Source organism: Neolamprologus brichardi, chromosome 16 (genome assembly GCF_056152115.1).
Source record: "Neolamprologus brichardi isolate AB-2024 chromosome 16, ASM5615211v1, whole genome shotgun sequence".
NCBI classification, from domain to species: domain Eukaryota; kingdom Metazoa; phylum Chordata; class Actinopteri; order Cichliformes; family Cichlidae; genus Neolamprologus; species Neolamprologus brichardi.
Window position 1 is genome coordinate 27435800 of NC_142119.1, and position 72089 is coordinate 27507888.

The 72089-nt window shown below is 38.2% G+C and overlaps 3 protein-coding genes and 1 non-coding gene across 9 annotated transcripts; all 4 read right to left on the reverse strand.

Moving 5' to 3' along the window:
* Positions 1-11444: 11444 nt before the first annotated feature.
* Positions 11445-11517, reverse strand: trnar-acg (transfer RNA arginine (anticodon ACG)). The gene has a single exon. It is a non-coding gene; the product is annotated as a tRNA-Arg (tRNA).
* A 6811-nt stretch (positions 11518-18328) lies between these two features.
* Positions 18329-28317, reverse strand: arsh (arylsulfatase H). Of its 3 annotated transcripts, none has more exons than XM_087853033.1 (11): positions 28083-28317; positions 27308-27419; positions 25436-25557; positions 25203-25325; positions 24725-24927; positions 23384-23604; positions 21764-21900; positions 21379-21516; positions 21044-21203; positions 20765-20886; positions 18329-19692 (listed from the first exon to the last, which is right to left on the reverse strand). In XM_087853033.1, exons 2-11 carry the CDS (start codon positions 27364-27366, stop codon positions 19283-19285), a joined length of 1695 nt encoding a protein of 564 aa, XP_087709159.1. In that variant the 5' UTR covers positions 27367-27419; positions 28083-28317; the 3' UTR covers positions 18329-19282. The 3 variants fall into 3 exon arrangements, with proteins under 3 accessions (XP_087709159.1, XP_087709158.1, XP_087709157.1); XM_087853032.1 differs by having other exon boundaries at positions 27308-27460; XM_087853031.1 differs by lacking the exon at positions 28083-28317 and having other exon boundaries at positions 27308-27486.
* Positions 28318-32321: 4004 nt separating this feature from the next.
* Positions 32322-50164, reverse strand: si:ch211-39i22.1 (uncharacterized). Of its 3 annotated transcripts, XM_006788609.3 has the most exons (13): positions 49899-50164; positions 43798-43904; positions 43495-43678; positions 42905-43005; positions 42632-42758; positions 40734-40784; positions 40295-40351; positions 39364-39384; positions 38478-38507; positions 38055-38072; positions 35300-35416; positions 33811-33870; positions 32322-33686 (listed from the first exon to the last, which is right to left on the reverse strand). In XM_006788609.3, the coding sequence occupies exons 1-13, from the start codon at positions 49960-49962 to the stop codon at positions 33658-33660; spliced, it is 966 nt and encodes a 321-aa protein (XP_006788672.1). In that variant the 5' UTR covers positions 49963-50164; the 3' UTR covers positions 32322-33657. The 3 variants fall into 3 exon arrangements, with proteins under 3 accessions (XP_006788672.1, XP_006788673.1, XP_006788674.1); XM_006788610.3 differs by lacking the exon at positions 39364-39384; XM_006788611.3 differs by lacking the exons at positions 39364-39384; positions 40295-40351.
* Positions 50165-52276: 2112 nt separating this feature from the next.
* snx4 (sorting nexin 4) lies at positions 52277-60170 on the reverse strand. 2 transcript variants are annotated; one of them, XM_006788613.3, is made up of 14 exons: positions 60103-60170; positions 59244-59368; positions 58776-58911; positions 58456-58605; positions 58080-58127; positions 57288-57343; positions 56863-56935; positions 56415-56476; positions 55945-56010; positions 55758-55847; positions 54898-54997; positions 54574-54719; positions 53961-54075; positions 52277-53801 (listed from the first exon to the last, which is right to left on the reverse strand). In XM_006788613.3, exons 1-14 carry the CDS (start codon positions 60112-60114, stop codon positions 53754-53756), a joined length of 1227 nt encoding a protein of 408 aa, XP_006788676.1. In that variant the 5' UTR covers positions 60115-60170; the 3' UTR covers positions 52277-53753. The 2 variants fall into 2 exon arrangements, with proteins under 2 accessions (XP_006788676.1, XP_006788675.1); XM_006788612.3 differs by having other exon boundaries at positions 60025-60162.
* Positions 60171-72089: the final 11919 nt, after the last annotated feature.

Below are 72089 nucleotides of genomic sequence, written 5' to 3' on the forward strand. Positions count from 1 at the left end.
CACTGCTGTAGGATCTGCTTTTGGGACCTTGACATCTGGATGATGAGCTAAATCTACTCTTTGACCTCAGTCACTTCTGTCATAAGAAATGTAACCCTGAAACTGAAATCAGGCAGGAAACACACTTACACTTAAGCATATTATACTTTTTTTTTTTTTTTTTTTTGCCTGTCCTATTTGGTTCTTTAGCCGTCAGAATTGTTCTCTGAAGACCAACAAGGATACCCAATGGATTTATTTTGCCAAATGGATCATCATGGCATTGCCGTATTGGTCCATTTGATCGACCTTTGTTTTTATTATTTATTTTATTTTATTTTCAGTTGTTATAGACGGGACAGACATGAGTGAGGGATAGGAAAGGGAGAAAGAAAGAGGAAGGAAAAGAAAAACAGAAGGGGAGAGGGACAGTGAGAAAGGGGGAAAAAAAATATCTCCGGGATCACCTGTTGAGAGAAAAAGAATAGAAAACAAGCAAAAAAAACAAAACAAAGCAACATACTAAACAACACCATCGCATTAATCTAGCTAAGTGTAAACAGCAGTAAATACTAAATATTGAATGTTGTTGTGCAGCACGCAGGACAGACAGCGCACAATGTGCTTTGAAGTAGCAGCCAAGAAAGGTGTGATTTAAGTCTACGAACAGTGAACACCCGTGTGCACACCTGTGTGGATCGGCGCGCTTGTATTCAAATGGTTTCCCCATGTAATGGTCTGCAAGAGGATGTAGAGAGCCATAGCCCCGTCCCCCAGGGCATGAAGCAGGCATGGAGGAGATCCAGGCCCCAGACATCCAGAGGCCCCAGAGTGCAAGAGCCCAAGGAGGACCACCGGAGGGGCATCCGTGCCACCAAAAAAATAAATAAATAAATAAATCAATTGATTTATATTCCTTGTAGGGGAGACCGGGGATAGTTGTAACATTTTTGACATTTCTGTCTGTAAATTAGAGCTCTTTTAAGGTAGTGGATTCAAAATGTAATGCAAAGTATTTACATGTCTCGGCTATTAAATAGTGCAGCTATTTTCTCTGCAGCACAATTACCCATTGCATGATATGGTCTCAAACACAAAGAGTGAAATGTTACAATTAACCCCATAGTCTGGGTTAGTTGTAACATATCCTGGGGTGAAATATAACACAATGAAATAAGGGTACTGACAAAATATTAACATGTAATCTTTGTTTATTCAACACATGAATGCACTTAGAGCCATTTATGTAGCTATGTGTGTGTGTGACAGAATGCAGAAATCTAGCTTTTGAACATATTCCAACCCCCCAAAAAAGACAAATTATGGAATTTTCTGCAACTGAATATTTCATTAATTTTGGTTGGTCTTCCTTGAGTTTGGCCTCATTGGCTCAGTGGGCATTATAACCTACAACTCTTGCACCAATTTTGAACATAACAATGAAGCTGAAAAAATGTAGTTGTTCACCAGCATCGCAATTCCATTACTTTTTTTCATGGCTTACCTTGGTGTGGTTTGCAAAGTGCTTCAGAAAGATGAGGAAATCTGTTTCTTGCACCCATCTTGATTTATTTCCACTACCAGTACTTCCTACTGGTCCATCTCTGACACAGTGGTCTGCATAATGTATGTGTGGGAACACAAACAGTGGAGGAATTGTGTTGCCAATGGCATTAACCGCATATACAAAAGCGACCAGTGAACCTCACTCTGCTGATGTCGTTGCCCCAACTTGTTTAATATAAGTTAAAGTAATAGTGTGGTAAGTTGTAACAGCTGCATTATTGTTACAACTAACCCAGACTGTTGCTGTTACAACTGACCCAGACTCCTATAGCCAATAACTAGCTAACATTACAGCCAACGGCTAAAACATTAGCACTAAAGACCTACACAGAATATATCCCCATAGACATACAAATAACATAATTTAAGTTTGATGAGTTTAACTGCAAAGCAGATAATGCTATTAGAAATTGAAATAAAGTAGAAAAACTTACTTTTTGGCATACAAATTACTTTTTTTCGTGTTAAATTGTCTGTGTTTGACAAAATGTGCTGATTTTTCACATGTGATAGCAGAACTGAATTGGGCATGTACAGGATGAGTCACATCATTTGAAACTGATTGGAGAAATTGGAAGTGTTACAACTAACCCATGTTACAACTATCCCCGGTCTCCCCTACTTTCTGTGGGTACTTTACACTGGCTAGCATGCTCACTTAGTCTCAAGGGCAGCGGGCAATTTTTCAGGTCTTAGGATATCCAGATCAATATTTCCTCTTCCGATTGTTTTTCACCTTTTACAAATGCAGATAAACCAAAAAGTGTGTTCGCTTGTATGCAAATAATGCCAGTAGAAATAGGAATTGGGCCAAAGGCTGTTATCAGCTCCAGGTTTTTGAAATGATAAATTTTCAGTGATAGAGTAGCTGTTTTTTTTGTGTTGTTGTTTTGTTTTCTTTGTGTTTGTTGAAGCCACAAGTTAATCACATTTTTATTGAATCTAATATTAAATAAAAAGATTGGGCAAATGGTAAGCATTACTCCACTAAACTAATAAAAAAAAGTGTGCTTGCATCTCCCAGTGAGATTTGTTCAAAACATCAGAGGAATTGGAAACAGAAGAGCAGAAGCTGAAGAGATCAGCATCGTAAGGCGTTTAATTTTTTGCATTTAATTTCATTTTTTGTGTTAACACTTTATAATTTGCTACATATTAAATGTAAGCTGTTGGTAATCTGCTAAATGTAATGCAATTACAAATAAAGCTCATGTTGTCTCCTTTTCACATCTGGTACCTATGATTTCTGAGAAAAAAGTGAAGATTGATCTTAGATCATATTATTTATTTATTCATAGCTTGGATTTATTTTTCTTTGGGAATCACATTTATTTTTTGAAACTTTAATTATACAAATTCATGAAAGAAAGCACTTTTTAAGACAGTAACTTCAAATCAGTTCTTCATTATGCAGACCCGACCCTGCATGTGATTTGCTTATTAACAATGAGTGTACTTTGTTTTTAAAATGGATTCTTATCATTTATATCTGCAAATGGATCAGGTTAAAAAACAGATTAAGGTTGTTTTACAGACATTCATTATCCTCAACTACTTTTTCTCTGCAGGTTCTTGTTATATCTGTTAGTATGCAGCATTGTGCGTCGCTAATCACAGTCAACACAAGCTGATGATTTTGGTTAGTAGGTAGTTGCCCGGTAACCTGACCATCACAATATACAATTCATGGCAATTTTGTGGTTATAAATTAGATGTTATTGTTTAATAATTTATAAAAGCATAGATACATCGCTGCTATAGATTTTTAAATGTTAAAACAGGTCATTAAAGCTGACATTATGATGTCTGATATAGACAAGACCCTGCAAGCGAAATGTGAAAAGTTTGGTTGCTCAATTCCTGATTGGAGTTGTTGTCCAAAGGAACAAACACACAGAGATATTTTGAGTATTATAGTAAGATTAGAAAGCTAATATGAAATGACGGAGTCAACATGACTTGGGAAAATAGATGGATGAAATGCATTGCTCCAGAACTTGTTCTGAGCCAAACTATAGTGCAGTATTAAGGCTTGGCATGTTTACATTCTGGGATCCTGAGTAAGGCATATTTGTTTATATTTTAATCAGGTGGAATGAACTTGAGTGACTTGTTTTTTTAATTATACATTTGTAACTGATTTAGTGCCCATGTATTTACGATGAAGAAGAGTAGCCGTAATTTGATTAGTTTTCAGATAGAGGAGCTTTGTTGAACACTGAGTAATTGCTGGTATAACAAGAATATATGAAATGACTGACTCACAAAAGCAGCCGGTTTGACAGCAGTAAAGATCATCCAGTGAAAGGAAACTTTTGATGTTTGCTCTACAGAGGTTGTTTTGAGATGAGGTTTAATCAGAGTTTGAGCAAACACTTTTATCCTCTGTTTCTCAGAGATTTGATTGACATTCCCAGTAATTGCAAAATATGTTTACATCTAAGATTACTGTGTATTAAAGTGCTTAGCATTACATAACTCTGAAGGGCAATCCAGCATGAAATCTAACCTCTTGTTTATTCACCTCAGTAACACAGTGAGGTTGCCATTTTAATTCGTTGGAAGTGGTTAAGTGTCCTGTGTTGAAATCACTGATTGTAGTATTTAGTTCAGAACTATGACATGAATGAATGTACGCGTCCATTCAGAGCACTGTAGTAACACTTCAATGCACGTGTATGCTATCCAGCTACTCTTAGTGCTCTGCGTGCAGCTGTACTTGTCAGTGTGAACGCATCTATGCACACAAAACAGCATGTGTAAGTATAAAAGTATGCAAAGTATCTGAGGGATTGCAGGTTTTCTGCCAGATAAATTGCTTGTAAGATATAGCAAAACACCGGTGTATAGTATATGAACATTCAATTACACGGATGATAGCATTTCACACTAACCAGGCTTAAAGATCAGACAACTGGAAAACATAGAAATAGGAGTTCTTTGATGTCAGTGTGGAAATGCAAGTACATGCTGTGGAGAGAATATTTTGGGGTATGTTTAATACTGTCTATAATCTTTGTCAGAGGACCCACCAATCCACCATTCAGTGAAACAGCAATTTAACGAGTGTGCACCATTGCATCACTGCAACATGATGGATGGTTTGACAGGTGATGACAGATAACAGAGACACCACCCTTTTGTCACCCAATTATTGGGTTTAAATTTCTTCATTTTAGGAGAAATTTAAATTGTAACTGTCAAGACAACTTTATGATGTCACTTTAACACAGATGAGGTCAGTTGACATTGTTGCTGTAAAACCTTTAATTTCAAAAAAAGAAACAAACTTCTGAACTAGTATGGATGGAAATGTGTCGTTTGTATGATGAAATGATGATGATGAGGATGATGTGGTGATCCGAGAAGAAGAACATGCTGAAATAAGGCTAATGCATTTACAATGTGACTCCAAGTAAATTTATGGATAGCAATTCATTTTTTCTTATCTCAGTAGTATCTAACTGAACAGTGGAACTTAAGGTCCCACCCTGGTAGTTGCTCAGTGAAGCTCAGTACTATTAAACTAGTTTGCAAGGAACGCTACGCAGAGTCCAGAAAGTTTTCCCTTTATTTGAAAGTGCATACCATCTCAGCTTCTCTTCGAAATCCACACATATTTTACTTGGCTTTTCCTCTCTTTTTCTTTAACGTGCCTTTTCCTTTGGGCAAAGTAGCAGTTCACCGATCAATGATGTTTGCAGCAGATGTGAAAAGGTAAAGGTGTGTGGGTGTCAGAAAACTACACATATAACAACACAACATAAAATATACCTACTCGTTACCAGGTCTTACGATTAGGACAGAACAACCTAAAATGAACAACACATGACACATTACACCATGACATAATTATTTAGCAAAAACTAGGCCAAAATAAAGAACTGCTGACTGAAAAACAGAGAATACCCCATGATTCACAAGCTTGTTAAAAAAAACAGTCATACAGAAAGTATATGTAACATCCTTGCGGAGGAATTGTGGTCCACTCTTCTTTACAATGTTGCAACAGTTCATTGAGGTTTGCAGCCAGTCCTTTATGCACAGCTCTCTTAAGGTTCTTAAGGTGGAATGATGACCTTTAAACTGCCAGAAGTGTAGTTTTTAATAGAGGCGATCACAGTTGTTGATGAACATTTAATCAAGTGCATTTGATTATCAGCACCTTACTGCTGCTTACCTTCTTAATTCCTTAAGGATATATTGTTTACACACATGCTTCTGCATTTTAGTGTAGCCTTTGTTAACTTAACAACGACTCGATATAATACTTAGAGAGCCCACAATAAGACAAAGCCAAAATCAAGCTGACGCTGCTAAAAATTGACTGTGTCGTCCAAACACACATATGGCTATTTCCACTGTGCCATGCATCTCTATGTTGCTCCAAAATATAAATGCATCGCAAAATACAAATATAGGAATGTGGTTTATTTTGAGAACGCCCAACAAATCTGCTCATATTTGAGTTAGAGTTGGTAAAACAATAGTAGCCATATATTCCAGAAATCTACTGAACCTTTTTCAATTAATGGAAAGTTAATGTGTGGCATCTTCAGTAGAAGTGAACAGACGAAGAAAAGGCAGAGACAGAATGATGCATGGGTCTTTTGTTGCAATTTGCTTAAATTAAAAAAGTATAAAATTACATATATCTTATACTTTAATATTAACCACGAGTTTTGTACCTAATTAAAAAATTGTAATGATTTTGAAACAGAAAAACAATGCTATTCTGTCAGTACATAGCACCATCAGAAACAGCAAGACACTGTCACAAATTGTCCCTGATGCATCTTTTGGAGACTGAATGTGTGCACAATAGTTAGAAAAGCCATGCTATAGGAATGGGTGACTGTGGCTTGTGGTAAAAAGGTTTGAGCTTTGAGTGCTCAGCTATATGAGTACTAGTTCATTTACCAGTTTGGAAAATGCTGGTCAAATGGGTTCTTTGAAAAGGGAACGACAGCCCAAAACAATCTATTTTCTTGTTCCACTAACACTTGTGCATACACGCACGTGCACATATGCACATACTCTAGAGGCAGTTTCCATTGAGTTGTCAGAATCGGTAAGAAACAGGTGTGGTTCAAGCCTGGATCATCTGAAGAGAGAAAATGAGGCATGACCCATGTGCTCTGCTTAATGACAGCAAAATCATGACCTTATCCTGCCCCTGCCTTCATCATTCTTTTCATCTTTCCTTGTTTCTAATTCTTCCCATCCTACATCTGTTCATTCCCCTTTTACTTTCCTCTCTCACTTCAGCAGCCTTCGTCTCCTTTATCTCCTCTCACCCACTCCTGGCTGTCTCACTCACCCTCATTACCACCATTTTCCTCCCATTGGAGTGACTCAGCAGTTTTTCGACTGCCATTTCTCTCACTCATCTGGTTCTCGCTCGGGGCATCACATTCTCTCTCTGCGTGTGCAGAAAAATCTACTCTCAGAATCAGTTTTATTGGACATAATTAAATGCAATATTGCCAAAGCATGTTGCACAAAGTTTAGAGGCAAAATATAAGAACCTGGAATATACGTTGTGCACACAAAAAAAGAAATTTAACATGTGGTAAGATTTAGTTAAATAATTTTGCAAAAGTATGGCTTCACAGAGGCTGTAGTCTGCCTTTACAAGTTTCAGATAGCAGAACTGACACGTTCTTTCTGGATGGTTTGTTTCCATGACGCCAGGTTTGTGTATCTCAATTGCCAGTGTGTAATGTCTCTCTCAGTCTCTGGCTGCTTATAGTATTCATTTAATCTGTCTCTCGGTATTATCTGCTCAGCTTATTATTGTTTTCACCTTGTGAATTTGTGCATGTGTGTGGATGCCATTATGGCTAAATGCACTCTGGGCCAGCACAAAGGTGGTTTTAAACACTTTGGCAGGTTTTTATTTCTATTGGCAGATTTTGTCAACCTGATTGCCTTTCAACTGAGAAAGATACAGATAATAAATGTGTACATGAAGGTCGGGTTTGATGATGGCTGTGGTCTGACCCATATCAACGTAGTGAAGTGTACCCTACTAATGGAGGCCAAGGGGGTCACTGGCCACCTCACATTCATACAATCTTTATCTGGTGTATAAATATGAAATACTTCATGAGATTCAACTAAACCTTTACTGGGTAGTACCCTTTTCTCTCTGCCAACCTGGTACAACTAATCACCACATGACCCAACCCATCCTTAGTTGGGCGTTGGTTGCTTTGTTTCCTGCCTCACAACTATTCTATTTAAAATCTTGTTTCCATTAGATTTTATGATGATACTGATGAAGGCCACATGCTGAAAAGTGCTGGTCTAACAATAAGGTTGTTTCTTATACTAAAACTGTTGCTGGAATTCTTTGGGTTTTTTTGTTTTTGTTTTTTGCCAGAAACCCTTTTAGAGTTATTTGATTTACACCGCCATCAGGCTCCCTGTGTCCTTTGTTAACCTGTTTGAAAGTGTGCGTTTTCAAAAGGGACAAATACTGTGAGCATAGCAGTCCATCAAGGACCACAAAGGGGCATTTCAGCAGTGCACTCAGGTTCGATGCCCCTGAAAATAAGAATGGGTTAAAGAAAATCTCATATAACTGAGACATTTAGATGCTGTTGCTGTATGTTAAATGCACTTTTCTTTTTCTGTGGTTAATCCAGAGTGAATGTGGGCTACTCTGAGGCTGTGCATTGCCAAAGCAGCTGGTTGAGGGGACTCAACCTTCTACTTTTAGTGTCGCAGAGCTTGTGGGATCACAGGGTTAAAGTTTTTGAAGGAATTATATTGTTCTTTATTGAAAATGAAATTATGATTTGTTTGGCATTCTCTGTTTGTTGTACTTTTCTTGGTACCTTTTCTATTCAGACATTTTGATTTTTCAGTGTTGATCTGTAGCCAGGTTCAGGTGTTTGCTCAATCTCAGAATGAAAATATTGTTGTCTGGATAATATTAAATCCGTCTCTGGTGAGCCCACTTCCCTGATTTACAGTCAAGGCACAGCTCTGGCTGATTTTTTGCAGACAAAACCTTCCACGAATTGTCGTGAGACTGGGCTCTGTCTAGCCATATCTCTCTATCTCAACTCAGAGCAGAAGCTTCTCCTGCTTTGTAACCATCTTTTTCCTCCTGTCTGTACTTCTCCTTTCTTACTCACAGATAAATCACTCATGTCTTTCAGTCTACTTCATTCCCTGCAGACTCCCTCATCTGGATAAAAAAAAACAACACAATGCTTGCTGCAGAATGAAGCCCCGGTGTTCCCTGCATCTCTCTAAAACATCGAATAACTGCCCCCTGTGCAGTGGACTTCATGTTCTCATTGGATTTTAGCTTCTCTCACGCTCTTTCTCTTTTCCCTCGAACTATTAGGTTTTTCCTCCATGTATCCCTTCTGTCTGTGACTCCTTCCCCCTTCTCTTCATTCCTCTGCTTCATCACCCCTTCTTCTTTTCATAGCCAGAGGGGCTGTCTCCATCCCAAGCTGTCTCCCTTCATCTTTCTCCTCCCTCCTCACATCAATATCCCTCAATCTCTCCTTCTCCCCGTAAATAGAGTGACCCTTCAGAGTGCTGTCGCCTCTCTGCCTCCAGACTCTTCACCATCTCTCTTACTCTCTCTCTCCTGTGGGTAAACATGACCCATGCTTCGATCATCCTCTTGTCATTTTGTCATTATTATGCCCTCTGAACTCCTCATCATCTCTCTTTATGTCCTCTCTCGTCGTTTCTTCGCTCCGTCTCTCTCCCTCTCCTCCCTTGGTTCATCTTATTCTCTTCTTCTCATCTCTCCAGCGATGACAAATACTTCACTCACTCTTTGGCTATCTCTCAAGAAAGCCGCCTCTCCTTCTTACTCCTTCAATCTGGTGTGTCATCTTGCTTTCTCTTTGAAGATGACATGGCTATCCTTCTGTCCTTTCATTTCCCCTAGAGAGAATGACCCACACATCGACACCAAATACTCAAAAAGTACGTATGCTTTTTAAATATCTTTCAAATAAGAGAGCTTCAGCTCTTCTGAGAACGTTGTTGCTAGGTCATAAGATCAGAACGGTTGCTCCACTTCATCTCTCTTCGAGCCAGTGAAGTTCTCACACATAAAAAGAAGGGAAATTCTGTTTTATTGATCTTACCTTGTGCACAGTATCTGTTGAAGCAATAAAAGGTCTTCCCAAACCTATGGGTGTAAGATTTCACTATTGTCCACTATTGTCTAAGATGTTATAGTAACACAGCACTCAGATTACTGGTAGTGGGCTTAATGTGAAACTGAACCAGTAGCTTAGAAATAAAGCGGTATTTTACCAGATGACGGGCTCTGTGGTAGTTTTACTTGTAAGATTAGGTTGTGTGTCTGAAGTGTTTTCCAATCAGCAGCGGCTTATGTATGAACCCAGCAGTATTAGAAAGGCTCGTTCAGATAATGGGTCAGCTGCCACCAGAGATGGGCAGTAACGCGTTACTTGTAACGCGTTACTGTAATCCGATTACTTTTTTCAAGTAACGAGTAAAGTAAGGGATTACTATTGCAAAACGGTAATTAGATTACCGTTACTTTCCCGTAGGAACGCTGCGTTACTGCGTTACTAAAACCGTGATTTTCTTAGTGACAACAGCTGTGTGCAGATCAACAATGGATAATATATCGAGTGCGGGAGAGAGTATGAGCGTGCAGCGTTTAAAGCGTGGAAGTACTGACCTTATTTTGAGTTTGATTCCGTAAAAAGTGACAAAAACATTAGTGTCCGCTGTGCGTGGGAAGAAAACTTATTTTTACAGCGAAAAAAACCCCCCTAAACTTCCAAGCAAGCACCGAGTAGCTACGACATAATGAGAAACTCACAGAGAAACTGCGGTATCCTTCCACTGACCGCTGCGGCACACCTGCACCAGGATAAACCTCCGCCTACTCTACTCCTGCTTTACAGGTGAAAATAGAGCAAAAGGACCGCTAGTCTTTGACTTTATTTATTTTCTGCTGTGTTTTATTTGCATCTGAAAGAGTGAGTGTAAACACACACACACACAAAAAAAATAAATAAAAAAAAAAAAAAATATATATATATATATATATATATATATATATATTTTTTTTTTTTTTTTTATGTGCTGGAATGTGCAGAAAATAGGTTTAAATGTTAAACTAATTTCTTCCAGTCAGAGAATGGTGCATATAATTAAAATTTTGCTTTATGCATAAAGTTAAAAGATTAAAACTAACAAAACAAGTTTTAAAAAGAGACTTTTCCATTTGATTACATTTTGTATGATGGATTATGTAGAAAAAGTAGAATTGGGCTGAAAGATCTATCGCTTTATCACCTATTCAGGTTGTAAATCATGTTTTTAAAAAGTAACTAAGTAACTAAGTAACTAAGTAATTAATTACTTTTGAAAATAAGTAATCAGTAAAGTAACGGGATTACTTTTTTGGGGAAGTAATCAGTAATTAATTACTGATTACTTTTTTCAAGTAACTTGACCAACACTGGCTGCCACAGGTGTAATGCTGATATAAAACATCAGGTTGTTCAATTTAAAACAGTTTCCAGAACATAAATGCTAAAATGACTTGGTTTCAGACAGGAGCAACTGAGTGGCAGTATACAATAGGTAAGGAATCATACAAAGCTATTCAAAGATATTCACATTTTTTTAATAACATTTTTTTTTTTTGAAAAATCCATAAGATTAATCTATTAACCGAGGTCTTTAAAAATAATGAAGTAAAACGTTTAATTAGAGTGGCATAAAATATAGTTACACAATACACAAAGGCACTGACTACAGGATTATATAGTTTGTAGATTTCACTGTATATCTTGAGACCTTTTTCTACACTAAAAGAACGAGGTGAGATATTTAGCATTTGTTAGTCCCAGAGATGGGAGATTCGCAAGAAATAGCGTCGAGCCAGCCAGGAGTCGAACCTAGAATCTTCTGATCCGTAGTCAGACGCGTTATCCATTGCGCCACTGGCCCCTAGTCTCCGAACTGGCGGTGTGTGTGTTTTTTTTTTTTAGCTCAGCTGCAGGGGCGCGATAGAGCAGAGGGTTCAGGGTGTGGTGTCAGAGGAGGCTGACCCACACAGCTGTTCTCCATCACCTGGTCATGCTTTCCTTACTTCAATAGGATGCCTGGACCCGACGGGGAAAGCTGCGCTACAAAGCAGCTGGAAAGCTAGACGAACAAGAAACAACTTTTAAATAAAGTCATTCACGTGTCCCTAACGCTGCGTGCTTCCGGTCATTTCTGCCACAGTCACACTTCTTAATCTTTGAATTCAGGTATTTGCAGTCCCTTTGCCACAGGTGTATTAAATCAAACACCTAGGCATGCATTCTGCTTTTATAAACATTTGTGATAGAATGAGTTGTTCTTAATGGCCCACTGAAAGTGTGGTGCTGTAACAGCGTGCAGCTATTGTAACAAATGAGTTCGTGGAATTTCTTCCCTTCTAGATATCCACAATCAACTTTAACAGGTATTATTGCATAATGGACGCAGCTCAACCAGAAAGTGGCAGACCGCATAAAGTTACAGAGCGGAGTCACCGAATGCTGAGGTGTATAATATGTAAAAGACTCAACAACTGCAGAGTTCCAAACCTCCTCTGGCATTAACATCTGCACAAATACTGTGTGCCAAGAGTTTCATGGCATCCAGTTTTCCATGGCAGAGCAGATCCTATAGGTGTGATGTGTAGTTGGCCCAGTCCATATATAGCCTGTCTCACTGTCTCATTTCCACTCTTTGTAGTCTTACAAATATATAAGACTATATTCCTTTATCTGGACATTATCCCTAAAATTAGAATGATGCTGAAAAATGAATTGATGCATTCATTCATTAATTGCTTGAACTGTTGTAATTCATTATTAGCAATTTTTTTTTAATGTTCTTTAGAAAACCCTTCACTTAATCCAAAATGCTGCGTTGCTGAGTTTTCTTCCTGTTAAATTCAATTTTTTCCTTCCTACTATTGCAAAGCCCTTGCTCAGGTGGCTCACTGTAGGGTCTTTTATTTACAATATAAAGTGCTTTGAGGCAACTGTTGTTCTAAATTGGAGTTATATAAATAAACCTGAAATGAGTCCCTCTAAATGTCTTTTTTTATTCTTACTTTGTTGACAGTTTATCTGTCCCTGTCTGCTTTTGAAGAGATCAACCTCTTCTTACGATCTGTGACACTTTTATTTCAGCTTTCTATCCTCCACCCTTGTGAGACCCTTTTACCCACAAAATCATTACAGTATGAGTGTCTTACTTTCTCTCCTATTACATGTTCATCTTTTTGTCATTCTCTCTGGTATGACAAAGGCTAGCCCATACTTCAAGAAAAATTTCATTCTCTTTATTCCTCCCTCTTACTCTTTCCCTCGCCTTTAACTCTTCTATAAAAACATTTTTTGTTCATGTGTTCAGCCAGTACTCCTCTTGTTGGTCACACCTCAAGCACCTCTTGTATTGCTGTAGTTGCCATCTTCTGTTCCCATTATCATATATTTCATCACACATTACCCATCCCTCCATCACTGACCATCCACCATTTCTGCATTACTCATTCCTGCTCTGCTTCCTATTGCCTCAGCTCTCCACAAGCCTAGACTGTCAGGATGAGTTATAGAGGGGATATGTGGTCAGCGGGGTTATGAATGATTCAAACAGCATTTACTTGTTTTTTCATATTGTTGGACTAAAATTGTAACATTATCAATCTATAGGGGCGTGTTGTACTTTTTTGGGTTTTTTTCTTGTAATGTTAACTTTCTTATTTGAGTTTTAAATGCAAGTTGCCCTTGGTGGCATAATATAATAATATGCGTAAATAATACTAAAGTGCTGTGTAAGTATTCCTGGAGCTACTTGCAGTCCCTCCACATTGTTTAATTTTGATAATTTAAATTTCTGTCCTCTCTAAGTAATGAATCTTGGCCCCTTAGCCGGTAACTGTGTTTGCTAAACAATACACAGATTCCCCGGGTGGATATTGCTGAATTAATGGCTGTTTAAAAAGAGAAAATAGTTTTTGCATCCATTCCTGTGAAAAGAAAATTCCAAAGAAAATCACTGTGAAAAAAAGAAAGATTGCCTTAAGTGCTTAAAAGTTCTCAGAAGAAGAGCTGGTTCCAAAATCCCAAAATCCTACAACCATATGGTATTTTTTTGACCTAATTGATGTCAGAATAAACTGAGTAAACAGCCTCTGGAAACTAGAATCCAGGACAATAAAATGAAAAACCCTAAAAGCTGTCGTGTCCCACCTTAATGAGTGAACATATGTTTGCAGGCCATACATGTAATTTTTAGGCCTGACTGAGATCACTGTGACATCTGCAGATTGCACTGAAATTGTGCTGGTGTGGGCTGCGTGTGTTTTTGTGTGCAATGCGCTTGATGTGTCAGGCATATGGGTGGGTTATGCTTTGAAAAGTTGTAATTCTCCTAAATTACATGCACAAGTCTGAAATGTCTACTAACTTTGTGTAATTTTGCATTTTGCCGCTGCTACGGTTTGATTTTTTGCCGAGTCAAAGAAGCATGTCTTGGCAACCAAACACTAGATAGCTGTTGCTCTTGAGTGGTACGCTGAAAAACAAGTGAAAGTGCTACAGCCAAACTCTGTTGGTTTAAGAGGCATAAGGACAGGAAGAGAGGTTAAGTACAGTGTATGTATGTGTAATGGGTTACAATTGCCCTATTAGCCTAGTTATTTAGCTATCTGCTTCTCATCAAACCCCACTTACAGCACCATCTTCTCTCATCAGAGGAGCTAGATGTTAAAGCCGTGTGTGTAGATGAGCGCATTAATGACTGAAAGTGTTTGTCATTAGTAGCTATACTTCGTTAGTGAGAAAATGTGTGTCTATAGGTTGTGTGTGCTTGTGCATGCTGTTTAAGCTTTATGGTTTAATTATGTGTGTAAAGAAGGATATGCGTGTTGTTGACATGCCACTACAAATACTCCATTCCCTGCCTGGAGACTTGTCCCCTGCAAGAGGTAATTTTAAACATATGGTATACAACATGATACATACTTAAACCACAGACTTTCTGCAACACCATACACACACACACACACACACACACACACACACACACACACATACACATGCATACAAAAACCTAGCATGGTCTTGTGCAGCACCACTTCGCTGCAGGTCTTTGGGATCAGTATAAGATCTACATTTAGATACAAGGGCAGCGTACAGACATGCAGCGATTGAGAAAGGCTTAGAGTCAGTACGAGTTTGAGTGTATGTGCATGTTTGTGTGCAGTGAAAGTTCCCCAGCAGAGATGACATTTCATCTCCTGGAGCCTATCTCACATGGTAACAATTGTGCCCAGTCCTGCTGGCACAGATTATACATACATATGATCTAGGTGTAATTTGCAATGCACACAAATGTGCCAGCTGCATGGACATTTGGGGTATAAACAAGCACACAGCTATGCATGCAAATATATTGCCCTTTTCTCTGCATTAACACATACACAATGCACACACAAATCCAATCAGCACTAATAGCAGCTCGAACATCTCTTCTGCACTAAAAGCCTCATCTATTGACAAACGTGACTCTCTCTCTCTCTCTCTCTCTCTCTCTCTCTTTTCCTCTGCCTGCCTCTTCTTTTTTTGTGCTTCCTAATGTAATAGTGTTGTAATGGTGTGTAATTGCTACTTTACCATGGCAATCTATTGTGGTAGATGAAACCACACTTGAACAAAGCAGACCAGAGCAGCAGACGAACCACAGAGACTTTCAGATGTGTCTTGTTTTCAGAGATAAGTAGATAAATTAACCAGAAGGAGAAATGGATAGTCACCACTAACTGGTGGAATAGCAGTGGTTTTCCTTTGGACTCACTGATCAAAAAAATGTTGCCGCTGGTCCTGGGAAACATTGCATTTGTAAAATCTTGACTTTCCTTTCTTCTCTGCCCACTTTTTACGATTATGCTGTGTGCGTTTGATTCAGTTCCCTGGTCATTTGGCTCCAGGCCTTTGAACTCATGGCTGATAATATTAGAATTCCTTTTGAGGAAATATTAAAGGAATAAATTGATATAGGAGAGAAAAGAATACATCCTGTGCTGCACTTGAAATGTTGAATGTAATGGCATATGCTGTTTTTTGCTCTCCAGAGCAATAATATTGTTAACAGTTTCAGAGTCTGCATTCATTGTCATAAATTCATGTTTATTATCAGTTCTTTTCTTTGAACTGCTAACAAACACCTTCTATGTTTATGGGTCTGCTTAGACTGAAGCTATTAAAGGTCGAAAGGGGGTAGGTGGTAATGATTATGCAGACAGCTGATGGTTGTTACAACAGCTGATAACATCAGCTGTTGTAACAACTAAATGCTATTCCACATTAGCTGATGGTTTAGCTGACACTCTTCTGTGCAACCTGTTGGCGAAACCTCATATAGGACACACAATTTAAGTTGCTTTAGCCTGGCTACTGTTCCTGCTGCACCTGCAAGCAACTTTGCAACCCACCTCCTGCCCAGGTTCACTTTTTCTTCTGTCATTGCTCTTTTTTGTGCTGGAGGTATTGTATTGGTTTTCGATTCCCTGCCTTGTCTTTCTCTGTATGTGCATAATAACACATATTTGGCATGATGGGTCTGTCCTTCGACCCATCATGCCAAATATAAACTATCACACATGGAATAACTGTCCTGCTTTTACAAAACTGGTGCTAAGCGAACTGGCTCTAGGACAACTTATATGTTTTCAGTTGGTAATTGTTTCTCCATCTGCTTACAAGCAGCTTCATGAAGCCTCCTCTGTCACTGAGCAAGTTGCGACATATGGCTGGTAGGCAAAGGGTTTAATATAGGTTTCTGTTCCTTCCTCCTGTGGTACTAAACTTAGTAATTTCACTGTGGCATCTCTATAATCATTGAACTGCACAATCCCCTTCTCTTTTTCTGAACCTAAGTATCAAATCACAACCTCTTTTTGTCTCTTTTTGTGTATATATACAAGTGTTTATCGTCCAGTGATTGTTGTTGTGAATGGACACTAAAAACATGTAACTGAATTGAAGGTATCAAAAAAGTGTATTTAGAATAAATTATGAGTCTTTTTATCTGCTGCTTTGGTCCTATGCTGGGGTAAAAACATAAAAAATGAGGCAGCAGTATAGAAAAACAAATTTGAACAGAGCAAATAAAACAGTTTTGGACAGAATGTATATATAAAACACTTCATAATGTGACACTGAAATGGTCAACATCTGAACATTTTCAAAACTGAAATTTCAAATGTCATAAACAAACATATCTTCATTTGACATGTCTCTAAATTGAAATGTTAATGGAAACCAACTGACAAGACATAAAGTTGAATTTCAACAGCAGATTGTCAGAACTTTGTCTTTTATGCTCAATATCACCGAAGCCAAAACACCCCTATAGATATTAGTATTTTAATACAGGAGAGCAATTTCCAGTTTGCTTACGTTGCCATACAATTTTCCCATCATTTCATGCTCCACATATGTTTACGTGTGTCAGGCGGTGGGTTGTAAAAATGCTTTATGGCGTCCCAAGAAACACTGACCTTTCCAGAAAACCACTGATCTGTTCCAAACAAACATGATATACCGTGCGCATGCGTGTTCGCGAGCGTGTGTGCTTTTGAGCTTGCGCGCACGTTCATGTTTTTAGGTAGTTGTGTGTGACATGATGTACAGCCAGTAACATTCCACCCCACAAGCCATCATTAACTATGATGTACAGCCAAATGTCGTTATGTATGGTCGACTGCATGATTTACTGTTAGAGACATAATGGAGTGGCCACTGTAATGAACTTGCTGAGTGTTTGATGTACGGGTCTCTGCTGGAGGGAGAGAAGTAAATACTACGGCCATGATGGCAACAATTACTGTGATGATGATGATGATGAAATTTCTCTCGTCGCAGACGCAAGTTCAATTTCTAGAGGGAGAGAAGGAGGACAAAAAGGAGGAGGAGATGAGTAGACGAAGGAAGTGGGTAAAGAGAGGAGGGAAGGAGGGGGAGCAATTATAGTCTGCCGCTGTAGCAAACTTTGATGTTTTGACAGCCAGCCACTGCTGGAGGGAGACAGTGGTGATGATGAAGATAATAAATGGTGATGACACTGATGATGGAGAAGTTCACACAGTCTTTAAAGTCTTTTATTATTGAAGATCTGTGGAGCCAGAGCGTGCCAAACTAGGTCAACCACCCACTCTGCCTCAGTGTCCTTGAGCACTGCAGTTCAGCAGATGACTTTGTGCTCTGATCTTAATGAAAGGGTTTTAAGTGTTTGCAAGATCAAAAAGTATTATTATGTAACCAAAATGGCACCGTTGGGAAGGAAGGAGTCACAGGTGAGGATTTCCGAGGATGGTTAAGGAGAGCACAGACTTAAGGCCACGAGGAAACGTCAAATGATTTCTGGTAATGACTAGTGTTAAAATCTTAATTGAAGTTGATACAATATACTTTACCTCATTTGCGTATTTAAGACTTACTTTTGTAATGTAAATATACATAATAGTCTTAATTATAATAATTATGATCATTATTCCACAGCATAGCAGCCTACAGTGGCAGAACTATAATCTCACACTTAACCCTTAAGTCTTCTGTTTTAAAACTGGAAAGCGCTTCACCAAACCAAACACAGTCTGACTTTGCCCCCTAATGGAACACAGCCTATATTACCTTCTAGAGCAGTTTTACCTCCATTTTCTGCACTGCTGGATGAATTAACTTCATTAAAAAATAGATTTAAAAAAAGACAAGAAAAATACAATCAATTCATTTTTATTTACATAGCTCCCAATCACAACATTAGTCATCTCAAGGTACTTCCCATTTTACGTAATGATTCTAAAACACAATAATGCCCTCTAAGCAAACACTTGGCACAGTAGATTAAGGCAATTAAATAAACTTTCCCTTTTAACAGGAAGAAACCTCCAGCAAAACCTGACTCGGGGAGTGTGGACATCTGCCTCGACCAGTTGGAGTAAGGAGAAAGAGAGGAGCATAGAGAGAGACAAGGAAAAACAGACAGGGTAAAGCACAATGACCTCACCAGAAGACTGAATGCAGGCAAAATCATTAAAACTCACCGAGCATTTTCTTTTTCCTTCTTTTATATAACAAGCACGGCTAATGTTTTTCCTATTATAAGATGCCCTTTATTTCTCAAGGGCTTGTCAAAGTGGATGAATGCTCACGCTTGACTTGGTGCCAAATACACCTCCTGATGCAACCCTCTCATTTTTCTGGGCTTGGAACCGGCACTAAGGCTACACGAGCTTGTGACCCCGTGAAGCTGGACTTGTCTCATTGCATGTAAGGTGAATGTGGTAACCACTACACCATGAAGCCACTTTTCCCAATACAAATTAAAAGCACTAATTCACTTCACGGAATTATTACATAGCTAAATCTTCCTTGACTCAACTGCACCAAAAATGTAGATTACAGAATCACAGGTATAGTCGTGTGGAGTCCTTAGTCCACTTCAACACTAATACACTTGGTTCTGGATTATTTCTAATTAATTTAATATGTAATTTTTCAGCTTCTCTCTTCATTTCCACACAATACATTGGTAGCTTTAGACTAAAAGTGCTAGAAATCCAATGTAAAAACAAAAGCACTAATTAAATTATTAAACTATTTTATTCGATTTTTTTAAACAGCGAGCACCTTCATGAAACCAAAGTCGTTTGTTCCAACTTTTGTCTGTCTTACATATGAGTTGTGTTCTCCTTGCATCCACAGAATGGAAAAGTCCCACAGCAAGGCTGAAGCCAGGGTCTCCACAAAATCTTGTCCCAAGTCAGTTGCAATTCGACACCCTGTTCAGCTGTATTGGCCTCTGAATTAGCATCAGCAGGTGCCTGTTCATTTGGGAGTGTGCTTTTATGTCTCTCCACGGCTTTGGCGGTCTGTTCAAGGATTTCAGCATATCGGGGCTCAGTATCAGGAGTCAGAGGCCGAGACTCTGAGGGATCGTGGAAGAGGTTATACAGTAGCGGCGGGTCATGGTGAGTCACATGCTCTCCATGACAAAGGCAAATCTTTGTGTCATAGCAGCCACCGGCACCCGGGGGAAAAAAGTTGGGAGTGAAGAAGTGCACCTTGTAGATAGAGTCACCTGTATGGAAACACACATGAACATGACATCAACATAGTGTGGCAAGACAAAAAGTGAATTTTTAAAAATTATCTTTATATATAAATGTATGTATTGAAATCAGGTCAAATCTTCATCTAGGTCATAATCATGACAAAACCATCAATTTGAACTAGTAGCACACAAACCATTACATTGTTCTTATAGAAAAGATCATTCAAATTAAAAATGACTAACTAGAGTCAGGAATTAGCAAAAAGAGTCAGGAGTCCAACCAATAAAACGTAATTATTTGCAACAGCCTTACTTTGACCTTTAAAAATAAACATTTCAGGGTTGGAATTTACTAAGAAAATAAATAAAAAACATGAAAAACAAAAACCATCTTCTGCTGTGACGCACGTATCCCAAAAATTGATTTGGAAAGACTCACTGTCATCAATCATTGATTTTTATGAAGCTGGAAAGGTTGCAGCTCTAGAGTTTAGATATTAATCAGTCTACAGCAAACAGTGAACCAGCTAAAGGCCAAAACAATCACTGAAGCATCTATTTTAATAAGTCTAACAGAAATATTAGGGAAGGTTTGTATATGAACTGATGAACTGTGCAAAGTTGATGTTCTGAAGTGGGACAAAGTTTTTGCTGCACTAAGAAATAAGAAAGAAGTTTTTATGTCCCTCACTGTATTTATTCAGCTTACAATATAAAACATAATAAGAGCACATATAATATGGATGTACTTATTTTATCCTTTAGCCAAAACACCAGACACACCGTCAGCTATTGTTACTACTGTAGGCTAATGCCATCACGTGGTAATAAAAAACAGGCTGATGTCAGCATGTGTGTGATAAAGCATCAATGTTTTATTATAGCCTTTGCCCTTCGGGGGCGATTGAGGTCTCTGAGTGCTGTTTTCTATTTCAAGTTTTTGTTACTGAGTACTAAAATTTCTTTTCTTTATATTTACAGATCACATTATTTAAAAACTTTGGGAATTTTTGGCATTAATATCCCTAACTGTAACAAGAAATAAGGAATAAAGAATCAAAAATGTTGATCTTCTAGGTTTATATATGTGTAAACTTACTGCCAGGTGGGTGCCAGCGCACTGCATTCAGGTAGATGCCACAGTAGTGGAACATGAACTCGTGCTCTGATCGTGCAACTTCCCCCTCCAACAGCGGCATGAGGTTATAGCCATCGGATTGTCTGGAATAGAATCACAAGAAAGAAAGAGGTCAGAACGATGGGGTAAAATACAATCGGAAACTGTTTTAACCTTTGCAAGAAAACAGGAAAGAAACAAGACTCAGTTAATACAATTACACACAATTTAAAAAGCACTTGTGGGAGTGAATTGATATACCTGTCTGGTTGTTTGTCCTTGGCTAAATATTTAAGGGTGGGATACAGATCCATGAGGCTAGTGGGTTCATCCACCACTTTTCCTGCTCTCAGCCTGCCTGGCCAGCGGAAAATACCAGGTACCCTGATCCCCCCTTCCCAGCCCCCCATAGCTTTCCCACCTACATGTGAAACAACAGGAGATATAATAAAACACAGAAATGTGATTTTTTGTTTGTTTGTCAATAGTACGCATGAGATTTAAAATTCTACAAAAATGTCTGAATGCCTGCTATAAAATCTTTAAAGTTTGCAATTTAATATCAGCAAAAAAAACCAGCTTGACACATTGTTTACCTTTATAGATGCCGTTCCAGCCTCCTTTCTGCCCAGTTCGTGAATTAGAATCTTCCAGATGCCCACCATGATCAGATGTAAAGTACATGAGAGTATTGTTGGCAATGCCAAGGGAATCCACCGTCTCTGTAATTTTACCTAAAAAGACAAGCGGCATGGTAAGATAATAGGATGAGGTTGGTTTCAAAGGAAAATTAAGAACTGCACAGATTCCTAATTGGTCCAGAGCAACTGATTCACTGAGATCTTACTTTCATACATTTGGCCATATTTTGTAGTGATTATAAAAACATGGATTGCTGACTGCCACAAAGCTAGAAGCCACTGGATAATATTTAACACTGCATGCACATGGTGGCACACTTATTTCACCACCCTCACTCACCAATCATCCAGTCCATTTCTTCTAGGTTGTCACCGTAGGCACCATGCCGACTTTTGCCAGCAAACTGTGGTGTTTTAAACATTGGCGTGTGGATATGGGCCAATGAGAAGACTAGGAGGAATGGACGATCCACATTCCTAAAGAGCAGCAAAAAGGAGTTGAACACTCTCTCAAAGGCCTTTTTTATCTTTTTAATTATTGCCTGTTTTCTTGTCATGGCAGTGGGGACAAGCAATTTCCTGTCATTGTCAACCACAACCAACAATAAACTAATCCCACTCACATAAATTGCCCTGTGAATCTGAAGTCTGATGCAAACTAAGCCACTAGCATTGTCTGTGTGACATTTGATGCTCTATATAGAGTTTTTTTTTTTTTAAAACTGCTTCAATGAGTTGAAAACAGTTCAAGTGAATCAAAACAACACAGGTCCACACACACAAGAATCTTAGGGCGTTTTCATACCCAGAGTTCATTTATTCTGGTGCGAATCAGTTTATGAGTTTACAAACTTGCATCTTTTTCCAGTGTTTTAGTTTGTTTTGATACAGAAAATAAAAAAATAAAAATGACTAGTTGCTAGTCCGTACAACCGTTTGTGTACTTTGCACATCTATGATACCTGACATGCCTCAGAATTCAAAGCATACCTGGCTACAGGAAGGAATTTAGGCCATACTTGAAGCATACACCAAGTTGTTGGGTCAGATCCCATTCACACCATAAACAAACCGGTTTGGAGTTTGTCTGGAACCAGACAGAGACCACCACCTCCGAAGGATCTCTGTGGGGTTCTTTTTGTCACATGGGTGGAATTACTATCTTCACAAACAGATGTGATTTAAATGGACTGTAGGTGTTAAAACACCATTAAATGTCCCCCAGTCGCTGAGAGAAGCTGCACATTTTGTAACAATTTTTTGTTTTGAGTTCATTCAAGCCATTGCTTTCATAAAAATGTTCCAGTCGTGTTAACTGATGATATGAAAGTTATCATTGTAGACACTGCCGATTACTGTGACCAATCTTACGTTGAAATTTAAGTAGCTGCCACAAATGGGGTATGGAAATGAAAAACTGTTAAGAGGAAGACACTTTTGGTCATTAGAATTAACAATAGAAACAAATAAAATAAAACTATAATTAAATAAATTAAATAAAATTAGGCAGAAAATAAAATAATTAACATTACCACTAATAATGAACATATGGTGATATGGACAAAAAATAAATAAATCACATAATCCAATAAAAATCCAATAAAAAAAAAAAAGAGAGAAAATAACTCAAATACTTTTTATAGATCCTGTTTTATGATTTATTTTGATATGATTTATTTTGGTAATGATCCCTGTAATAACTATCTGAAATAATGAATGTCCCAATTAGTAAGAATCATTTGAACGTGCACTGATGTCAGTCTGAGTTCAAATGTTAAGGTTAGTTTCCTCACAAGGGAAACAGAAAATTATCAGTATTGTTGGAGATCAATCAGCTGTAACTCTAACATAACCATCATATCAAGGTTAACTTCCTTGATAAGACTGCAAACAAAAGACTACCAGTAAAAGCCTCTGGACAAAAGCCATGTGATTATTCGTTTTGCTCCACCATTTTTACCTCTTTATAAAGTTTTGTGCTTCTCCCAGCAATCTCTGGGGCAGTGTCTCCATGGTCATCGGCTGTTCGATTACTTCTTGGTTCCTCATAATGATGCAGTTCCATGTTGGCAAGAATTTAAAGGGCACATACCACACAGCGGTTGCTAGGATGCAGAGAAAGAAAAGTAGTACCAGGAGCCACAGGCCGACTTCAAAAAGGCCACACACACGGACACACACCTGAAAACATGTAGCACATAGACACACAAACGCTGGATTCAGAAAGATTTGTCTGTTTGTTCTTCCCTAATGACAATGTTCACAGTTATTCCCAGTTTACTTCTAGTGTTTTTAGAAAGTGTTTTGGTTTTATAGTGATTTTCTCACCTTAGGTTCTATACGCAGGAGAACAAATTAGGTACTCAGGTAATTAGGTACTCGTTATATCATGTTTGCCAGCGTCACCTGATTACAAACTACAACTCCAGAGATTATATATAACTGACTCAGTCCTCTCTAACAAAGCCATTAACCATATTTTCTCCATAACAGACATTTTATTGTACAGATATTACTCCTGGGACCCTTTTCTATTAATTTACTTTTGTGCAACTTCATGATACAACCACTAGATGGCATCAGAAACTACCATGAAAGTTAATTATTTTCCCTTAGTGAAACAAGTAGTACATTGTGTCCTTTGTTCACACTAGAACAGAAAATAGAAAATAGTTGTATTTGTTAACATTTGACGAGGATGAAGTGGTTCCTGGTTTTTGTATTTGCTTTTAATCATTTTTAATGGCACAGCTAACTGGTACCCCCTGGTTTCTCCTGGGAATACCAATGCTGCAGGTGAGGTACCATCAATAAACGTTCATGTGTTAACCAAATTTCAATAATGACATTATTATTTTTTTCTAGAATAAGTTTCTGGGCGGTGTAACTGAATTTCACATTTGCAGTTTGTGTTTTTTTTTCCTCCAACCTCTTAAGCACATGTCTAAGTGATTACACACATCAGTTAATTTTGCTTTGGGGCAACTTGCACAACGACTCTTTGTTTTCCAGTTTCTTACTCATCGTCAGACAAGGATGTTGTAGCCCTCAGGATTTCTTATAATTCCATTCTTTTCAGTAAATATGCCTCTGTGAGACTTCTTTAAAATAAAATGTACCTCATTATGATCTTGTTGATCTTGTTACGATTACAATTGTATGCTCATGCCAGGTCTTTCTTGGAAATGACTTTTTTTAATCTCAGTGAGATTTTTACCTGGATAAATAAAGGATTAATAAATGAAAAAAAAAATGTGTGCAGATGAAAACAAAGATAAACTGACAGAAAAATCACACTTACGATTGTGAGAAGTCCAACTCCGAGCAACATGGTCAAATTTTGGAGCGCGTGCTGGAGATCTACCAGCACGTCGCTGCCCTCTCCAGGCACACAGTCATTGAACAGGGTGAATGGTAGACCATAGAAGTAACTGAAGCCATGCTGGTTCGGGTGATGACAGTGATCCCGTCTGTGTTTGCAATTCACACCCAAGTGCCATTTACCTGTAGATACACAATGAAAATGAGATATAAAGATGAGATACCAGAACCATAAATCCTGGGTATGTTTCTTCAGATGAGTTACGGTGCATGCCAAATGCAAACCATATGAATTTCAAGTGCTGCCAGTGCCATCAACCTTTTCTCACTTTCACTGGTAAAGTGAGGAAATGCTGATGTCATCACAAATTGCCTTCTTGTGCTCAATAAAACATCCCCGGTGTGCAGACCTTTAAGTGCCATTTTCCAAAGGGCCATAGCACATTATGTCATCTCACCCACTAGACCAGTAGTGTATCCTTGCTGCTGCAGTCTCTTAGCAAAGGTGGTCTCACTGGGTGCAAGCCCTCCTGAACCTCCGAGGAATAGCAGCACCCGGACACGCCCTGTGCTAACCATTCCTAGTCAATAGATGCACACATGCACAAAAAATAAAAAAGGTTAATCAAATATGGAACATGGAGTTTGTCCAGGTTGCCACTTGCTGACTGAACGTAAACATGTCTGTTACCTGAGCGGATTGCATAACGGCCCGTCATAAAAGCAGTACGACTTGGGGTGCAGAGTGGAGCAGCTGCAATGTGCTGAGTAAGCTTCACCCCCTCAGAAGCAAGTCTGTCGATATTTGGAGTTCTAAAGAGATTGAACAGATATGATGAAGGGTCTTATCAAGTTTAAACAGAGGCTGGATGCACGTTCAGATTATTGGTAATTCTGCTCTTCAGACTGAAAAGGAATGGGAGATCAGCCACAGACAAGTGTGCTAGTTTAGCCTGTCCCTGCTGCAGATTGCACTGTTTTGAAATCAGTTACACGTTACACAGTCACACGTATTATATTATTATACACATTTAGCACATTGTAGTAGCATGAACAGATCACACTGTGTGTATCACTTCTACAGGATTTTCTTCCTGCTAATCACCATTGTGAAGATGTGTGATGATGAGGATTTAGGATGTAGTGTGAAGGAGTATCTCATTAACTCCTTTAGCACTTTAACAAGGAAAGACTTGAAAGAGAGGGTTTATATGATGGCGCGGGGACTGAATTCTCAAACAATCACATGTGAGAAGTCACTTAGTTAACAGGTTGCGCTAACTTCAGCGAATGCTTTTGCAAGTTACACCACCAGGATCTGTCACACTTAATATTATAATAATATTATATTATTATGGTTTCCATGTACCCCAGTTTTAAGAACCTAGAGACACACAAATATTTGTGTATTTAACAACATTTTCAAAACTAAGAAAGCTGTATTTCTGTAAAATTAAACAGAGGTGATAACAATATGGCCTATTAATAATTTTTTTTAATGCTACATTACATAAAGTCCGGAATGGCTTTAAAATTGAATGAACAGACATATTATTTGGTATGAAGATTGAAATGAACTTTAACTACATTACATGCCGTTTTTATTAGGGACTTAAAAGAGAGTTTAGAGTTTAATACAATTCCCAAATATTTATGACAGCCTACAACCTGCAGTTTTTTCCTCCAGATATGTAAACATTAGATTGTACAACAGAGACGCCTTACTTGGTGAAAAGCATACACACTAACTGAAAACAAGACTAATTCAGCCATATGGAAACATTTAAGAGAACATCTGCAAGTTTGTTGGTTGTTTCAGTTTCTCTATTACTATACACAAAGAACAGTTCATGCTTGTGTGTAATTAGCAGTGCCATGACATTCACCTGTGATACAAGACGGAGAACAGGAAAATGTTTATATTTGCTTTCAACTGAAGGCCAATTTCACTATTACCACTGACAGTGTGTGACTGGCTGTGTGCTTTCACACATATCTGAAAAACATTGGATTGAAAACATTAATGCAATGCTTAAGGTCAGTGAGAGATCTGTAGTCCTGAGTGACAGAAGGACAAACTGTTTTGATGACCTGTCAGAGCCAGAGGAGAAATGCATGAACACAATAACAAAATAGAAATGACGTGCATGTGCAGACAATAGCAGTGTGTACAAACACAATGAGAAAGGCTAGCATGGGTGGGGAAATGACTGAAGTGCATCAAAGGGATCAAGAACAACTGTAAAATGCCCAATAGTGCTCAGACACTTGTAATTTTATTAAATGCCTGACTTCTTTACTTGCTTGGGTTATGGGCCATTCTCATGGTGTGGCTTTGCAATGTTTACTAAAGGATCTGAAGTAGTTCCTCAATTGTAGTTCCTCACTATCAGCTAGTGTTTCAAAGTCTATAATTACTACAGAAGGTTTTTTTTAAATGCATATGTCCTTTAAAATTTATTTATTTATTTAGCCAGTAATGAAATTCTAGAAAGGTGAAAAAATAAACTTAAAAAAAAGAATAGTGGAGCGAAACACACAGCTACACACATTTCAGACTTACCTAATGGTGTCATTCCCGTAGCACCCTATATCACCAATTCCTAAGTCATCAACAACCATTAGAACAAAGTTGGGCTTCTGGTCAAATTCCTTCCCTGTGACATCACTTCCTGCTGTCAGGGGCAGGAAGAGAAAAGGGACCAACAGGACAGATCTAAGAGTAAAACACTGGTTATACATCTGAAGTTCTCTTAACCTCTCAGTCAAAGAAACACTGACATATTTTCCGAACCCAAGGTTAGTATTTTTTATCATCATTGGTGATAAAGACGTCGATTATTCGATATTTAAATAAAACCTATATAAATTCATCAGATTTCTGGACTCCGTATTAGGTTTTGGACTTCGAGCAAATAAAACTTACGATTTCACTTTGGACTCTCTTGCGATTTCACTTGTGACGTGCAACTCTTTTTTGTTTTTTGGATCACATGTTTTACATTTTATATACCAAACCTTTTTTTCTTAATGTATCAACGTGATAACGATTCTTAGTTTTGGTTATAAAACGAATCCAGAATATGACGCGTCTATTGCTGTGATACGTGTTTTGCAACAGCGGCACAGTTTATGTGTAGTAAAAAAAAAAAGTGACACATAGGTGCTGCTGCTCTGAAGCTCGGACTGTCGGGAGAGCAAAAGGGAAATCAGATAGGTGCCTTTTATCTTTTGTTTTAATTTGAGCTCTTTCAACGGGCTCTTACCGTAGCTCGTGTGAGAGCAATTTCATTTGCAGTTGTCTCGATAAGCAGACATTTTTTTCCATGCGAACTCACCTCATAATGGGCTTTCACAATCATGAATCCATAAACACAGGAGTTCCTTCTTAGCTAAATTCGTTGGCCCCGCCTCGCTGACTGTACAGTACTGTTTCAAGTATGAGCGCAGAACCTTCATTTGTACCGTAATGTAGGACATAAAGGCACAAAAAAAACAGCTGTAGCCTGCAAGTTACTGGTCGACACCCCCTGTTTTTGTCTCATACTTTAAAGGTGCACTTCTTTACGGAGCCCCGCAAGGGACATGGGAGAAAAAAAAAACGACGATGAACTTTTGCGAGATCTCGCAAAACTAATTCGGTATCTCGCAAAACTTTTGCGAGATCTCGCAAAACAAACTCGGAATCTCGCAAAAGTTTTGCGAGATTTCGCAAAAGTCCGTCTTAATTTTTTTTCTCCCATGTCCCTTGCGGGGCTCCGTACTTTTTACATATCTTTGTCTACTATTATTTTTTCAAAGTTATGATCAATGAATGGTTATTCAGTCCAGTTTAAGTGGTATGGAAATGCAACATGTTGCAAACTATAATGGGAAATAGATGTCAAAAACATAACTATAGCTCTTTTATAGTATATAGTAAGTCATGGACTTATAGGGCATTTGTTATACCTCAGAACATCTATTTGTGAGGGATATTTTTACACTAAATTATTCTCTTGTATTTTTTATGACTCATTTCATCTCGATACCAAAACAAGACCTTTCATGAGAAATCATTCTACCTGATTAACTTGTTGGGAGCAACTCTATTAGTCACTACCTCGTCTCCATAGTCACTGCTTTGTTTAATTGGACGGCTTACGGTTGGTGTGGGCGTAATGCCTGGGGGGGGGGGGGGTTTGCTTACCAAGAAAACATTATTGAACTTCCCACATTCTATCTCTGAGAAACTGATCAGGTGTGTCTTTATAGACCTGTCACAATAAATCAGTTGCAACGGGAGAATTATTATTGTGTGGCTGTCTATAAATACCTGACATATCGAAGATTTTTTTTCTCACTGAACTTTCTTAACTTTTCGACAGATCACATACACAAAAAGCCACAAACACAAAATAGAATAACTTTTACTGTATTTATATCGTATGTATGGTAAAATAACAGTAATTGAAGCTTACTCATTGGTCACAACCACATCCTCATAAGACCCATAGGGCATTGGTGTTTACCATACAGAATTGCACTCCCTGCCCACTTCATTAGGTACACCTTGCTACTAGTTGGACCCCCTTTTGCCTTCATAGCTGCCTTAATTCTTTGTGGTATCAAGTCAACAAAATGCTGGAAACATTCCTCAGAGATTTTTGTCCGTACTGATATGATAAAATCATGCTGTTGCTGCAGATTTGTTGGGTGCACATCCATGACAACAATCTCCCGTTCCACCACATGCCAAAGGTGCTGTACTGGATTGTGATCTGGTGACTGTGGAGGCCATTTGAGTACATTGAACTTATTGTCATGTTCAAGAAACTAGTTTCTGATGATCTGAACTTTGTGAAATGATTTGTTACCTTGCAGGAAGCGGCCATCAGAAGATGTATACACTAGTTATAAAGGGATGGACATGGTCAGCAACAAAACTGCGGCAGGCTGTGGGATTTCAGTGATTCTCAGTAGGTATTAAGGGCTGAAACTGTGCCAAGGAAATACTATATTCGTTATAACACCACCATTTGGCCTGAACAGTTGTTAGAAGACAGGATAGATCCATGTTTTCAGTTTCAGTTTTCATTTTCCAGTTTTGATGAGCTTACATAAATCCTAGCTTCACTTTACTGTTGTTAGCTGACAGCAGCAACGCCTAGTGTGTTTTTCTGCTGTTAAATTGCAGATAAATTGCACTTTTGGAGATGCTCTTCTGTGTGGCTTGGTTGTAACAAGTGGTTATCTGTGTTACTGCTGCCTTCCTATTACCTCAAAGCAATCTGGCAATTCTCCTATGATCTCTGACATCAATAATGCATCTTCACTCAGAGAACTGCTGCTGATTGGAACTTTTCTCTTTTTTTGGACCATACTCTGTAAACCCTAGAGATGGTTGTGGTGTTTCTGAGTTTCTGAAATGCTCAGACAAGACTGTCTGGCACCAAAAGGGTAGCTTAAATCACCTTTCTTTTACATTCTGACACTCTGAATTTTAGCATGTCATCTTGACCATGTCTATATTCCTAAATAAATTAAGTTTCCAGCATGTGATTGGCTGATTAGAAATTTGTGTTAACAGGTGTACCAGATAAAGTGGCCAGTCTACATGTTTGCCATTAGATTTGAGCACATTAACAAACAAAACATACATTGTAGAATTAGCAATAAAAACAAACACTGCTTTGACTAATGGGAAATCTAAATACTAATGTATTTTGGCATAAACCAAAGTAATTGTCAAACTACAATAACTTTAGATGGTGCTAATTCAATTAATCTTCTGGTGACCTTGAATGTCCGTTCTACAATAATCCATTACATCACTGAAGAGTTTTTAATGTATACCAAAGTGATGAACTAGTCTATCAACAGTGGCAAAAAATGAAAGAAGAAAAAAAATCCCACAAAAACTGTTTAATTGATTCCTCAAACATTATTTACACAACTCCAGAAGAACACAAGTGCCAGATGACAAAAATAAAAAAAAACAGTTCCTACACAAAAACCACACAGAATATTTAAATAAACAGGAAGTCAGAAGAAGAACAAATGAATTGTCTATATATGTGTAGTAAATCAAGATGTATACAGGATAGGAACGTGCTTCTCCCATTGAGATTACAAAAAAATCTCTGCTTGTGTCGCTGTGTCGTTTTTTTAAGATGACATTATTGTTTGTTTTCCTATCAGGAATATTCAAGAGCATATAAGGAATAAGGCAGGACTGGTCAGTGCCATGATTGATGCCCTAGTGTTATGTGGCAAGTGCACTTCAGGACCCAATGAGTTTACAACACTCAAGGTTTACATTCTGGTTTGAATGCTTTGTTCTGATACTTTGTATTGCTGGGATCAAGCACCATCAGGTGACTGTAGTTGTGAATTGATATAATATAAATAAGACTGAATTATTGACCGAGAGTGTTTCGGCAAAATGTATTGTTGACCATGATGTCCTCAGTGCAAGCAACACATATCGAATTTTTCTGGATTATTGTACGAGTCTCCATTACAGGAAGTTATCTAAAAGAGCATCGCAGGACATTTCAGTGCTTTTGTTCACTGCAGGGCAGTACTGCATTTAAAGAAAAAATTTGCATTTTGAAGGCATTGGTGGCTAGTCCTATTTGTATTATTATTGTTGAGTGGGTATTTTTTGTGCATTGTCACTCCTGATACACTATCCATGTAGTTCAGTGTTACAAGAGAAAACAGCTTTTGTCTGTCACAGATTACAGGTTAAAAAGGCAGATCGCTGACACTGCGTCTGACCCACAGTTTGTAGAGTGAAATTGATCACAGATTATTAACATTTCTCAGCTTGAGGCTAGGCTGTTAGCAACAGTCTCTGTCCTGTATTGCAGCTATATGGTGCTTTACAAGTAACACACATTACATGACCTGCAGCACTATGCAGCCTCTATAGCCATATATCAAAGTTTAAAGGGAGCAGGGCAAGTACAAAACTTCAAGGCAACAAAAAAGACATTCAGAAGTTACGATTTTTTTGTGTGTGTGCTACATTTGGAAAAAAGCAGTAGCGCTGCATCCTTTGCATTTTACAATAATATTAACAAAATAGCACAGCAAACAAGTTGACTAAAGACAATCTGTCGGCTCCGAGGCACGGCTGCTAAATGTAAAGGATTCCTATAAAAAAATCACAAGTGAATGGCGTTTGTAATGTGGATACATGAACAATAAAAATACACTGTTACAGCAGCTGGCTTGCTCAAATAAAGAGACACACAATGAGAAGAGTTTTACATCTGCCACCAGCAGAGGTGGTTGAAAGAGTTTAGATTGCAAGATTAGCTAATACTTAGCTAACTAAGACTGCAAATGGCCCGACTGTGGACACACATACAGCAGCTGTTATGTTTGTGTTGTTATTATTTTACATGCATGAGCAGTTTAATTTAAAAAAAAAAATGTAACTGCGTAACTGACAGATTAAGAATGAATACAGAACACTCTTTCATTGTTATAGCCTCCTACTGGTTTGCTTGTCTTCTCAGTAGCAGATGGGTAAAAAGTTAAAGGTTGACCCACCATTAAGGGTGTTTAAAGTGTTAAGCCAAATCATCACACCAAACTGACATCAGTTTGGTGTGATGCGATTAAACAGGCAATTTGGATGGGTATATTTTCATCTTGTAAGAGACTTCAGCCATCAAAATGAAATGTTTTAAATTTAGAATAGCTCAGAACTTTGAAATTTGAAACAGCAACAAAGGCATTTAGGCTTTTACTTTAATTTGTCACCCTGTATATCTTCTCTGTGTGTCTGTAGATTGTTCAAGCCAGGCTGTGTCAGTGAAAGGCACTATAGAGAAAAAAAAAGACTGCTTCACAACTACACACATACTACATCAGAACAAAGTCTAATACATTACTACATGACCTCCATTGAATTTGTCCATGTCAGGTGACCATTCATCCATTTACAGAAACAACACTGGATTAGACTTTACTTCATCGTACTTTAGTAAGTTTACACAATATATTTTTGTTGGCTTGTTTTTGGTATTTCCTAAATTAATATGACTAGAATGTTAGGCTGTATTTGATTTGTGTCATCTTTTAATGTATTCAACCGACCGAGGAGAAACAGCAGTCACTTAACAGGATTTTAAATCAAGCCCCTTCACCTATCAGAAAACAAGCACACACATTCAGTGACATCGGTGGTCATCTAAACACATTTGACCACGCATCCCAAGAATACTAGTCTTTAAATCCTTTACCACAGCTCCTAACCAGAATCCACAAAATGCTTGCTACTGTGTCCCCCTGTTATCCAGTTAACCTGGATCTGTACTATAGATAATTGAAAAAGAAATGTCTTATCTAAATGATTTAAAATTATACGGGCAGCTCAACAATGGAAAAATTGTATAAAATTCCAAAGAAACAATTACAAGTTAAAACACCTACAACATCGATTTCAGTTACTGTTTTATATTTACATTGAATTAATAGTAGCCATACAAATAAAATTAAAAGGTAGGTATATAATTAATCCATTTTATGGTTATACGTAAATTGAGATTAAATCTCTTTAATGGCCACTCTGAAAAAAATTATAATAATTTGGTTTAAAGTAGAGTGTTTGACCAATTATTTTAATACATTTTTTATAACAATAATGAAAGCCCTAAAGATCACATGATCTTTATCTAGCTCCTTCTTTCCACATTTATGCACACACAAGAATGAACGGATATTAGTCACACGCACACTGAGACACATCCACGCAGGCTCGTGTAGAGCAACATACAGACATAGAAATTCAGCCTGAAACACGCAGCCCTACTCTGGGGCCTCACAGTAATTTAGCTCTACAGAGGATAGAGCCGAACAGTGAGATTGCCACTTTGCTAGACTGTAGTTGGCCCGGGCGGTAAGGTGATTGTTTCGGGTCTAGGAGGAGTTCAGAAGGTTGCTAAGAACTGTAAATAAAGAAAGGAGGAAAAAATAGATTAATGGTTAACACGTTTAAAGTATTACATGTGAATATTTATATCAAAAATGTGTTCTTTGCGTTTTCGTTGTGTGTGTGTGTTTTTGTCATACCCTGGGGATCTGACCGAGCCTCTGCTGCATCAGCTTTGTGTGGAGCTTCAGGGTCTGCTTCTAGTCACAAAGATTGACAGTAAGAGAAAAGCGAATAAAACAAACGTGGTAACTCATTGCTCAATTGCAAGGTTGTACTGCCAAGTTGAATTTCGCAAGTATTTAAGCAACAACCTCCAGAGCAGAAAAAAATGAAGCCAACGCGCAATTGCCCCAAAAAATTGCAATTCCTTAAGGCTACAATTAAAAGTGAATATATGCTCATAGATCCCCACAAGGCTTATAGTTTGCATGAAAAAGGACTTTGGCTTTGTGAGCACTACTGTATTACCGCCTGTCTGCTAGGCTTCACTTTCGCTGACTCAAACAACTGAACTGGACCTAAGTTAATCACCAAGTTTGTTCATTTAAGATCAAAATGCAGAACTCCTATACAGCTATACTATTAAAGTTGAGGTTTCAAAATTAAGATTCGCAATCACTCTGTGACATCATGGTGGATATGCGCATCCTTTGTATACAGTCTATGATTTAGCTTAATAATGTTTCTACTAATTAGCATCAAGTTATCGCATCCTTTCTCTCAAATATGAGGAAAAACGTTCATCTTCCTTCAGTGTGAAACTGCTTCACCAGCTATACAGAAGTGTGAGTTTCTAAGGATCTTGACTTCTTGGGGTAATTGCTTATTATCCAAACCATGAAAATTAGTTTCTTATTTTTTGTGTCACAGTGGAAAACTTTGTGAAGTCTTTTAAATTATTGTTAATGAAGCAGAAACTAGCTGCAATTACCACCTCTGCTCTTTACAGAGGAAAACTGCATGTCTAAACATGTTTAATCAAATTAAAAACACATATTGTCTATTACTCTAAATGCTCAAATTAAAAGAGTTACTTTGAATCTGACTACTGGCCTGCACTGCTATAACTGGATGCCCTATTACTCATGTTGACTGCAAATGAAAACTTTGCTGAACTGGCAGTAATAGGATGCGAGGATGGTGTGAGTCGTATGTCACTGACAACAGTTCACGAAAGAGAGCCAAAAGCTGAATTTAAAAGAACTGGTAAACTTGAAAACCCATGCTTTTAGGACTACAAGTAACAAACACACACCTTGCCCACTGGGCACAGTTAGGATGAAGCTTGATTTAAAGCGGAGATTCAGATAAAAGATGAATAATTTTCTTTTGTAGCGTCATTAAAGCTTAACAGATGTGAAGCTCTGATGGGGGTTGGCATTCATTTCAAAGAGCTTGGACATAAGCAGTTCTTCTGTTGCTAATGTGGGCACCAAACTGAACAACAAACACAATTTTGGCATACACTTCATTCATTGTTGATGAGGGTCAAGAAGAATTTCTTGTCTGGTCAAATACCAAACCTTGCGTACAGCAGTTAAGGTAACTACTTATAAATTGAGTTTTCCCTTTGATTTATTATTATTAATTAGTTTTCCACCAGCAACAAAAGGATCAGATAATTACCCTGTCTATTTTTGAAGCACAGCTTCTTCTGTTGATAGGTGAAGTATCCAGCGATTGCTCCCACTGCAGACACAACAATCGCACTAAGGATTGCTGCTAAAGAGCTTGAGCTGGCCTCTGTAGCACAACAAACAAACAAACAGACAAATAAAGATAAGTTATACCAGCAGGGAATGTGCAGTCAAGTTCAGCAGTATCCTATGAACATGCCACTGGAACTGTAAACCTATTGGTCTGAGCATTAATGTGATCTGTGAAAATCCATCTATAACAACTGTAACTGTAACACTGAGTGTCAGCACTGGGTGCCATTTTGCAGTTGAAAGAATGAATATCAATTTAGCATAGAAGCTCACTGACATGACATAATGTGTGAATTATGTGTGTGCGTGTGAGACAGACAGGGGGAAGGGAGGGAGAGATGAAGAGCAAGCAACAGTGTGTGTGTGTGTGTGTGTGTGTGAGCGAGAAAGCGAGGCTGCATCATCTCGTTCCAGAATTTTCTGATTCCTTTTCATTCGTCTGTCATTTAAACTTCCCACAGCATTCACAGTGAGCATTCACAGAAATCTGTCTGCACCTGTAACCCAGTTACTATGACAACACCAACATGAATAGTTGTCATGCTGTGTGACAGCACACAGCCAAGTATAGGTACTGGCACATACATCACTAAATTGGCTAAATTGTGAGTAAATGTAATTAACTGTGCATCTAAATAATGTTTTTAACAAACAAAAAGGTTTAAGTAACCCCATCAAACTCATTGTAATGGGTGGCTACACTAACACGACATATATCTGGCACATGATTTCATGCTGTTGTGTTTCCAACTTAAAGGCGAGGCTTTTATTGTCTTGTTGTGGCCTGAGTCGACAGCGAGACTTTCAGTGCTACAGGGGTGAAATTGATGTTGAGGCATAAAAGATAAGTTCGGAAAAAAAAAGAATAAAAGAGGACAGGAGATCCAGAGCTCACGGCGAGAAAAGCAAGGGAGTGGCATGAGTCAGAAAAGTGAGACGAATAAAAAGTGGGAATTAGTCAGTTAAATTAAGTGGAATGAAACCGGAGAGTATAGTGAGTCAGAAAAAGGAAGTAAAGGTGGGTGGAAACTGACGTGTATGAGCATGAATGCGCATAAACGCATCACATACAGCTGGCACACAACTGTTTCTTGAACAGAGGCATTGACATGAAATAATACTAAACGACACTGACTATCAGCGAAATATGTTTTCCATATCGTCAATAGAGTCACTCCTGTAATTAAACATTTGCGCACTTGTGAGTTAAACCTTGAATCCATTTGGTAGATTCTACAGCTTTTGCTTCTTTTATAAAATTATTCTTAGATGTTTTTTAAACTTGAAAGGAAGGTTTAAACATGCAAACCTACCAAAGCTACTTGACTACACATAATAATTAAAGTTTTACCTCCCTTTACAACTACAATGGATTCTAAATTGAACAATCAATGTGCGATTGAAATGCTGACTTCAAAGCATTAACTGTTTCGGAATTACAGCCTGTTACAGTCAATCGAAGCCACTATGCTTGGTTAATGAAAACACTTTACAACATCTAGCCAAGTCAAGAACACTCTCAAGGAAGTAGGTGTGCCTTTTTCAAGGTCTACAATCAAGAGATGCCTTCACGAACACAGCATTTACAACAAGGTGTGAACCCCTGGTTATTCTCAAGAACAAGAATGCCAGATTAGCTTTGCTGGAAAACATCTAAAACAGCCTGCAGGGTTCTGACAAACATGGAACAGATTAAATAAAGCTGAACTAGTACTATAAAAGCATGGAGTAAAAGAGAAACAGCTCATGATCCAAAGGCATGTATGGCTACCAAGGGGAACGGATCCACTGGTATTTACTGATGATGTGACTGATAAGATAGCCCGTCACAGTGCAAATAGATAAAAACACAAAGCATACTGCAAAGCTACCCAAGAGTTTCTCAAGGCAAGAAATTCGAGTCAGTCACCTGATATCAACCCAGTAGAGCATGATTTTCAGTTACTGAAGACAGAACTAAATGCAGAAAGACTCACAAATAAGCAGCAACTGAGGGTGGCTTCAGTAAAGACCAAGCACAGCATCTCAAGCAATGTGACATTTGGTGATGTCCATGGATTCAGGGCTTTAGGCAGTCACTAACTTCAAAGGATTATCGCCCAAGTAATAAAAACAGTCTTTGTGAGCCTCTAAAAATGGGGCCTATGTATAAAAATGTTTATAATTCAAAATTGAAAGTCTGACTCTTTAATTTAAAATCCACTGAGCAGTGCATAGAAGCAAAACTCCAAAATTTAACTGTAGTGTTAGAAAAACAATGTGAACAGACTATAGTTAAAAGTGACTGAGATGACCCGATCAATAATGGGGTTGTAATCAGGGTGTTGCTGTGGGGCTTGAATTATTTGCTACCAAAACATTCTGGTAATAATCATCACAGTGAAGTCATAGTTGGCCCAGCAGCGATTCACTTCTGAAGTCTGTGTCTTGTGCACACAGACTTCAGAAGTGGTGCTCAGGACGCTGTGAGCCCCAGAAGTCAGTGAATATTTAGCAATGCTACAAATGAGTAATGCTCATGTGTATGTGCAGGTTGGGAACTGAATAGATTTTTGATCAGTGAATATGGAAAGAGATTATGGTGAAAGGTTGAGAGTCTTAGCCAACTAAGTTGCATGCAGGTTTGTGGCACGTTGTTACTTTAAAACAGGAAAACAGAAGAGAGAACTCACTTTGGGGCTGTTGATCTGCTGTAAAGAAGAGAGAACACACAAAAAGTTAGCAACACAACAACATCACATTCAGTTGTTCATGGTAAACTGTTTGTATTCTTTAATCTGCTCTGATATGAACATTTAATTCTACTGTTTCACATACTGAAATTCAAGTCATTTCCAATAAAATTCGATGTGACACACCCCTAAAGACCTGCTTCAAACACGAGAGAGAGGCGTTTCTCTGTGACTCTTGTATCCTGTTTGCATTGACAAAGGCATGCCAGTAATATCCTGTCTGTTTCAGAACCACATTGGGCCTATTTCTGCTGCTGCGGCTACGATCCTATGTACGGTATTTGACTAGGATTTGCACTGTAATATTTTGCTATCATGCGTATTTTTGATCACAAAGACAAACAGAAAAAATAAAATCCTTACCATCACTCCCTGAGGCACCCAAAGCAGGCACTAAAGAGAAACAGAAAGACAAGAAAGGAGAGAGAAGGTATTATTTAAATGTTCTAATGATGCATGTAAAGCATTGTTGCTGAAATGACAAAGTGTAAAAAAAGAAGAAAGGTGAGATTATTCTCTTTACAGTGACTTGTAACCTCAGGGACATTAAGAGTTCTAAAGTTTCTGTCCTAACTAGACTGTACAAACACACACACATGCTCACACATACACAAGATTGTATGAAACATCCCTTATGTACAGTTACAAAGATGGCAAAGATATTGATTTTATAGCATCAGAGCGATAAAATATCTCACAGAGAGAGAGCGAGAGAGAGACAAACACTTTCTCTAGCTCTTTCACAACCTGATCTTTGATTTTATCCACACTCAAACAACCCTGTTATCTCCTTCTGCACTGCCTGTCTGTATATGTCTGTGACATCATCCTTGCCCTTTACTTGCTTCGACTTGAAGAAGCTGCTAATAACAGAGTACTAAAGAGGAGTCTTTCACCCTTCGCAAGTATATAAATGATTATACTATTTTCGAGTTTTCACATTTCAGGAGGGAACTGAGAAGCTGCTTCAGGAAAATCTGCTGTTCCCACATTTCTGTCATATTGCCGCAAGGTTAGTGATTAAGCTTTTGTAAAACAAGTCAGTTCAGCACCTTGTCATGGGAGCAAGGCACTGAACCAACAGCCTTCTTCCAATAAAGAGACAAGAGGAATGAGAAGAATGTTTTATGAAAACCAAACTACACTTTACTAGCCCCTGATTGCTATGCTAAGTTTGTACATACACAGGACATTTTTAGTTTGGATACAACAATAAATTCAACCATAATAGTTATGAATGAATACCAACCATCTTCGTTTGACAGAGGTGCTAAAAAAAAGAAATGAAATAAAATTAACAAATACCGTGGATCAATAACGAAATGCAAAATTATTCTCGGAATGGGAATTTCTTACCAGATGTTTATGAATACATATCACAAATCTAACACACTATAACATGGTGTTTCTGTCCCCCTTTCATTGGATTTAAATGAGAGCTGCCAGCGTCTCGAGCTCAGTCACACTTAACTACACAGTAATGGTTAGCATTTGGTTTGACTTAAACGAAATCATGCATAGTTTATACACTTCTTGCTGGTTATGTTGTACAGGAGGTGCTAACAGTATGAACTAATTTTGCACTGTGTTAATATGAATACATTCAGGGGTAGATGTACTATACAGTAGGCTAAACACCCACTAAAATATTGACCACTATTCACAAATAATAAGTACTCTAAGAAGTTTCAAATCCCAATTTAACCCTTGCTCAAGACCTACTGTGAATGTGGTGCATTAGCCCTGTTGTACCAGGCTCTAGAGCTACCAGAGGACCACCTCAAACCCCAGTCTGTGATGCAGTTTTCAAGTGATCAAGTGCTAAAAAAATGTTTGGTAGAGGAATAACTTTGTTGTTGTTTTTTTTAAACCTTTCTGAAGATGACAACAGTCTTGTCACTAATTTCCCCTGTAATATTTTACATCTTAATGGCTTCAAGACTCTAATTTCACCACTTAAAAATAATAGATAATTAGATGATGGCAGCTAAGGCAAAAGCCTCAACTCGATACACAAATACAACTATTCATAGTTGATCCCTAAGATCTAGTTGCTGTGGTAAACAGGGCTAATCTCATTGTACTGGTTGTGTTGTTTCATATCTTTATTTATTCTGGACATTTTCGGTTATTGGTTACAAGAATAAACTGAATTTTAATTGTTATGAGCAATTACTAACCACCTAACTCCTGGTGTGTTACCACCCTCTTCTCCACGGGACTTTCCTGGTTTGACCCTGTATACAGTAAAACAATGCATGAATGAATGAATGAATGAATGAATCAATGAATGAATCAATCAATAAGCCTGTTTGTCAGTCAATCAATCTTGCCAATGTGTTTGTGAAAACATTGAAGTAAAAAGCATGTAGCCCTCCACGTCGATGGGGCCATAACAGCTGATCCTTAAGATCTACAGTCACTGTGGTAAACAATGCTACTCTCTTTGCATCGCATAGATTGTACTGATTTGAAATTTTCAGTCAAAACTACACTTTAGGCTAAATCTCCATCAGTATCTGTTGGTGCTGTATTGGACAGGTACTTCTGTGCATCTCCATTTATTTTGATCCATAACAACAATAAACTCAACAGCAACTGTTATGAGCAATTACTGACCATGTGTTTCCTGCTCTGCAATTGACGTCTTCTCAATGTTAAACCCTGGATCTGGTAAATAAACAAATAAATAAATAAATACATCCATACATACATAAACAGAAATACAAAATCAATCACTGTACAGGAATTTTATCTAGATAATGCCAAAACATATTGAAACACATGTAACACACTGTAACACTCTGTTCTCAGTCCCTCATGACCCTCGTGAATGCCCTGCAGAGGTGTTCTCAGTACTGAAATACAGAACCACAGTCAGCTCCAAGGGTGTAACTGTGATCTTGTGAACCAGTGTTGACTTAGATTAAAGGATATTGTCTGTCATGAACAAAACCTTACCCTACTATATATTTATTGGGGAAAACCCAAGTGACTTAAACAACATGTGGGACTCAGTGTACAGTGTTGGCAGGGCAGGGTGGGGTGTGATCACCGCATTAATTTATCACTGATAGAAACCTCAGTGACCTATTTTCTAGGGACCTATTCTTTCTGTTAATAACATTATGACAACAAATACAATTAAAATACCAAAATAATTTATTGATAGGATGGATGTTAAATAACAAACCTACATTACTCTCATTCTGACCCCCACATCTTTTCTTCTTGTCTGAATAATTCTTCCAGGGTAATTGGTCCTAATTACTAACTTCCTTTCCCATCTCAGTGCTTGCACTTCTAGGGACAAGCTAAGCTAAAGCACAATATCTCTAATATAACCTTAGAATAGGACATACTGACATGAGGTCAGCGTAACATTTAGTATGAAAGAGCACAAACTCCAGTTTGAGAAAGAGGGTGTTATAAGATAAATAGAAATAAATTAAAGGAGACACTTCTATTTTCATAAACCTTTACTCAGGTCATTTAGCAGGCTCATGACATTCATAATTTGGAAGATAAAATCAGCCAAGCCAAAATCCCACCTCAGAACCTTCCTAAGGGAATTGTATTTCCTGATAGAAAGGCACAGATGGATTATTTTGTTCAGAAAAGAGGGAGTTGCAGAAGAAGAGTACATTACACCTCAAAAAAGCATTACAGCATGTACATATTTTTTAATGAGTGACAATGCAAAAGTTCTGTCAGGAGTAATTTTATTAGTCCCAGAATCAAAGAATCTCTCAGTTGAGATCGAATCTCAAATTTTAAATATGTAGTTATGGCCAAAATCTAGAAAGCAAAACTGCAAGAATGAAAGGCATTCTGAGCAAACACTTTGATTTGAAGTGTTTGCTCAGGGACAGGCAGCGCTGCCGTATATTCAGAGATTATGGGAAAACCCCAAGATTCAACTGATCATCTTAAGGACAGCTCTAAAAAAATGTTTCTGCTCAAATAATTTTCAAGCTATGCAGATCCTCATCTGTCGTTTCTGTAATTATTTAAAATGCTGTAAATGAACATTTCTGAACATCAGCTTAAATTGCAAACTCCTGTGCATTTCATATAACTGAATTTAAGGAAAATAAAATGTTTTTAGGTCTTGTTTAGAGGTTATATAATCAAAAGAAGAAGGAGTCATAATGCCAAATAATAACCGACCTGCATTTGCAAAGGGCAAATACAGGTATGTTTATTGTCTGTATGCTATTATTTGTGTATATATGAGGCATATAAAGGTCTCTTTATACTACTTGTTATGACTTGCAGTTCTACTGTCACACAAAATACATGCTTATACTGGAAACAAGGGACAGCACGTGATGTTTTACTAAGAGGTTTGTGTAATATCACATCATAAAAGACACTCAAGAGATGGCTTCATCTACAGAATACATGTGCTTGGCTCTGTTTACAACTTTTTCTCTGTGGTCTTAGCACTGAAGTTGATACTCATTGTTAAAATGTACAAGAGTGTGCAAAATATGTACTTGAATATCTATACTTACTTATAGTGACAGTTTCATCTGTGGTTGTGAAATCATCTGTGGATGACTCTTCATTAGCAGATGGATCAGTTGGTGCCTCCTCATTGGCTTCTAGACCTACTGTTGTTATGATGTCATGAAGTCCACTCTATTAAAAAAATATTATAACACATATGAACCCATAGTACAGGACACATTTACTCACTATCATAGCAACCTATTAATGACATCTGTAAAATACAAACCTTAATAGGTGTGAATAAGAAGTTTTACTTTTTAAAAAATGGTATTAACCTCGTCTTGAGCAGGTGTTGTATTCGCATTTGTGGTAGGTTGCTCCTCCTCATTAACTGCTGTTTGCGTAGCTTCTGGAGTGTCATCCTCAGAATCAGCAGCTGGCCATGGATAGAAGTGAAACAGAAGTAGTGAAGCATTAGTTCACTGATTTTTCCTTTTATAGCCCAATTACCGCATTCTGTGGCATGGGCTTTTAGGGCTTGTTTTGCTGCACAGTTAAAAACAATACAAGAAAGACATGTAAGAAACATTTTACATTACAATAGCCATTCCTTCAAAGTTACATCATTTTTTTGATGTAATAGTGCAAAAGTTCGACCTGCTTTTTGCTACAATGAAGAATGAAGATTTTTATTTTCAATAAACTGCAGCTTTGTGAGATATTAACTACCTGAAACATTTTACAGCAAGAGAGGTAAAAAAGAAAGAAAGAATAAAAACAACAGTGTAGTATGAATGCCAAGTATTAAAAAGTGAGGAAACTGACAGCAGTTTATTTATCTAACAAAAAAAGAGAAACAAAACAACAAAAAGCACCATGTTTCATTGTTGCTTTAAATGTGCATATATGTAATTCTATTAATCACCTTGTGTGGTTGTAGGTGCGTCAGAAATAACTGGTTCTGTTTCTCCAGTCGTAGGACTCGCTGATTGACCCTCCTCCCCTGCAGGAGCATCTGTAGGCACTGGCTCTGTGCTTACATCTGCAGCATTTGCTTCATGGATTAATTCAGCCTCAGGGTCATCAGTGGGCTCAGACTGCAATACTTCCTGTTTGGCACAACATTTTATTTAAATAAGCAACGTCTATGTAACACTAGGTGAGATTTTCAAACGGCTGACAGGGACCCAGGACTGAACAGCTCAAACAAAATATCTCAACTTCTCACCTCAGTTGCCGTGACGACGTCCCCAAGGTTATGCTGGTCGATGACCTCTACATCTGCTTTAGATGTGGAAGTTTCAATAGATGGCTCTACTGTTGGGATTATATCATCTGCACAAAGTTAAGTGAAAGACACAAGTCAGAGAATAATACAGTGTGGGATTACACACTGACAATCAGTTTGAAACAGATGGGGAAAAGCCAATTCATGGTGCCACAGCTGGCAGAACCTGTGCAACAAGCTTTTTTAATCAAACAAAAAAGGCAGGCATGGCAACTCAAAGTCCACCTCAGTGTCTCAAAGAATATTTTTCCATGCTTTTGAACCCATAGAACTTCCCGATGATACAATTCCCTATTTTGAACCTTTTCTATTTGAAAACCAATGCAAGGAATATCACATTGGTTTCTAATATAATAATATATATAATAAAGTTTCTACTAAAATTTTGGCATGATTTGTGTAACCGCTGATTATTAAAAAGCAGCACGCCTTAATCGCCTTCCATCTGTTGTTCCTCTAAGTCATTGAAATCATCTGAGTGGTGTTTAAGATGACACATACATAAACTTAGAGCCACACCCTGGCCTGATTGGTGCCTGATGCTACCGATCCAGCCAAAAACAAACAAAAAAAAAACTGCTTGACATACACATCGATCACTTGTGACCTGCTTCCACATCAAATGCAGTCTTAGCCTCAGCACTGTCATTGCAACTCTGTGCTAATGAGAAAATGACAGAGATGTGCTCTTTGTCAGTCTGTGTGTGACAAGCGATGTGTGCGTGTACGCCTGTGACATTCCCCCGTCGCATGAGACAAGCTCAAGCAGTAAAGTGAGCTCTGGCTTGATTGTTCTTTGCTTTCTGACGTCAGCAGCACCCTGATGCTGGTTTGTCTGAGCAGATCTTCTTTCACAAAACACCCAATATTAAGGCGGGACTGATTAAAAAAATCTAATCAAATACCTCTACCACTTTTTTAAGAGCTATTCATTGCAGGGTGGATTTTCAATAAAGAATCACTGGGCTTGCCAAGTGAGATTGTATCAGAATCAGCGAAGCCTGGAGGGAGAGCAGCAACACATCTAAAGTATTTCCATCGGGGTGAAAATCTTTTAGTGGTAACAAGTACTGACTACACCCTGAATCCGTTCATCCACACAAACATACATTCATATTGCAGGAAAAAAAATCACACACCAAACAAAAGCAAGTGCACACACACACTGCAGCATGAATATTTGACATGCAAACTCTCATGCACCACTGCATGGCTCCTGAAACCATCATAGAAAAAAATCTCTTTGTTCCACGAATATCACTGCACCAGTTTAACAAACATTAATCAGTTTCCATAAAGAGTCATACATTGTGCGCATGGATATGTGTGGTATGTATCAATTTTACTATCTTAATCAGTTCTTTGGAAATTACTGTCTTCATCAAAGATGTGCTGTAGCATGCCACTTCAGGCTAATGGGGTGGAACAAAGTTAAGATTGAAGTTGACGAGTCTCACCAGAACACCTATGATGAGGCACGGAAAAAACATTACATTCATCAAACTGTTCCTCAGACAGCTGTCAGTAACCTTCTGCCACAATCTTATTAATAATCTCTCAAACCATTAACTCTAATAATGAGTCTCTATTTGTGTGAGAACGCAGTGTGTATGAGACATGAGGATATAATATAATTCCCCCAGTTCTTGTGCATCTGTGTTTGTGTTTATGAGCGTGTGTGTAGAGGCTACCCCTCTATGCAAACTCCATCTTCATAGAACATTCTGTTCCCATCTATTACTTTGCCACTTCCTCGTTTAACTACCTCTCCCATAAGCATTGCCCAGTCCAGCAACACTTACATGCATACATACAAACTCATGTAATGTTCCCTCCTCCCCTCCTGTCCCCTATCATACAAACAGCTACATGTTCACACACGTGTGAAGTTCATGTGCACACATGTTCCCATTCACCCTCGCTCTCTGAGTAAGGGGAGCCCTGTTTTGTGTTAGCACAGCAGTGAAGCCAACTGTTGCACATCCCAAGCGCTCTCACTCCTTGCCTTCCCTATCGCCCCTTCCATTTCACCAACTCTCTCTCTCTCTTTCATTGCCGCTACTTTCCCTTGAGGCTGATGAGTCATCTGTGTCTCTGACATGGCCGCACGCTATTGTGTGGCGCAAAACAACTGTGCTAAACTGCAAAAATATCCCCTGAGAAAGAAGCTCCTAAGTTAAACCAGTTCACCCATGTGGAAACGTATCTTACTATCAATTAGACTGGCGGGAAAATCTCTCTAACAGCACCTAGAAGCTCATTAATTAACAAAAATTAAAGTGTAATAAAGAGAACTTGTCTTGTTGGGTTTATGCCGTCGCTGTGAGTTGCTGGAAATGGATGCCGCCACTATTAATTTTATTATTATTATTGATTAGACTGCTGATTGATTTTTTTTTTTTAAATACTGACTAATTTAATTGGGTAACAGAATGAAAGCAGATGTGGGAAATGTGGGAAATGCCTGATATAATTTCATACAGCCCGAGTGACATGATCAAATGTCTTGTTTTGAATATCTGTGCAGCTACAAATGGCAAGTATTCAACATTTTAGATATAAGTGAATTATTACTTAATCATTCAACTGCCAACTACATTTATATCAAATAATATACTGGCAATGAGCAGGCAGTTAATTGATTATTTCTAGCTGCTCTCCTGAAAATGACGACTCTTGGAAAAGACATATTTCTGCCTATAACTCCTGGCAACTTCTAGCTCCGTGAGAGAAATTTTATAAGCATCTTTCCACACAGCTCATTTTGAGTCCATCTTCACCTTTCCGTGTTACATAATCGGCAGTTTGCTTTACTGCTTTTTTATATGACATGTGTCTAGAAAGACGAGTGACTGATAACAGCCATCTGGATCTATGCCAAAATGTAAGAGTTCATCCTGAAGTGTGCTGTACCTCGCCTATATAATTCAACCAAGATGAAATTGTAATATATATATACCAAACTGATATAGGCATCAGCTTTGTCATGGTGGCACTCTGGCATAAATCAACATGCTTTAAAAAAAAAAAAAAAGAGAGACAGAACTGTCATGACAAGGAACCAGGAAAAGTGGTTCTTGGGAAATAAGGTACAAACTTTAATTAAAAGGAAATTCCACTTAAATATATGTGATTGCAAAGCATGCCACAAAGAGGTGTGGTTCTTATGAACAATTAATATACTGTGTTAAATAATGATGTTTCTGTAGTTTACAGCATGTTAACTAGTTTCAGTGTTTTCAGTGATATAGTGTTTGTGGGACGGTACAAAGAACCGGCCCACATTTAAACAGGTTTAAGACCTGAATTTTACAAAGCATTAAGGAGCAGAAGTTTGGGTATGATACAGTAATTTTCACAGGCTGTATCTGCGACTCATTGGTGAGTTTTTTGCAGTAGTGCAGATCATAGCCGCTGGCCTCGGTTATTACAAATTAATTTTCTATGCCAGCTTTTTTAAACAGGCAGCACTTTTTTTGTCATATCATATTCATATTATAATTTGGACATTAGTGAAGTGCCTCGATAGTGTTGTCGTTATACTACACGTGAAAATGTTCACGTGCTCGTTCGGGATCAATAAAGAAAAACACAAATCCTCGGGAGGGTTGTGTCAGGAAAAGGGACTAGTATAAACATTTGCCACATCAAAGAAAGCAATCTATATACTGTGAAAAGCCCCTTGTAAAGAAATGACTAATAAACTTATCTTATCTTATCTTATCTTATCTTATGTTATCTTATCTTATCTTATCTTATCGTAGAAAGATAAATAACACGGACAGTTGGGAATTATACTAGTATGTGGATTGAAGTCCTGTTCATTATGTCCAGTGATGGAACTCCTTATCTTGGCATTTTATATTACGCCCTAGCAAGCCTGACAATAAAAAGCTGAATTTGTTTAATTCCTATTATGTTCTCTTTTTGTTTGTTTTGGAAACTGAAAGGTGTTTTTTAATGGAGTTTTAGTTATGTAACACACAGGACTGTGCGTTACATAAATTGGAATCTGAAACACGTTACCAGCACCATAAAGTAAAAAAGGACATTACTCTCGAGCTTTTCTGGTTTCTGCCATGAGATTTTGTGTGATTTCCTGTGTGTAGCTGAATGAGTAATAACGCGTGTGCATGCCCTGCCTTATAAAAATACACATGAACTCATTTGTGCATGTGTGCCAGGTGACACAGGTATGGTTCTATTGTGTTTCTATGGGATAGAAAGTGCTGTGTTTACCCCAATCATGTGTCTTAACTATGCCCCCATAGAGATAATGCATGTGTGGAGTGTTTGTGTGCATGGGTGTGGGTTTCCCTTATCCACCGAAAGAATGATTTATGTGTTAGCAGTTGAAGGTGTAAACACAGACAAGTCTGCACACACACACACACAGACACATACACACACGCACACGCACGCACACACATGCACTCACACCTGGCTCACATCACAGCTCTTTTTTCTTTTATTTGTTTCTAAGGCAAACACATGTTCTCTAGCTGAATTGCGCACACCGATAAATAAAGCACACCCATACTCCCACATGTTCTGTACATTAAACTTCTACCCCACTCCCACCTACACATACGCACACAGATGCTAAGGGCCCTCGGGAAGCGTAAGGCGCTGAGACTAGTTCTGTAGATGGGTGTTGTCTACAGCTGGGGCTGGATCTAGTTACTGACACTCCCTATCATTCAACTCTATAAATCGCACTGTAACTGATGTGCACATATACAGCTGAGCTAGCGCCCCATCTTTTTTGGTGTGACTAAGAATTGGTGTGCACACATATGCAAGTCAGCAAACACACCCATTGAGATTTTCTGTGACTGAGTAGTCCAACATCTACTGAGTTTAAAATCACATTAAACTTCTGCAAATATGGACAATGTGTGTGAAAAGAGAAGGGAAAAAAGCACTCTCTTTCTCTGTCTGTCTGTTTGTGTGTGTGTGTGTGTGTGTGAGATAGAGAGAGAGAGAGAGTGTGCGTGTGTGTGAAGGTGGTTCCTCTCTGATAGTTTATCTGGTGATAACCGGTAGAGTGAGATTTTGCCAGATTGCATCCATGCGCACCAACGTCCAACTGAATTTTTTTGCATAAGGATAATAAAACTAATTTGTCTCACTTTTTCCTTGCTTGTGTATCCTTGTTTTCCCTCTCAATCAGCTACATTGTTCCTTTATCTTTTGCCAACAGCCGTCCACTTTTCTCTTTAGTTTTTCCTCACTTTATGTGTTTTTCTCAATGCTTCTTTCTATTCCTGCGAGTTTTACTGCACATTTAAACAATCTGGAATCATTGCATGTGCCGCAGGGAAGGGCAGAGGCCCATGGGCCAGCTGAAGGAGAAGGGAAAGGAAGAGGAGAGAGAAAACACAAAGAATGAGAGATGCAGAGAGGAAAAGAATAGATGTGGCTCAATAACACATTGAAACAGAAAGAGGGAAACGGGAATCAATTATAATTATTTATGTAACAACAATGGAACCACCACACCCCTATGGACCTAAACTCCAGTCCAAAAAGAAATGGCCACATGACAAGACACACCTTTTTTTAATGATGATGTCTGGGAAACAAAGCTGGAACCCCAATATAGTAATAAAGATGGAGGGCTTTTCATTTGCTTAGCCAGAACTGATAATAACAATAATAACATAGATTTTTTTTAATCAGCTAAAGGTTAATTGAATTGAAACGTGACAGGGATTCAAGCAGACTGGCAAAAGACACAGTGGTAAATGTGCTCACACAAGCAAAGGCAAGAGGAGAGAAAAAGACAGAAAAGGAGAAAGACAGGTGAGAGCCAGAGGGGAGTAAAGGTGGGGGGAGAAATGGAGGCAGTGAGATAATGACCAGCACAGTCAGTTAGTCAGACATACAGACAGACAGACGGAGGAGAGACAGACATAGATAGATAAATAGATAGACAGATAGATGCACAGATAAAAAGATAGATAGAAGCCACCATGAACACTAACACATGAAATGTTCTGCTGAAGAATGCGCTGAATTAACTGGAAACAAATTATTACCTTGTGCCTTGGCGTGCGTAGCCAGCAGGCTTCCTAATAGCAGAATCCACAGGTATGACATCATGGGAACACGGCGAGGCTGCGAATAAAATCGGGGTTCAATCTCCCTTTTCTCGCCCTTCAACAATGACAATTAACTGGCGTGGAGGTTTCAGGTAGATCTGGAGGGCGTGCTCGCGTGTGTGCCGGTGCGTTCTTGCGCGTCGGATCAATCCAAGGTGCTGAGATGCTCAGGCTCAGTGCGCGCCGCCGCGGATCCGTCGTCCCCTTTGTCTGGATTGGGAGAGAAGGTTCGGTTTTTATTGGTAGGCGGTCTCTTCTCTCAAATGAAGGGAGGCGGACTGACTGCTAGGTACGTTGCTGTGCTGGCATTCACATGACTTTCCGCACTAATTAGTGGGCTTTTAGTTGAAGCATCTCTCTGTTAAGTATTGCGAGTATTTCGGGTGCATACTCTTCGTTATCAAGCCCGATTAGTGCCGATTAGGACTTGTGTCATTCATGATAGCAGCCGCCATGCACTATTTTAACTCGAAAGTGCCACTAATGAGTATAATCGTGTCATTCATTAAGTATTTCCCAAATTTTGATAACGGGTCCCGCAAGACCTCGAAAGGATCTATCTCTTATGTGCTGAGGTCATAGCTGTGGGGATGGTACTATGAGTTGGGTAGGGTAGTATCATCAGCAGTTAGATAAGAGCTGTATAAATTATATATGTTGTAAAATGTACTTTGGTTAACATGTTACCTAATATGACGATTGCCTTTAAAATAAAGTAAAAAACAACAACAACAAAAAAAAAAAACATACAGAACGGCTGCGAGAAGAAAGCCAGATTTATACAGAAAACATTAATAAACCTGTAACCATCCAGACAGCAAAGACAACACTGCACCTGCGCCTCACTCTTTATCACAACTGCCTCAAACACTCATTTCCTTTCAAAACCAGTGGTAATCAGATAACAAGCACGCCATGATTTACCCACAGAATAGTAACAGCCAATAGCAGCTCTGAGCTGGCTCTTATGAAAGCCACATAAATATCTTGTCGATCCGGCCATGCACAATTTACAGGCCAAGGAAACCCATCGGATCCAACTAACACTTAATAGCAGGTGATGTTTGGTTAATTTATGGTGGCAGAGCTGAAAGGCCTCAAATATTCTCAATAATTTCAAATATTACCCAAACCCCAAAAGTATGTTTCCAGCCACATACTTTTCATCATGTCTAGTTTCTAGGTTGGTTTTCTGCTCCCTTGAAGCAAAGAAATAGCCAACCTCCTTGGGCTGTCTGCATGAGTACTGTAGGAGCAGCATGCTGATTCTAACGATGTTTCATGGGAAATTCAGTTTTGCATAGCCATTTTCATGTGCAGTCACTAATCTGTGGTCAGGGACACAACTTAACCTATGCAAAATACACACACCATACACTATTAAAACTTGCTTAAACTAATAGAATTTTGTCTGTTTTGTTTTCTTACAGCAGCTTATCCCTTCATGACTTAAGGATTTCCACATAAGTTTAATCATGATTTAGATTGTCTATTCTACATTTATAAACTTATAAGATTTAAGATTAAGTCTGTAATTTGCTTCAATTTATTAAAAATATCATTTTCTGAAGAGGACAGAAAATCACTGATGTAAGCCTTAGGTCTGTTTTTGATGTTAAATTAATGTTAGGTTTCCATTTGAGAAAACCACATATGACCTCATGCACACCAACCAACCGACCAGAAGGTGGATCCGAAAGGGGAACATTTTCCTTTCCTCACCATTTTAAAAAAAAAACAAAAACCCTTTCCTCTCTGCCAAAGTGAAATGCGTGTGCTTTTATTAATCCACAGGTGGCGCCATTAATTCAAATCTTAATAAACTCCAAATGTTCAGGGCTGTGTTCAGATATAAAAACACAGAAGACAACATGCCACCATCTAGGGCCGTTTGTTGACATTTTTAATGAATTCTACACTACATTTTGTGTGCTGTGTAGTACATTTGCATGCATTTGACCAATGTACCCACTGAAGACACTAATATGAGCAATTTGAGAAAGTATAAACACTGACACATTTTCACTTTCCTCCCACCAAGTGTCATGGAAAACTTAAAAATTTAAAAAAAACCCTGAGGGGATGGTTTTGAGTTATCTTGGCAGAGATGAATCACTGAGGTTTGACCTTTAGACTTTGGTAATAAAAAGCCTGTTTCTCTTATCTTTTAACAGCAACTAAATATAAACAGGAAAAGCAAACATGTCTACGCGAAGAATCAAAACACCCACAGCCACCTTTACATGCTAAGCAAAACCAGCAGTCACATTTCATCCCGCTTATAAAAACACAACAGTAAGTTCAAAAAAGGGAAATGTTTATTAGTCATAACACAATGATTACATCTGACACATTTGTCATTTAGAAAAAAAAAAAACAAACATACATAAAGCTTCAATTTGAGATTCTTTCAGTAAAACGATTGTTTATTCTGGGGAAAAAAAATATTTGCTGATCTCAGCACAACATTCAGATGTCAGATCCATTATGCACCAATTTTTCTCCCCTTCAGATTGATGTCATCGAAGAAGCTGTTTAAGTAAGCCTAATGTGAGGATCTCAACCAAAAAACAGTCTGTATCTGTGTGTAGCTGCACTCAGGTCATATCAGAATAAGTGGTGAGGCACATTGACAGTGGGCTGAGTTCGATATGGGGTTTTTTCTGTTGCATTAAAGCTACAATGCTTGACAGCAACTAAAGGATCAGATTTTTTGCATTTACGGTTACATTTTGTGTAAACAATAAAACTATGAAACTCAAATTGTGAGAGTGATTTCTTTCCTCAGCCAAAAAACAAAACAAAACAAAAAAGCCCCCAAAAATCACATAACCGAAGTTTTTCAACCCTTCTTCTGTATTTTCTACTATAAATTTGTAGTATAAAAGCACTTGGTCTTCAATACTTTGGTCAGCAACAGATTAACAATAACAAAGATTACTTCTGTGTGACGAACATAAAATGACTTTTAAAAAAAATAAAGAAAAAGGAAAATGGAAATGTAAAAAGTGTAGTGGCTTTCTAAAGCTCGGTCCATGTTTACAGTCATATTTCTTGCAGTTCATTTCAAATTGAACATTCACCAGTGCACTCTTCTGCTTTTGTTTGGTTCGACTTGCTGTTGCAAATTTGAAATTGAAACACAAACGTAAGCAAAACATTAGAAGTTCTATCAGAAACAAGTTCCCCATTCTTTAACTCATCACTATTGCCATTAATCACATAAAATCAAATAATATGAAAACCTTTATGTGAGGAGATTCTGGAGAGGGTTGAAAGGTAACACGTAAAGATCCTTCCATCAAGGCGGGCAACTCTAAAACGAGTCACATGAACCACTGTTTGCAAAGTGCAGCCTGTGTCAACTCATAAACTAGTATACTGCTCTGTGTTATTCATTGTGACTTATTGAGAGCTAACAACTGAAATATACTGCCTGTATAATCCCATGGATCCATTGTGCAATGATAATGCCACATTTTCTTCCTGGACATGTTAATGAAGCGCAACTAAGGATGAGTGTGTAAATTTGGACCGTCTGAAGTACGAAGGTCAGAAAATCAAGGAAAAGGTTCTATTAAGACACCTGACGTTAAAGAGGCATTGTTCCACTTTCACTTTTTTAATGTGTGTGTGCTTCAACTAAGTATAGCAAAACAAATTAAAGGCAGCATTTGGGTTCCCACATTTTCTCCACAGGACTACAGTATAATCACTGGCTGTTGGTCCTAGTCTGTACAATCAGAGTATAGTTTTGGTGCATTACAGTACGATCGCTTTGGAAAGTTTGGCTCACATTTTGCTGAAACACTCCTTGGCATTGGACCACACCTGGATTCCCTGTAACAGTACACAAGTACCAGAGAAAAGGAGTGACTTAGAGACATTGAAAGACAAGACAGAAATACTAAACAGTTAAGGAGTGGTACTGCTGAACAAAAGACCACATGCTAGGAATTTATATAAATACACAAAATACACAAGAATAAATGCCCACACCTTCTTACACATACTGATCTGCATAATGGCGTAGCTTATCAGCGCCTCACGCAAATCTTTGTCTTTCTGCTCTTTAAAATGTTCAATGTCGTCCCATGCTGCTCGCACAAACTCCCTGGTGGCACAATCACAAAGACGCATGATACTGTTAGTCTGTTTGCGTGGAGAAGAAGCACAGGGAGAAGAACAAAAGAAGAGGTAGAGGAAGAAGAAAAGGAAAACAATGCAGCATTTGCTTTGTTCCTTATTCTTATTAGGTTCTAGTTCCTGTATTTTCTACTGATACCGCTGGCTTTTGTTTTTCCGTTTAAAAAAAAAAAAGAAAAAGAAAATTGAATACAACTACTTTTTAATTACACATGGAACCTCAATTTGTCTCTCAACACTTTCAGCAAATACCTCAGTTCACCAGTTTGTGCTGGGGAAAAAATTATCTAGTCTCCTGTTATTATTCTTTGCATTTATGTTGTTCAGTTGCAACAGTTCAGTCAGAAAACAGAGTCAGATTATGTGCTATATTTTTTACACAGAGGAGGAACAGTGAGGAAGAGAAATTTAAAATAGGGATAATTTCAAAATAGGTAAGTGGTTGATAAGATAGTGTTGTGCTTACTGGCACTCGGTGTTCTTCTCCTTGACCGTTTCCTCTCCTTCCTGAATACTCTGCTCCAGGGCTGCTAACCTGCTCTCTTTTTGCTCCGGGCTCTCTTGGCCAAATAATTTACTGGTCATTCCCTTCAAAGAAAAAATTCGCACCGTCTGCACTCACACACAAACAGACACACACGGAAAAACAAATGCACGCATTAAATTATGTTCACAACAATTTGGATCACAACGGTGTTTTTGAACACATGCCCACTTCTGGTTCTTAATTTGCACATATCGAGCGAGGAGAAAGACAGATTATAAGCCAGAGTGTGTGAAAGTGTGTTACCCCGGTTGCCAGCTCTTCTTTCTGTTGTTTCTTTTGGGCAAGGTCCTGAGCTGCCATCTCCAATTCATACTGAATCAGCTCATGTTTTCTGCACACTGACCTTAACGCACACACAAATTCAGACATATTTTAAACCCTGACAGTCCCAAAACATGAATGCATTCTGCTACAAAGGCTATAACAGTCAACAGAATGTATTTACATTTACTGTAAAAGATGTGGGCTGCGTCTGATCCAAGTCTGATCTACAAAACTGACACTCTTTTCTCTGCTGAATGATGTTTTAATGCTTACAATAAAATTCAATTCATCCAGAAGAATAGATTTTTAGCAAACATAAATAAGAGATATAGTGTCAGAAATGTGTGCTGCATCACTACAGACCAACTAAGAGGAATAAAGCATGAAATTACACACTGACCAAAGCAACCCTTGTGTGTTTGTGAAAGAGGAAAAACAAAACAAAATAAGGAATAGATGAGGTGGAAGGTAAAGTATGAAAAACAAAATGTCCAGGCTTTCCAAGTTATGCAAGCAGAAGCCTTGTTGGTATGAAGTCTCCTTTTACTGTTTACATGACTGTGCTATGGAAGACATTAACCTTTCCAGATATTAACAAAGATAATGATGGCTTCCTGTTCCTGCTATAAATCACTGCTGCATCGGTAACTGAGCTAGAATACCTGCTTCAGCACAATGATTATTGTATTATGCCTAACGTCTAATTCCATGTTTTTACATATGGTGAGATTCATGTATACAACTTTTATGCAAAATGCAATAAAATTACAGCATATTTAGAGCATCTGTCTACCCTGATAAGTGTGTTAACAAAACCAACTTGTAACACAATACAATACCTGACGGCGTCAGTGTAGAAGAGGTATTCTTTCAGCTGGTCTGCGAAGTGCTCTTCCTCCTCCAGAATGTCATCAATTGATGCAGCATAACTGAAACAACACGCAAAGTCAATGTACAATTGAAGCAATACCAAACAAACATTATGTGTTTGTGTCCATCATCAATTCAGGTAACACCTTTACTTACGTGTCCATGTGGTGTCCAGCACTCTGCAGTCCATCTCCCATCTCTTTCTCTATTGCGCTCCACTCACTAAAGACAGAAAAATGTTCATGTATACTTGACTTGAATGCAGCAGCTCTCTTTGTTCACTAAACAGAAAAATGGTTGTCTGAAATAATGATTGTTTTTTTAGTAGTCAAGTATCTATTATATCATGATTACCCAAACAAAAGGAGATTGTGTGGGCATACAGAAACAAAGAAGGCAATTGAGGCATATCTATGAATAAAGGAATTCCCTAATGACCCACAACAATCATTTAATACTAAATGCATTATTACTGCAGAGAAACTTTTTAAGTGACCTAATTCAATAAAATATAATCTGCCTAAAATGTTTTTTTTATTCTGCTTATATAAATGGATACAGTAACTTATGGTTGTAACTATAATTTGTTACAGTAGAAAACAAAGAGTAGAACAGGTGTTCCTCACCTGAAAACTCTGCCATAGTTACCATGGACTTTGTAAACTCCATATAGCCTGTCTGCTACTCGCTAGAAGAAAAAACAAAACTAATCATTGGAAACAGACAGGTTACTACCTTGGACGGTCTGCTTTAAAAACCTTGAAAAGATACATTTGGCATTAGAGTGCAATTCAATAACTTTCTATTATTCTCAATGTCTTGGATGCAGCCAGCTTTTAAATCACTTTTAAATAATAAACGTTGGCATGCTATGGAGTAGACGTCCAAGATAAAATGGTGAGGGCCCTGGAAAAGAAAGTCAAAATTCTAGGAAAGTAGATACAGATTTTTGTATTTCAGAGACAAAAATGTTGGAATTTGAAGTTCCACAAGCAACCACCAACGGATGCTCACGGCTTGCAAAAAGCATCAACTTAAACCTCAGTCTCTCTAAACAACCATGCCAAAACTTACCGCTCGAATTCGGAGTAACTGAGAGATGACGCTGTTCAGTTCATCACTGTACTGTTTCAGTGCTGTAAACCGCCTAGAGGCAAAACAAGAAGAAAAGTAACTGATTGAACAGTATTTTCTTTTACATTATTCACTCTAGAAATTTGTTCTTTCAGTTTGCCTTGGAACAGAATAAATTATTACTTAATATGGTGGTAAAAATAAAATTTTCATATTTGTGCTCATAAATATATCCAAGTGATTATCACACATCTTACACCCTGTTTTTGCTGCCTGATTTTATAATGAATATTTCATTTATTCTAGTTATTAAAAATTCCTGAGAAAGTATTTCACAATAGTCTTAAATCTGTCTAAGTTGTGTAAGTTGCATAAATCCTAGAAAATGGAAAAATTAGGTTATGTTTGGCTGTTTTTACACCTACTTGTCAGGATTCTTGACTCTGAACATGGCACTCAGAGACTTGAGTCTGGAATCAGCCTGTTAGGGAAAAGAATTACACAGCGAAATATACAAAGAAGTGCTTTAAACATAACTCAGTTTGATTTTGTAAAACACACAAAAAAATGCGGATATGAAATTCAGATTAAAATGATGAAAGCATCAACAGAATCATTTACAGTGTATAAAAGATGGAAGGAGCCACAGGCTGGTTTGGTTTTAAAGCTCTGAGCTGAGATTTGTCACCGTCACAATTTTAACTTTTGAAACCAGACATAATGATTGCAGTGCGGGATCTGATTGGAAATTCAAGGGACACTGCATGCTCATATGCAACTTACTTTTGAACTGGAAATTAGTTCAAAATAAATCACACAGTGTTAAGCAGACATGTATTTCTGTCATGTTTGCCACCTGGCCATTAGTTTGTGGCAAGAACAGTTTATACAGGCAAAAAAGCTTACCCTGGTTTATTGTCCTTCTGGACACTGATGGGACCAATAATTTAAAAAGGGATAATCACACTGAAAGTAGTGATTCAGCCCATAAGCTCATCAGGAAAGTATTTACAGGAGTCAATGATCGAAAGAGAGGGCAGTGGTTTTCCCATGGTCTTCCATGAAACCATAACTTTAGATGCCCCCTGCTGGCCATTAGAAAGAATGCCTGTTTCTGGCACTTCCAACATTAGCTTTCCTTGTCAGACCTGGAAACTACTTGCATCTTTTACACGTGTGACCTGAACTTGTGTCTTTTACACTCCATCTGGCTGTACCTTGTCTTGGAAGCCTGTTTCCAAAACCGCATCTCTCCATCCCTTTTCCTGAAGAAATGACAGGAAAAATACATGACAGACTCGAAAGTCAGCCAGATTGTATAACCCCTCTCCAAAAAACAACCCCAAAAAACGGGGGTATTCCAGCTACAAAAGCGGCTGCAATGAAGAGATAAATCTACCAACTATGGGTTGGTAAATTCTTTACAGTTCAGGGTTCATCTTTAACGTCAGTTTGAAATCTGTTATATTTCTGTTGAAATCTGTTATACTGTTAATGTGGAAGGTGTGAATATACTACATGAATAGTGAATATACTACATGAATGGCAAAAGATCTACAAGGGACATTATGCAACTTATGTTAGGCTGCTAACCTCTGTAAGAAAGAGGAAGAAAATTTTGTCATTGGAGAGGACTGGATGTGATGCAACACGCAACAGGAAATTTTCCAGGCCAACTCGCCGCCGCTCAACAAAGTCTGGATCTAAGTTGTCTGCTGAAAGCTTGTGCCACACAAACTCGGCCTGTAAGAGACACAAATAAGGGTGGAAACAAAAAAGGTAAATGGCTGAATATTATTTACTATGAAGTTGAAGGTAGGCTGTATTAGTTATAGCCACTTAATAATTTCCATTTAATTATTTTTTTTTTAAATTATTGATTAGTCCTTTCCCACCACCTACGCATTACTCACCCTTTTCTCTGGTAGCGGGGGGATGATAATGTAGGGATAGGTGACCAGCAGGTAAGTTCGGAGAAGCTCAAACTCACTGTAGCGTCTCCACAAAGTGTCAGGTGCCGCTGGTGTCCCTCCCTCTGTTTCAGCAGGCCTGGACAAAGACCAATGAGAAGAAATAGTATTTCAGGTGTGTCAAAAAAGTGGTAGATGCTTGAGCTACCACATTTTCATTCATAGCACCTTGCCAGTTGATACAACTTCCCAGTTCAATACTATAAAAAGCAAGACAAAAAAGCAAATTTGTTGTGCAAACTGTAATATATCTGAGGTAAAAAATAAATAAATAAAAAAACCACGCAAAAGAATGCAAAAATGGAAGTGTTCAAACTCCACCTCTCTCTACTTTTTTATAAGCACTAAATTTTTGCATATGATGCACCTATGATGCGGACAGAAAAGTGAATGCTTCACTTTACAACCTACCGTATTTCAATCAGGTACACAGTGTATGTTTCCTGCATGTTAACAGTGTTCTTCCCTGTTCTCTTCTCTGCCTCTGCCACATTTATCTCCAGTTTCCTCAACAGAGCCGTCCCTCTTTCCACCATCTGCACACACCAGAATAAATTATGAGTATGGAAGTCAAAAAAAGGTAAACATGTGGAAGAGTGTTAGCAGCAACGGACAGGGGCTAAAAGAACAGAAATATGCATTAAACTTGAGTATAAAATAAAGGTCATCTGTTTTGGTTAGCTGGAGATACTATAACAATAGTACAGCACACAGAGTTATGGCAGGCGTGTGCAGGTCACAAGACAAGGCCATAATCTCCGAAATACTGGTGGGGAAAGTTGCTTTAGTATTCGGAATTCAATCTTTCTAACAGGTTAGCACTCAAAGAGCAGAATGGGCAACATGGCTAACATAAACTTAGGTTTAGCGTTCAGACTTAATAGCTAGCAAGCTAACGTCAGGAAGACTAAAGTTTAGGACTAAAGTTTGACACAGTCTTCGCAGAAGCAACTTTAAGTCATTTAATTAATTTAACGCTAAGCCGCAGAAGCGAGTAAGCTAAATCTAGCGGGGGAAGCCAGTGAACGTTTCATAAAACTCCGCAGGCTTTTTGTAGAAACAGTGGAAAAGTCTTCGACGCTCCAACTGGCTAACATTAAATTAGGCCCTATTTGAAAGGTTTTCAGCAGTAAAAAAAATTGTTTTTTAAACCTCAAGTATGGTTTTTATGAAGAACAACAAAAGGTACGACCGTATTTATGATGTTGTTCTCAGATTCCGTGGAAGTGATGTCGGTATTACTAATCACGGCTACTTCTTCGCTACTTACAGAGTCTGCCATGGTTATAGGCTGCCAGAGTACTGCCGCCGCTGCTGCTGTCAGCTGAGCTGGCAGAGTGGACTGCTGCCTGTTTTCTGCGCACGCGCAGTTCACGGCTGGGAAAATGGTTTGCTTTAGGTCTGTGCTTTTGGTTTCGGTGATCATTTCTAGGCAAATTATACGTACGTATTAAGCTATTATTATCCCACACCCGATCTCACGAGATTAAAGCAAAGACAATATATATATATATATATATATATATATATATATATATATATATATATATATATATATATATATATATATATATATATTTTATAACTAAAACAATCAATAGCAAATTACTCTGCAATCAATGACACCGAATATAGGTATTTTGTTTAGTTTTAGCATAATTGTTAATGTTCAGATCTTACAGAATTAAGGGGATTTCCCTCGTGATTATGCAAAAACATAAAAAACATAAAAAACATAAAAAACATAACATGGTTGCACGTGTGAAATAGTTGCATAAGATGTGTTCACAAGTTGCAAAGCAGCTTTCCATGCAATACTCCTCATTGTTGAACCCATTACCCTTTGCATAGCTTATTCGACACCTTTTTTTGGCAATACTGACATCTACTGGTTGGATTGTGGCACTCATTCGTTTCCACCCTATACTTTGTAAACGGTTGGTCTTGTTGCAAAATCCCAAGTGTGTAAATGTCCTCCTCAGTGTAAACGTCCATTGAATGATAATAAGCAGTGAGTGTGATATATGTAGACAGTTATCTGAATTTTTGCATTGTGTTTTTGGAACTTTTACCTATTTTGCATTACTCTTATTTCAGTATTTCTCCCTTTAATTTAGTCTTGAATCCAATTCTGCTTTCTTTCTCTTGGTTTTATGTTTTTTTTTTTTTAAAAAAAAGAAAATATGTAGGCTTTGATTTTTTTCTTTAATTGTGTTACATTTAGCTCTTGCTTTGTATGCTGTGTATTGCCTTTTGCAAAGTATCTTTCAACATTTTATTTTGTAAAAAAGGACTGTGCAGTTAAAAAAATGATTGCTTTCTTATATGGCTAGAACACTAGTTTGTTGGTTAAACATGATATAAAATGTGCTTTTAGCAAATGAAAAAGTAGCAGCCATTGCCCTATACATTTGCAGTATTCCTTGTCTTACACAATGACTTCTTGCCATTGTTTTTATGGTCAAAAAAATGTGAAAAAGGTGTCATACATGATGAGTTTCCTCACTGTGGTCATATCTTTTCGTGCCTCTTTTTTTTGTAGATGGTTGTGGGCCCAGTTCTGAATGAGAGGGATGTGGTATTCCTCAGGCTAGTAAACAGCACAGAAACACGGCCTTTTAGTTCCTGTGGTCACGCTGTTGTTCAGTGTTTAATGTTTAAAGAGAAGGGTGGAGCAGGATTTAGTAAGGAAGCAGATGCCACTGGGCATAGAGTGGTTTGATGGAGTGTTATGGGATGTGGGGTGGATGGAGTGAGAAAAAAGGCATAAAAATAGAGAAACGTTATGATGGTAAAATGAAAAATATAATCATTACTTTTAAAATTATCGATGGCACAAATGCACCAGGTATGGGTGGATGGAAGGAGTGATGGTGTGATGCGGTTTCAGGCTGCAGTGTGTCAGGAAACCAAAAGCTTGAGCTGTGACCAGCCGTTGTCTGAGCAACAGCATAGCTACCATTCTTTCCTGCCACTGACCTCAAACGAGCCACCACCACTTCCTGTCCACATATACCCGCACGCACACAAATATATAGACACACACACCTCCAGCCCTATTTGGCTGTCTATAATTGGCCATTTGACAACTTTTTAGAGCTCACTGACCAATGTTCTTGAATTCTGAGCTACAATAAGCTTTGCATAGTTTCTGTGTGTACGCGTGACTGTTGATATTTGGAGATTCTGAACAAAATCTGTTGGGTTTATCATAGATGTAGATATAGATATATAGACTTATAGAGATTCATTATCTCTGTCACAATGACTGCTAACTATTGTTGTTTTGGGAAGTGAATATTGATTCTACTGATAAAATTAATATTGCACGTGCCAAAATCAATTAACTACTGCAGTTTTAATCTAGTTTTAATGCAGCTCTGTTGACCAGAGAAACATCTTTCATATCTACTAACTGAATATTACCGTATACCCACCTCTGTACTGCCTGATAATTTGTAAATTCATTTGTTAGAGAAAACTGTTCTCTGTTGGTGTTTTGACTTTTGAACAGCAGATGGAAGCAAAAATCAAATAAAGCAGGCTACAGTCATCAATATGAATGAATATAACTGGTTTCTTGACCAATCACAGAAGAAACACAGTAGTGGTGCTAATTGCCTGTAATTGTCAAATCATGACATACTAGCATTTGTACTCTGAAAGTGAAAAAACAAAATGCAATTTTCCCTGACATAATTTGTCTTTTTACAAATTTCAGATGTGTTATTATTGCATAATGAATACTTTCAATGAAAAAGCATATTACTGTAATATTAATGGGTTTTTGGTAATGTTTACAGTACATTATGTAAAGATCTAGCAACACAACATCCTAAACACTACAAGGAAACGTGCATTGTGTAGTTGGCCTGCACAGCCAGCCATTACACACTGCACAAATCTCTGCACAATTCACTCTGATGTACAGCAATATACATATGCAGGGACAATCAATTAATATATTGCCTAACATAAATATACATGTTTCTGTATGTAGCTGAATTCTTATTTTCAAAATAGACTATTTGAAGACAGTAATATAATATCTCACTGTAGAGGTGCCAGAGTGTTTTTGGGAGATCTGTTGGGGCAATCTGACCCGTTGTTATGGCCTGTTCAATACTTGTACAGTTAAGAGCATGATTTGGAATACTAGCTATAAGTCAAACCTGTTTGCTGTGGATGTTAGATTCTGCCTGGGCTACCCTTTGCCACCAATTATACATCTGACTTTTATGGACAGAATTTTTAGGTGCAGCCAAGCGGTGGAGGGTTTCATGTTTGGTTGCCTCTAGACCACCTTTCTACATTTCTGGGCACTGGCGAGAAGTTCAGCCCCAAGCAGAGGAAGTATCTTAGGGTCTTGTTCAGGAAGTTTTTGATTTACTAGTTGATCCAGTTGTTTCTTAATTATGGCCACAAACTCTGAGTAGAGAATAAGATCAGAGATACAGAAGTCAGTCAGAGCTTCCTCCCTAGGGTGTCACCTTAAGAGATAGTGTGAGGAGTTGGGTCATTCAGTGGGGAGAGCTGCTACTCCTCAATATTGAAAGGAGCCAATGGAGGTGGTTTGGGCATAGGATTCCACCAGGTTCATCTTAGATGTCATGTTTCATGTACGTCCAATCTGGAGGAAACCTGGGAGAAAACGCAAGATATGCTGGAGAGCTAACATTTCTTAGCTGGTTTGGGAATAACTTCGGGTCCCCCCTGGAAGGGCTGGGGGAAGTGGCTGGAGGGATCTGGGCATCTCTGCTTAGACTGCTGCTTCTGTTGCAAAAACTGCATGGATGTATTGATAGATGGATGGAAAAAATTTACAAATAATTTATCAATAATTTTTAAAGTTTGAGTGACATCTGTGATTGCTTATCTTTTATTCATACTTTGTCTTTATGACCTAAAATCCTGTCAGAATATGTATTTTTGTTTGCCTTTAAAATATGTTTTTCATGGTTTTGAAATAATTGCACGATTGGCTTAGATACAATCATTTATGGGATTTTTTAAAAACCAGATCTGGTCAATAACAAGTTTTAGGAAGTTGCATTTCATACACACTTTATGTTTAAGTGTGTATGTGTGTACATGCTGTATGCACAAGGCTGGTCACGAAGATCATAAAGAGGAAGTCCTTGTGGTCAGTAGAAAGGAACACATGTTTTGCTCCATGTCATAGTCTCCATCCTTCATTTTCCTCTCATTCATCCTTCTATTCTTGCCTTTGAGAGTGGTGGAAAACTCATGCAGTGTGTTTATTTGCGTGGGTGAGTCTGTATAGCACACACATGATGATGCGGTATACTTGGGATTACCTACAATTAAAGTATGCCCTTGTGTGTTATTCAGATTTTGTTCAATAAGATTGCATTTTTTTTGATTAGGTCTTTGTGTTTTTATTTTTTAAGTGACCCCTGTAAACCTAATATTTGACAGTTCATTATAGTTATACTCTTATAGTAGCTTCTAGTTCAGTTGTCTATTTCAAACTGAGCCAAATGGCATATCTATCTATCTATCTATCTATCTATCTATCTATCTATATATATATATATATATATATATATATATATATATATATATATATATATATATATATGTATATTATATGTATATATAAAACTGACTTTTACAAACTTTACCACTCCTTAAACACTCACAATGCTTGCATGAAATCCAAAAAATATTATTTTCCTTTTCCTGCTGTCCTCCTGATTTCCTCTCTCTCATCCATCACCAATGTGTTGACAAATTAAGACAAGCAAGTCTCATTGCAGCCTTCTCTGCATGACTGCCACAGCTTTTCAGCAAGCATGTGTATGCTGTTACCTTAGACTCTCTCTCTCTCTCTCTCTCTCTCTCTCTCGCTCACACACACACACGCACGCACACACACACACACACACACACACACACACACACACACACACACGCAGTGTGAGTGTGAGCAATGCAGTATAATAAGCAGCATGGCAGAAATGTGGTCAGCTTTGCCCCATGTGCAATCGTTGAGAAGCCACATTAAAGCTTCTGGGTATTAAAGGACAAGCCTTGGTTGGCTGGGAGGGAATCTGTCATGCAACACAAAAACTGTGTTTTTCACCCTTTTTCCTCTTTCATGTCTTCTTGATCCTTTTTTAAAAACTTCTCTTTCCAAGTCTTTTTTCTAATTTCTCTCCCTTTCTCTTCCAAATTTTTTCCTCTTCTTCATTTCTTTCATTCTGTGGCATATTAGACTTGGTTGTAATACTCCAGTTTAAAATGCTTAGACCGCTGGAATGTTCCGTCAAAGAGGTAGGCGGACCCAGGGGGGCGGGACAGACCAACATAACCAATTAAGGAGGAGATTGAGGTAAGACGGACAGCTTCTAAATGGTGTAATAACAACCTACTAAAATGTAATTACAATGCAATAGCAATAGACACTTCTAATGACAGGATGTATATGCCAACGTGATTTCCTAATTATGGCCTTGGCATAATGGGTGACTGTTAACATGGCGTGGAGATTATAGAGAGGTGTCTGAATACAGAAATTTAACCACACTGACTTGTGCAGTGTTGAAGGGCATAATGACCTGGTAGATACCTGGTACCTGGTAGAACTCAGAAGTTAGGAAGTTCTATCAGGTATTGATCAAAACTAGAATTGCATAAGGATCAGTACTGAATGCTATAGTTAGTGTGAGCCTGACTGACTAATATGATTAAGTAGTTAAATATCCAGAGTCCATCTTGCTTTCAGTCTATAGACTAGGTGATCCATCCATCCATCCATCCATCCATCTCTAACAGGAGGAGTGGATGGTGGCGTCCATTATTACAGAGCATCCCAGAATAGAGTCTCGTTTTATTACAAGTCCCTCTGGTTGCCGTGGCTACCCAAATTACAGGCCAGTCTTCTCACACATAAAAAAGGTTGCGCTGCCGAAAACCAGCCACCTCAATAAAGGATGGATTAGAAAATCCTTTGCTTTTTTCCCTTCCTTTCCTTTTTGAAAGGTTTTCTGTACATTTTTTTCCCTCTGGTGTTTTGTTTTATGTTGGGGTGCAGCGGTCTTCTTCAGTGGTTCTGCTCCCCGACCCTGCGGTGGGAAAATACGCTCACTTGTGGGTTTCTGGGAAGGCAGCGGTGAATGAAACATCTGCTGGGAGCAAGATGTATGTAAGTGTGTGTACATGTGTGTGAGAGAGAAAGAAGAAGAAGAAGGGAGTACGTGCATATAGGGACATGGCCTTTGCATCATGTTTGAGTTTGTGGATCCTTTTAAGTGATACCAAAACAGTAAGACATAGTAAAAAAAATATATATAAAAATAAGTTTTACTTCATAGTTTTTTTTAATGACTAAAACTGTAGGAAAATACAATATTTATTTATCTCATTCTAATGAAAGATTTTGATAGTTGAGTAAAAACAAAATTAAACAAATCAAAAAACAGAAAATACACAAATAATTTCTAATACCTTCGTTTTAGGTGCTATGTCAAAGCAAAGACAGTAACAATGTTTCAGCTGGAAAAGTAAAAATATTAACTTCATCAAATGACACCAAGCATCACTCATGTAAACACATACTGGCAGTTTGAGTCTTAACATGCTTTACTGAGGTTTCATCTGGGATGTTGTTGTTAAGCTATGTTTCTGCAAAGAAGAAATAGTTATGCTTGGTAAACCTCAGAAGATATGATCTATTTTGTTGTCTGCAGAGCAGACATTAGCACTTGGGACCATCATTTTGGACAGTCTGAAAGCCTACCAATGACAGCTTGCCATGCTTTTAGCATACCTGCTTCCTGGTCCATCCGTCAGTCTTTCGGCCTAGGTTTAGCAGAAACTATGGCTTAAACTAAGACAGCAGTACTTTTTTCTTATTGTTACCTTTGTGCAAAATGTTAAAACTAAACAAAATTATCAAAGTTGTTAACAAATAGAAGTTGAGAATGAAGTAGTTTATTTATACTGTTATGGTAATGTTAAAGCTGGCTAGTGAATTCAAACCTAGTGGCTAGTGGATATTTTTGGTGTGAGGTGACGGTGCTAACCGCCAGTGTTGGTCAAGTTACTTGAAAATAGTAGTTAGTTACTAATTACTGATCATGTTACTTTACCGATTACTTATTTTCAAAAGTAATTCGTTACTTTATTACTTAGTTACTTTTCAAAAACACGATACCCAACCTGAATACTTAATAAAGCAATAGACCTTTCAGCCCAATTCTATTTTTTCTGCATAATCCATCAAATAAAATTAAATCAAATGAAAAAGTCTCTTTGTTTTATTAGTTTTAATCTTTTAATTTTTTGAACATTGCATCAAGCAAAATATAAATTATATGCAACAGTCTTTGACTTGAAGAAATTTGTTTAACATTTAAAGCTATTTTCTACATATTTCAGCATATAAAATACAATATGTTTTGTGTTTACACTGACTCTTTCAAATAGATGCAAGTAAAACACAGCAAAAAACATGCTCTTAAATCTATTTTCATCTATTTAGCAGGAGTGGGGTGGATGGAGGTTTTCCCAGTGCTGCAGCGGTCATGTCAGTGGGGGGATCCGGGGGTTTCTGTGTGAATTTCATGTTCCCGTGGCAGTGTGCTAGATGCTTGCTCAGATTTGAAGTTTAATTTTTTGCTGCAGAAAGACGTTTTCTTCCCATGCAGAGAGTACAGTGGACACTAATGTTTTTATCAATTTCAGACAAACAAAATCACGGTTAAGTAACACAGTAATGCAGCGTGCTCACAGGAAAGTAACAGTAATCGAATTACCTTTTTACAAAAGTAACTCCTTACTTTACTCATTACTTGAAAAAAGTAATCGGATTAAAGTAACGCGTTACAAGTAACTGTAATACTATCTCTGCTAACCACTGTACCCCATTCTCCCAGAATGTGCAGTCTGCAGAGAAAGGTCCCAGCTGGCCTCTCTGGAGTTTGCATGTTCTCTCTCTTTCTGTATGGATTATCTCCAGGAGTTTTGCTAGGTATTTTATTTTATTTTAATTATTTGGAGGAGTCCTTAAGGGATATTTATTCCAGTGTGCTAAAATCATGTAAAAAACGTTATAACGAACAGTTTTGAGGTACAGTTCACTGAACAGTTTACTGAAGGAAATCTGTACCTTTATGAATATTCAGACTGTTTTTAAGTAGTCATCATTCTTTTCCTTCATTTGCGAGATGACTGTTATTCATAGATAACTATGTGTATGATGAGAGATGGAGCTGCTTTTAAAAGATCCTCTCTTACATTTCAACTATGAAATACATTCTAAGTATACATTCTCAGCATTCTCATTAGAATGGTTGCATAAGGCCTTGCTGTTTTCAAAAAGGGATACTCTCATTGCTCTGTGACTGTTGTAAATACAAGCAATATCTTTACATTTTATTTAGCTATGTGTTTTTTTCTCTGTGCATTTTCTGAATTGTGGGCCTTGTGGATACAACTTGTTTAGGCAATTAACTAAGTCTTACCTTTGTAAGACTGGCTGGTAATCACAAAACATACTATACAAGCAAAAGTAATGAGCCACTTATCCACTACTGGAGCTTTTATGACATCCCACTCTAAATCCATAGGCGTCAATATGGAGTTGGCTTTTACTCTTCTGAGAAGGGTTTCTACAAGAATTCGGCGTGTGTCTGTGGGAATATTTGCGCGTTCATCCAAAGTGCATTTGTGTCAGACTCTGATGTTGGACTTTGGGGTTTGGCTCGCAATCTCCATTCTGCATCATTCCAGAGCTGTTTGAGTCAGTTTCTTCATCATCCAGCCATGCATCCCATTTACCACAAAGGTAAAAGGGATGCATGGGCACAGGCCAGCCCCAGAAAAAACAAACAAACAAAAAACATAGCATTGTTCCACCTGCACCAAACTTCACAGCTAACACATTGCAGTCAGGTAGGCAACATTCTGCTGGCATTCACCAGAACCAGACTTGTTTATCAGGATGCAACAAAAATAGCGAAAATTAAGTTGTTACTCCAGAAAGCACATTTCCACTGCTCTGGAGTCCAGTGGTGACATGTTTTACACGACTCCATCAGACATTTAGACATTTATTTGGACATCAGAAATTTGCACTCCGCTTGCAGTGGGTTGACCATGAAGACCTATACCACAAAGCTCCTAACTCAGTTTTTGCACTGTTAATGCCAGAGTAGGTTTGGAAATCTGCAGTGACATTCATGTGCTACGTGCATCGGGACTAAGCAACCCAGCTCTCTGACTTCACATGTTCTGCAACTTTGTCAATGAGTTGTTGAGGTTGAGTTTATCATAGAATATCTAGGAGGGAAGAAATTTCATAAACTGACATTACTTTATATTACAGTACCAGTGGGCTCTTTAGGAAGGCCCATTCTTTCACAAATGATTGTCGAGGCAGACGCCATGGCTAGGAGCTTGATTTTACACACCTGTGGCAATGCGACTGATTGCAACATTTGGATTCAACAATTAAGAAGTGTGGTTTAATACTTTTATCCATACAGTGTAACTGTCAATGAATATGTGACAACCCCACACATCCTCAACAAGTTACAACAACTTGTGTGTTGTTCCTGATTGCTAATACTAATTTCTCAGGATCAAATCGGTCTATTACTTTTTTCACAGCAGAAGCAACTGAAGCCCATTATAACCTATTTCATCTTTCACCAGGGATTCAGAAGTTGTGCTTTTTGGTAAAAAAAAAAAATGCTACCATCTGAAATATTATTTCTGTTGGTTCACCAAAAACAGATTAGTGACAAACAAAACCCTGACTGTCTATTTGAAACTTTGTCCTCAACCTAGGCAATATGCTTGTGCATGCAAGTCCATTTTGAACAACTGTGCTCTGTACAGCCGTGTATGGTAACCCCTTCCTGTAATAATCAGCAATTATGCAGTCTTTTCCATGGTTGTGGTATATCTTGAGAGAGAAGGATTATGGAGATTCAAAGGGAGAAGTTAAAGCTAGAGACCAAAACATTTTGGGGATAGATGAGAGATGGGGGTTGGAAAGCTCTATCATCAATAAAAGAGGATGTTTTTGACTGTTTTTTTTTTTCCTTTCCTTTAAACCAAAATGAGAAATATAGTGTGTGATGCTTACTCTTTAAACAATGTGAGGACTCCTTATCATGTGGCAACCCACCGGAAATAGGGCTGTGACCCATCTTGGGTTCCTACCCATCGTTAAGAAGCTAGGGTTTTACGGGAAGTGTGAATGTGGTGTGCGATGAAAGGATGGGATGAGATGTGTGTGTGCATGTCTGCTTGTGTGTGTGTGTCTGCAGTGCATGCTGTTATTATGTTGCTGTGGTTGTAATGATGTAAGATCGAAGGGAGTAAACAAGAGCAGCACGCTATCTACAAGCAACATATGAAAACATCATGTCTCTGTTGGTCTTAACTGATTAAGAAATAAATGATAAATATGTAAAAATAAATAAATAAATTAGAACAAATTGAGAACAAATTCACTTTGGTTGTTAAACATGACTGATGCTTATCTGAACCCAGTACAGCTACAAATCTAAAGCTTACCAGCAAGACTCCAAGTTACTTCTTTGTATAAGGAGCGGCACAAATTGAAGTTAGTTGAAGTCTGGTCATCTCTATCAACCCTGATAAATATGCCATAAATGTATTTTGCTTTCCTTGGGCTACTTTTTTACTTGCTGTAGGGGTACAGATGCCCGCTAGTAAAACATAGCACGTGGTTAAAAACCTTCAGGCAGACTTCAAAGGCATATAACAGGAATGACTAGCTGGTGTCTCTAGCTGTCCATGTGTAGAGCAGAGGACCCAAACCATCCCAGCTTAATTTGGCTAGGTTGGTTTGGGTCCACTCCTTAGAGTTAAGCGTTGCTGCAAATTAACAAAAAATTGTTCTCAGTGATTGCCTTTAACCTATGATGAAATATTCCTTTTTTGTATAGGACTGGTTTCCAGGCTGATGATTGAGGATGACAACGTCCACATCCACGGGGCATAAGGGGTCACTAAAGATTTGATGAGTATCAACTTGCGATCACACTCAACAGATCACAATCCAGTTCAGTCCCTGTTGGAGATTTGGAGTCAACATTTTAGATAGTTCTCTCAACCACCATCATCATAGGAAACTCTTTTAGAAAATATGTTTCACTCATTGAAGTTGCTCTGTGGTTGTTTGGTGGGCCAGTACCACTTTATTTTCTACTTTGATTTGTTACCCAACTGTACATTTTACATTTTAGCAAGTACTGCATTATTTTATATGCTGTGTCATACATGGCTATAAATAATTTAAATATAAGTAACGTAATTGTCAACAGCAGGGTGATCCTACACACAAATCCAGTAGCTGGCTGCAGGCAATTTCTGCCAAAAGTTTGCATGCTTTCCTTGTACCTTTGTGGTTTTTGTCAGGTAAAGGCGTGGGAGTGGACCCAAAAGCAGATTCAAATGACAATAAGACAGAGAATTTAACAGAACGTTATAGAACACAGGGACATTTTCTGTGAATGCAGAAATGTAGCGTGGGTCTCTGGCATGGAGGCAACTGGAACAGAGGGAGAGGGAAGTTAATTCCCAAGTGGAGGTAAGATTGGAAAAAGGTAAGTATTGAGTTTGGGAAAGAAAGCCCTATTTGTAGATGGGAGGCTCCATGAGCGGGGGAATCGAGGGAGTGTCCACCTGAATGAGTATGATGCTCCGACCTTTAATTTCAAGGGATTCCGAAGAGCACGGTGAGCCGGATAGCAGGCAGGTGAAAGTGATTGAGTAGTGGTGGCACACACAGACTGAAAGAGTGAGTTTGATGCGATGTGACTGGCATTCAGGAGAAAATAGTGCAGGTGAGTCAAGTCTGGGTCTAGGAAGAAATTGTGGGGTTGTAGACGAACTGGCATTGAGTGGAAAGCTGGGCTGGTTTATAATGCTGGCCTGCTAATTGTCATTCCTGGAGGTGGATGATGCAGGTGTGAAAACAGGGCTCTGTGTCCCCATGGGCGGATACAAGAAAACCAGAGCCAATGCAGAAAAACACCAAAACAGCAGACACTCACTTGGATGATGACAGGTAGTCCTGTTTCCTCCTACAGTAAAAAGACATGCAAGTTAATTGGCCAGTCTAAATTATCCATGTGTGAATGTGCATGTGAACGGTTGTCTCTCTCTCTGTTAGTCCTGTGATATAATGGCGACCTATCCAGGGTGTACCTTGCCTCTCACCCTATGACAGGATAGGCTCCAGCCCAGCTTTAATCC

What these genes read in the sequence shown, in the direction of transcription:
- snx4 (XM_006788612.3), bottom strand. Translation starts at nt 60,114, where the DNA reads ATGGCAGACTCTGTAAGTAGCGAAGAAGTAGCCGTGATTAGTAATACC. An exon ending in GTGTACCTGATTGAAATACG is followed by an intron (nt 58,912 to 59,243) that starts GTAGGTTGTAAA and finishes GTCTTTGTCCAG; the next exon opens with GCCTGCTGAAACAGAGGGAG. An exon ending in AACTATGGCAGAGTTTTCAG is followed by an intron (nt 56,011 to 56,414) that starts GTGAGGAACACC and finishes TTCTGTCTTTAG; the next exon opens with TGAGTGGAGCGCAATAGAGA.
- arsh (XM_087853031.1), bottom strand. Translation starts at nt 27,486, where the DNA reads ATGTATAACCAGTGTTTTACTCTTAGATCTGTCCTGTTGGTCCCTTTT. An exon ending in ATACACTACTGGTCTAGTGG is followed by an intron (nt 24,928 to 25,202) that starts GTGAGATGACAT and finishes GTGTATCTACAG; the next exon opens with GTAAATGGCACTTGGGTGTG. An exon ending in AAGGACAAACAACCAGACAG is followed by an intron (nt 20,887 to 21,043) that starts GTATATCAATTC and finishes ATTCTATTCCAG; the next exon opens with ACAATCCGATGGCTATAACC.
- si:ch211-39i22.1 (XM_006788609.3), bottom strand. Translation starts at nt 49,962, where the DNA reads ATGATGTCATACCTGTGGATTCTGCTATTAGGAAGCCTGCTGGCTACG. An exon ending in CGCACCTACAACCACACAAG is followed by an intron (nt 43,006 to 43,494) that starts GTGATTAATAGA and finishes ATCCATGGCCAG; the next exon opens with CTGCTGATTCTGAGGATGAC. An exon ending in AACACACCAGGAGTTAGGTG is followed by an intron (nt 39,385 to 40,294) that starts GTTAGTAATTGC and finishes TCTTTTTTTTAG; the next exon opens with CACCTCTGTCAAACGAAGAT.